This window comes from Lygodium microphyllum, chromosome 4 (genome assembly GCF_053477565.2).
Source record: "Lygodium microphyllum isolate KBCC chromosome 4, Lygodium_microphyllum_v1.1.10, whole genome shotgun sequence".
NCBI lineage: Eukaryota > Viridiplantae > Streptophyta > Polypodiopsida > Schizaeales > Lygodiaceae > Lygodium > Lygodium microphyllum.
The window spans coordinates 141740186-141812274 of record NC_141138.1 but is presented as its reverse complement, the minus strand read 5'-3'; positions in this window follow the sequence as shown (position 1 = coordinate 141812274).

The following is a 72089-nucleotide window of genomic DNA, read 5'->3' as shown; positions in this document are numbered from 1 at the left end:
TTAATTAATGAATCTGATTTTAAATGTCACACATAAATATGATAGGACCTAATTAGATAACTAAAGAATGTATACTAAGGGAAGTGGGTGCCAATGGGTCTATGCTACATCAGGGTGGTCCTAGAGAATTGGGAGGCTTCTCACAAGGTTTTATTGCCATTCTTGACCTTTAGATATTTTAAGTTAGAATCCAATTCATGTCGTTCTAGGGGGGACTATGCCCTACAAGTAGAGAGTTTGAGTGGTGCATCCCTCAAGTTTCCCATTCTCTTTGAACCAAGTGCGGTATGGATCTGCTTGGGATTGGGTATCTTGCGTAAAGTAGGATGTCCAAAACACGATGCTAGAATGCTGTTAGGAGACCTTGATCCCTAGGAATCCAAATTTCATGTCGATCCTAGTGAGTATGGCCATGAATGTCCGTTGTGAGGCGGACTCAGGAAACCCTATGTGACAAACCTCAAAATATTCCTACGGCAGGGTGGTCCTAGAGAACTAGAAGGTCTCTCACAAGGTTTTATTGTTGTTCAACCTTTAGGCATTGTTAAGTTAGTACGTGATTCATGCTATTTTAGGGGATTGGTATGGGACTATTCCCGATGGGCAGAGAGGTTGAGCGATGCATCTCTTTCATTTCCCATTCTCTTTGAACCAAGTGCGCTATGTATCTACTCGGATTGGGTATCTTTGCGTAAAGTACGTTGTCCAAAACCCGACACTAGAATGCTGTTAGGAGACCTTGACTCCTAGGAACCCATATTTTAGGTTGATCCTAGTGAGTTCGATCGCAAACATTCCATTGCGAGGTGACTCCGAAAACCCTAGGCGACAAACCCCATGGGAGTGCCGGGCGGTGATAAACCTTACTCTCATAGCTACAGTTAACCCCCAAGTAATACGAGTTGCATCAATTTTGAGCCTAGAACTTACAAATGATTAGAGATACTCTAGCAAGGAATGGCAATTATAACTTGGAATGAATTTTCCTTAAGTGTTCTTCTCGACTAATATAGATTGGGTCTTGTCAAAATGTCGAAGTTTGAGAGTATTCTTCAATATTACAAGCAAAGCTAATTGACCATGGACCTCAATCCATATCTAAAAAGAGGACAATTCAAAAACAAAGTTTCCATGATAAAGGACCACTTTAGTTTGCTGAAAGGATTCTAGGACAATTTGGTCTAAAGAAGAAAATCATGCCAAGGACAACCAAGAATTTTGTAACCACAAGTGATAAAGCTCCATGCTGTTTTAATTGGAGGGAGTTAGGTCATTTCAAAAGGGAATGTCCAAAGCACCCTAAGCATCGATGCTTCGAGTGCCAAAACATTGGACATAACTACGCCAATTGTCCCAAAACTACTCAAGAAGAACTTGAACTTACAAGGAATGAAATTGTACAAGATCCAATAATCCAGGATATATCAAATACTTAGGAAAAACCTAGAAGATATTCATGAGATGTAACTACAATAAACTTTTTTTTTTGGTAATCACAATTTGATTATACCTAATACAATAAGTTGTTGTTTCAAAAGACTGCAATGATGAGACTAGTGCAGTGGAGACATGGTGGGTCCTAACCCATAGGCCTTAAGCCCCATTAACACTTGTCTTTCCTGGTTCTTTCGAGGTGAGGACATCTTGAGTTCTCTAGCGGAGAGAGGATGTAATGTCTCCGCCCGCCCCCGTATAAACCCCCCCTAATTTTCAAGAGAAAATAATTGGAATTTGTTTTTACACCCCCTGTCAATGTCGATAGCTGGTGGAGGGAGGGGGAGACAACGTGAAGATGACAGGGAAGTAAGCTCACGACATAGAGTAGGTGACAACGTTGAGGATGTAGAACACAACGATGATGGAGGAGGAAGGCCAGGGACCTCCTACCTCCCCCCTCTTGACCAGTCCACCATGCGTATGATAGGTGGTGGGTGGGGAAAGACCACCACCACCACACCTCTTCCACATGTCCCCCCCCCCCCCCCCCCCCCCCACAAATAATACCCCACTCTTCCCTTATAAACCCCCCCTAAAGCAAGTGTAGGCCATCTTGTTGCCGGTTAAAGGAGAGAGAGAGAGAGAGAGAGAGAGAGAGAGAGAGAGAGAGAGTGAAAGAAAGAGGTATATATATATATATATATATATATATATAGAGAGAGAGAGAGAGAGAGAGAGAGAGAGCGAGAGAGAGAGAAAGAGGTGACAGAGAGGGTGAGGGAGAGAGAGAGAATAATCTAAGGAGGATTCTTCTTCTCTTCTCCTTCTTAGAGGGTGACAACACACTTCGTCTCTTCTCTTGCAACTTATTCTCTTTTTCCACGAGTTCAACCCCCTTCGCAATAGAGGAGAGTCACCTCGGCATGCTACCTCTCTGATGAGAGAGAGAGAGAGAGAGAGAGAGAGAGAGAGAGAGAGAGAGAGAGAGAGAGAGAGAGAGAGATTTATAAGCCAAAAGTATGGCCCCCAAATGGAGGGAGACATGCACCAATGGTAATCCCGCATCCAACAATGGAGCCACCAGCCATGACATTTCTGCAAATACAAATACAACGTTGGGTATGGATAACTCATATCCGAATATCCAGGTACTAATTGCCATCTCCGCTATTCATTGAGACATAGGTCATATTGCCTTGACATGCGCATGAGTTCATTTCAATAAGTAACTTGAAATGTTTTTTAATAGTTAATGAACTCATAGGGGATTCTAGGATAATTCTTTCGTAACCATAGATGACCTTGCATAGATTTATGCATATAATGCATTGAGGCTCACACAAACCCTTGTATCCAAATACAATCATTACATCCTAGTGCTATGTGACAAAAATCATTCGCAGCATAAAGAGCATATAAGGTTACTTAAGGGTTACGCACATAGATGGTGCATGCATGGGAAAGATTATATGAAGCATACATCGATGGTACACAAATTGATCTTGTATTAAAGTCTTGCTAATATCATGAATTATTAGCTCATTGGGATCTTGAAGTTGTACATAGCTAGTACAAACAACAATCATTGGGATTAAAACTACGATGCCTTGAGATTCTTTTGATAACGACTAGGTTTATCAATCCTATTTGGGATTGGGCTAGATGCAACAACAACTCTAGGGAAAGTGAAGAGCTCAAGGATTAGGAAACTCTAAGTCGAAGGAAAGACCTAACATATGTAAGTGATTAATATAAATTATGTCTTGTACAATGTAAGTGATTAATGTAAGTTATTGATCAATGTAAGTGATCAATAGAACTTATGTCTTGTATAGTGTTTGAAACCCCTAACATATGCCTTAGCCAAAAGAAGGGTGTGTTAGGTAAATTTTACATAGACCGCTCCTGATCCCAAGGGGGAGAGCAAATACGCGATGGAAAGGTTATCCCAATTATTCCTACAATGTTTTGGAAAGGATACCATTCTTTTTGTTGATTGATCACAACTAAAGAAGGGTCTGCATTCTTTCCAATTCTTCTTCCCCATGAGGATTGATTCTTTCATTGAAGATGACTGTGGGTAAGGGCACTTTATAACCATACATAGCCTCAAAGGGTAAAACTCCAATACTAGCATGAGTGGAGTTATTGTAGGCAAACTCAGCCAAGTGTATCCAAGAATCCTATGAACTCTAGACATCATAACAGAAATGGCAAAGGTAAGTCTCCAACCATTTTACCCTTTCTGTTTGTTCATTAGTTTGTGGATGATAGGTCATAAAGGGAGCCAATTTAGTACCCATGGATGTGAATACCACTTGCCAAAAGTTACTCATAAACTTTGAATCTCTATTATGAACAATCACATGTGGTAATCCATATAATCTAAAAATTTGCTCCATAAAGTGACTGGACACTTGAGAAGCAGTAAACTAGGTCTTGGTTCTTTCTTCAACTTATCAGCCAAAGGAGCTACAATAGCCACATAATGTTTGATGAATTGGCAATAAAATGAAAATAGACTAAGAAATCCTCTAAGTGAAATAGTGCTAGTAGGTGTTGGTCAATCTTTAACACACTGCACCTTCTTGGGGTCAGTTTGGATCCATTTGTCACTAACAATGCATCCCAAGTATTCCACTTTAGTGTGCATGAAAGAGGATTTCTTCTCCTTATCAAAGAGTTTATGATGCCTCAATACATCAAAAACCTTCCTCATATGTGATAAATGGTCCTGAAGGGTGGGTCTTAGTGTAAATCAAAATGTCATCAAAGAAGACCAAGACAAACTAAAGATGAAAGACTACAAAATCCTGTTCATCAGACTTTGGAAGGTAGTTGGAGCATTTGTAAGTCCTAATGGCATCATTAGGAAATGGTAAAGCCCTCGATTAGTCCTAAAAGCAGTCTTGATTTCATCATCCTTTCATCTACAGATCTGATGATACCTTGACCTCAAGTCAATCTTCATAAAGAATCTAATCCTCTTGAGCTCATCAAATAAATCATCAATTCTGGGTATTGGGTACTCACTCTTCACTATCCTCTTGTTAAGTTCCCTATAATCAATCCATCTTTCTTTTTAGCTAACAAGACCAAATATGCATAGGGTAAAGAACTATGTTCAATGAATCCATTTCAAGCAACTCCTTGATTTGCTCGGCTACTTCTTCACACTCACACTTGGACAATCTATAAGGTGGTGTAATGTCCCCACTCGCCCCCGCATAAAACCCCCTATATTTCAAGAGAAAATAATTGGATTTATTTAAAAGCCCCCCCTTTCAACGACAATAACTTGTGGAGGGAGGGGCAGACAACGTGAGATGATGGGGGAGGAAGTTGACGACGTAGAGTAGGCGACGACGTCAAGGATGCAAAACACGACGATGATGAAGATGATGGAGGAGGGAGATCATGGGCCTACTACCTCCTCCCCCCTCTCAACCAATCCGCCATGCATATGACTGGAGGTGGGTGGGGAAAGGCCACCATCACCATAGCTCTTCCACATCCCCCCCCCCCCCCCCCCCAATAATACCCCGCCCTTCCCCTATAAACGCCCGCTAAAGGAAGCGTAGGGCATCTTGCTGCCGGTTGAGAGAGAGAGAGAGAGAGAGAGAGAGAGAGAGAGAGAGAGAGAGAGAGAGAGAGAGAGAGAGAGAGAGAGAGAGAGAGAGAGAGAGAGAGAGAGAGAGAGAGAGAGAGAGAGAGAGAGAGAGAGAGAGAGAGAGAGAGAGAGAGAGGATGAATGTATGACCCCCAAACATAGGGAGACACGCACCAACGGTAATCCTACATCCAACAATGGAGCCACCGGCCAGAGCATTTCTACGAATACGAATATAACGTTGGGTATGGATAATTCATATCTGAATATCCAAGTACTAATTGCCATCTTTGCTACTCATTGAGTCATAGGTTATATTGCCTTGGCATGCGCATGAATCCATTGCAATAAGTAATCTAAAATTATTTTTCAATTGTTAATGAACTCGTAGGGGATTTTAGGATAATTCTTCCGTAACCATAGATGACATTGCGTATATTTACACATACGATGCATTGAGGTTTGCACAAACCCTTGTATCCAAATATAATCATTACATCCTAGTGCTATGCAACAAAAATCATACGTAGCATAAAGAGCATATAAGGTTACTTAAGGATTACACACACAGACAGTGTATGCATGTGAAAGATTATATGAAGCATAGATCTTGAAGTTGTGCGTAGCTAGTACAAACAACAATCATTAGGATTGAAACTACGATGCCTTGAGATCCGTTTGATAATGAATATGTTTATCAATCCTATTTGTGGTTGGGATAGATGCAACAACAACTCTATGGAAAGAGAAGAGCTCGAGGATTAGGAATGCCTAAGTCGAAGGACAGACTGATGATTTTGTACTTGTTGGAAAGAAGGCTGGGTTATCGATCAATCTAAGTGATTAATAGAACTTATGTCTTGTATAGTGTTTGAAACCCCTAACATATGCCTTAGCCAGAAGAAGGGTGTGTTAAGTAAATTTTATATAGACCACTCCTAATCCCAAGGGGGAGAGCAAATACGCAATTGAAAGGTTATCACGACTATTCAAAAAATGTTTTGGAAAAGATACAATTTTTTTAAATTATTGATTAAAGAATGCCCTAAATGCTTTTGCATTAAACTGATTGTTGGGATGTGATTTGGATGATTATTCCAAGTGCTTGTGTTTGGTGGTAAATGCATGGCAGGGGTCAATGATGACAAGTTGCCATGGGAAATAAAGAAATGTTTTCTTAGTAGGTGATTTCAGGGTGATTGCCTTCATTGTGCTTGATTCTTAATTGGATTAATTAAGGAAGGATATTTTGCGCGGGTTGATCATCTCCAAGGTCACGCCGCATTTCAACCCAAGATGGCACTGCTTGATTCACGAGCTAAAGGTCGAGTGGTGAAAAGGCCAACCATGGAAGTTGTGTCTCACTCCTAGGTCGCTTGGGGTCAAGTGAAGCTCTCAACACCCCTTGCCTAGTCCGCAACGGAGTTGAAGACTGCCATGAGCCCAATGTTTGTGGCATTGGAAGATCCTATTCTAGATAATAGATGAAAATTATAGTGCCATGAGATTTTGACTAGGCACTTCTGTTGGACAGAAGGGATACATAATTTCTCTTGTATGGATAGGAGACAAAGATTAACGTGAAGATAAGTTGAGGAATTTGTTTGAACTTGTCTGTTAGAGGATTGCTTGCTTTGTATTCTTGTTTGTGCCATAAATTACACAAATGAATCCTATTCCCTAAAAGGCTTAATTAATGAAGCTGATTTTAAATGTCACATATAAATGTGATATGACCTATTTAGATAACTGAAGAACACCTACTAAGGGAAGCGGGTGGGCGGAACCTCGGCGGGTTTATCCTACGACAGGGTGGTCGCAGAGAACTGGGAGGCTTCTAACAAGGTTTTACCATCTCGAACTTTAGGTATTGTTAAGTTAGAACCCGATTCATGCCGTTTTAGGGGACCAGCATGGGACTATGCTCTATGAGTAGAGAGGTTGAGTGGTGCATCCCGCTTGTTTCCCATTCTCTTTGAACCAAGTGCGATATGGATCTTCTTTAGATTGGTATCTCTCCATAAAGTAGGATGTCCAAAACTTGACGCTAGAATGTTGTCAGGAGACCTTGACCCCTAGGAACCTAGATTTCAGGTCGATCTAGTGAGTTCAGTTGCAAACGTTTCGTTGCGAGGTGGACTTGGGAAACCTTAGGCGACAAATCCCAGAACATTTCGTGGAAGTGCCGGGTGGCGATGCTTAAATTTGTTTCTCGATGATGACAGCTAAAATGCACTTGGATAGGGCACGTTGCAGGTGGCTTATTAATTGTCTTTGAGTTGGGTTCCAAATCAATTGGGTGATCTACTACTCTCTCGAGAGGCACTTCAAATAAATCCTTGTACTCCTCAAGAAGAGCTTTGAAATTTGGGTGACTTACTGAATTTGTGGACTGATCTTCAACCCCTTGATTCCTGTAAAACAAAGATCTGTGAACACCTCTTGTACTTCTTTTTAAGTTTTTGAATGATGATAAGCTGAAAATTTGATTTACTAGGAATTCATTGTAAATGGATGAGTTTTCCATCAAAGATAAACTCCATATACAGCTGTGAGAAATCCATAGTAATTTTGCCCAATGTCATCAACCAATCACAATCAAGTACAATATCTATAGGCCCCATTTCCAAGGTTATTAGGTTTACTTTTGCTTCATAAGTTTCAGCCAAACGTAAAGAAGCCCATGGGCATATTTGAGTGCTAATTTCTTATTCACCATTGAAGTCTTACAGGCTGTTGTAAGTCAGTGGGAAGACAACTCAGCTTGTCCATAATGGACTTACTTGCAAAATTGTGTGTGTTGCTACTATTAGGATGAACATGTCCTTCCCATGAATATTACCCTTCATACAAAGTGTATTAAGGCTCTTAAAAACTATCCAAGCATCCATGAAAATGGAACAACTAGTGGTACCAAGTGACTCATCATAAATCTCTCTGTGGTCGAAAGGAACACTCTCACCTAGATCAAAAGGAAAAGAGTTGGTAGAATCACAAAAATATTCTTGCCCAACTTCTTCCTCAAGATCATCATGTTCAACACAATAGGTATAAGTGCATTGACCTCATCAATGTCATCTTCAGAATCCTCAAAGATTAACATACTATGAACCTCAACTTTTATATTTTTGTATACACACTTTATGGCATGATCAACTGTATACTTTTCTCCACATTTGAAGCATAAGCCTTTTTCCTTTCTTTCTTTGTAGAGATCCGTAGGAATAGACTTTAGATTCATATTGGTGGATGAAATAGATTTAGGCTTGTTATCCCCTTGTTTGAAGTATACTCTTGGACTGTTTGTTGTCATGAAACTTGTTTGAGGTCTTGAAGCATTGAATGATGGATAAATCGGTACTCTTAAGCTTTCACTTGGTGCATGATTGTTGCCATAAACATTGCCAACTTGTCCCTATTTTAAAATAGTCATTGGTTGTCCATAACTAGGATGAAATGGGGACTCCCTTCTATATTTCCTTCCATAATGCTCTGCAAGATCAATAGCTTTGAAAAGAGTGGTAGGGTTTTGCACCATAACATCAGCTGATAAAGATGGTTCTAAACCATACATGTACTTGTGGAGTTTAGTTTCATCACTAATACTCTCTACATACATGGTAAGATTTAGGAATTGGTTGGCATACTCTCATACACTTAGACCTCTTTGCTCTAGTCCATACTGTCTCCATGCCAATTTCTCTTTTCCAAGAGGAGAGATAAAGATCCCAACCATAAGTGTCTTGAATGCATCCCAATTCTCTACAAGTATGTTCTCCTTCTTAATGTATCTCCACCAAGTCGTGAATCCCTCCAAAGGTAAGAATGCAAAATGAATCTTCATATCATCAATTCTAGTGAATATATCAAAGTAAGATTCCAATTTTGAAATCCATTCCTCTAGATCGGATGGTGAAGATGATTTACCATTGTAATTTGCCAAAATGATATTATCCTTCAGCTCTCTTTCATGAAAGGATTGTTACCTCAAAATAGACTGCTCATGGATGGTAGGCATGGAACCCCTAAAATAATATGAAACTCTCCCAATAGGTGGATGAGAACTAGTATGAAACCTTCCTGTTGGTAGAGGACCTCTAGGAAGTTGGGAATTCATGCTCAAAGCTTGGAAATTAGCACCATTCAGATTGCCCAAATAGTCATCATGCCTTTTTGAAGTCTCACCTACTTCATATTGGCTCTTTGAAATACCTCTTCATCCAATGATACCATGACCTTAACCATTTTGGTTATGTGTACTATTTGAATGACCTTTCTCCTTAGCTTCTTTGATTCCCATTTACATTTGCATCCATTGGGAGAATTGAGACATTATTTGAGCATTAGATTCTACTAAATTTTAAATGGAATACTTCTTTTGGGTAGTGGAATCCACCAACCTCTCAATGGAAGACTTTGTTTGACTAGTAGACAATACCATCTGCTCCATTCTAGATAATAGCTCCATATGTCTTTGGGCATGCCTATTCTCATGTTCACACATTATACTATTGAGTGCAATAATTTTCCCATATACTTGAGGCTCTTCAGGGCCCTCTTGAGGTATATTATCCAACAAGGAATCTCTCATTTGTTGTGCATACTCATCCTAGGCCGTATTCTTGCCTTTATGACGTGCCATAATAGTGTAGTCTTGCAATACCCCTTGTTAGAAAACTGGCTATAACTTGAGCTAGGAAACCCCAATTCCCAAATTTTTTGATTCAAATTGAAGCCATCAATACCCTCTTTAATATATGCTATAGCATGTCATAATTGTCTTAGGAGGAAAAAAAATTCTGTAATTCAATCTTTGAGTCTAAACTGTCCAATCCTACACCCTGTTTCAACCTGTAAGTACCATGTTTCCACTTGTAAGAGTAAAATGGTAGTCCAAAATAGATACCAAACCCTATAGAAGGCCGAGTATAACATGTAGACACCCTATAGTACCTACACCTATACTTTAGTATAATGAAGTTGGTACTTGTAATGATCTGTATATACCCTGTAGTAACCTGTAAATCAAATGTTTTACCCTATTTTGCTCTTGAAGGTACTCGAGTCTTTGAAAATGCCTCAGTCTTCAATACTCCACTTGTCATACTTGTGCGAGGGATAAAATGGCATGATAGGCTCCCTACACAGGCTCCAAGTCACTGGGAGGTAGGCAAAGTTCCCCCAAGTCAGTTGGTTGCACCCCTTTGGGATCTTTAATAGTGAGGGAGGGTCACCTCTCTTTTGTCTCACTATCTCCCTCAACATCCACCTTTTTCCTTGGTGGAATATCAACATGACAGTATCATACTACTCTAAGCAATCAACATGAGATGCATTACTGAAATATCCATTCAGCTCTTTCCATGAAATGCAATAGGATGGAAATTTTGACAAAATGGGTGGGAAGAGGGTCTTACCAATGCAATTCAGTGACTCACTAATTGCTAGTACTTATCCTTTACAATATTTCAATATTAGTTAAAGGAAATCAGCTAATCAAGTGAAGGTTATGCATCAAAACATTGTAAATGATATCCATGAAGAAATAAGATTGAAATAAATGTTGATATTCAATGTAATATGCTTTGATTAATAGAAAGAGTACTAATCTCTGATCTATTGATGGATTCAGAGATTTAATTGATCAATAATCTCTCATCAACAAGTGAAAAAGCTAAAGCAAGTGTATTATTGAGAGATCTCATAGATTAAGCAAGTGGAATACCTTAATCAATCTTGAAGAATATGATTGATGTCAGCTTCAATCCAAATAATAAAAAAGTCCTCCATTATCCTCCATGAATCCATCATAAATTTTGAAAGATCCTTAAGATTAGCCCATATCAAATCCAATATGGTTGAATTTGTGAATAATTAATGCTCTGGGCTTGCTTGAACACTTGAATGTCAAAGATTCAAGCCTCTTGAAGAAAAGCCCCAAAATAAACCTTCAACATGAGCTTCAAGTTCCTCAATAAGCTAAAAGTATTGCAATGTCTTTAATCTTGGAGTCCATTCTTCTTCAAAATGATGGTAGAGAGGCTTTGGAGGTCAAGAAGGCCCAAAAATTGAAGAAATTGAAGCTCCCAATTCTATGGCTATGGTTTCCCTACTGTGTTTTAAGGTTTTTAGCAAAAGGAATGAAGATTAGGACTCAAATCTTGTTGGAACTTGCTGGAGATGTTCCCCATTGAGTGTACCAAGGTTGTTTAACCAACCTAGAAGAGATTAGGAGCAGGAGCATGAAACCAGAATAGGAATATTAATGCATTTTTTGTGCAAATTTTGGGCTATTGTCTAGCCTAATCACTCCATCAATTACTTGACATAGGTACTCTATTTGATGTATAGGAGATAAAGAATCATTGCCCCATGGTTTAACTGGAAGAAGATGTCACTAGAGAGCAAGATTGATGGATTTCTTAGTAGCCACCATGGAAGCTTCCACCAAAAGTTTGGAAGAGAGAGAGAGAGAGAGAGAGAGAGAGAGAGAGAGAGAGAGAATCTCCACTTGAAAAGTAAGCATAATTTATTTCCCTTCTAAGCCTGGTTAACTCCCATTTGACCAAGTTACCTCAAAATTGCATGAAAATCTGATGATGATATGCTATTTTAGCCTTCCATTGCCATATCTATCCTTAAATATCTTGAGATATAGTCTTCATGTAACTGTAGATGTCCTGCAAGCCACTACTAGCCCCTATCTATGTCTAGTACACTTGTAGTAATTATCTTTGAAATTTGTTTTTATGATGAAAAATTAAACTGAAATAGAAGAAAAATGGATCAAAGACCAATGCTTTGATACCACTTGTTAAAAGTGAACTAGAGAGAGAGAAAGAGGAGAGAGAAGACTGCGAAAGAGAGAGATGGAGTGCAAAAGTGAGAGAAAGAGAGTGACAAGGAAAGAGAAAGACTAGAATAGGAGAGAGAAAGACAGAAAGAAATAAGAAGCCCTTGAAGTTAAGAGCAAGGTAATGAGGAGAAGGATAGTAGTGTATTAATGTGTCAAAAGATGAGAAAAAATACTATTATTTTCACACTAAACTACTATTCTTCCCAACTTATTATAGAGAGAGAGAGAGAGAGAGAGAGAGAGAGAGAGAGAGAGAGAGAGAGAGAGAGAGGAGGAGGAGGAGGAGGAGGAGGAGGAGGAGGAGGAGGAGGAGGAGGAGGAGGAGGAGGAGGAGGAGGAGGAGGAGGAGGAGGAGGAGGAAGAGACAAAAGGAGGAAATATGAAGAAAAAGGAGGAAGAGAAAGAAGAAGAAAAAAAAGAAAAGGGGGAAAGATAGATAGATAGAGAGAGAGAATAATAATAATAATAATAATAAAGAGAGAGGAGGGAATATGAAGCGAGAGAAAGCTAAGAGAGAGAATAAAAAATATGTAGGAAAGGGAGATGAGAGAGTAAAACCAATTTTTTTTCTCAACCACACATGTTCCCTAAAGGTTTGAGAGACTCTCAAGCTCCAAGGTGAGTCTTCAAAAGAAATGCACAAGACATGACAATGGCTAGAAAGAAGTACATATCAAATATAAGACCAACTCCTAACGTCACTCCATCGAACACTCTGATGATGGTAAACCATACTATTTAGGTAGTTGACAACTAAATTAATACTATCTAAAATAAGATTGTGAATCATATGATTGGTTGCAAGAATGAAAGGGTAGTAAAATTATAGGATATAAATGTAAGGAATCACTCAAGATATAAATAGGGAATAGAGCGATCAAGCACTACTCCCCTTTATCTCTCACTCTCTTTGAGCCAAGTTCAATGGTAGTCTACTCTCACTCTTGATTAATTGCAAATAAATAATTCCCAATTGGTTGCTAGATCGATGATAAAGGTTGTTGGGTGCTTGTAAGAGATATTATTTTAGATGGTTTTATTAATAATACATTGTCACACTAAAATGGGTATATAAGGTGCTAAGGCTAGTAAATTTTCATCACTTTTACATAATACAATTACAATCTCTTCATCTTACCTTCTTATTCATAACTTTCATGGATTCTCTCTCCTTTCTTCTATCTTTCTAGTCTTTCTCTCTCTTTGTCACTCATTCTCTCTCCTCTTTTCTCCCTTCTACGCTCTCTTCTCTCACCTCGTAGTTCTCTTTTTGATAGTGCTAGGTCCCTTAGGGTGATCTTACTAGGTAGAGGAGGCCGCACATTCTCTTGTGAGATAGAGTCAAAAACCACTTGACCAACTAAGTCCATAAATCCATATTGCTACTCAAGATAGGCATCCAAGCGACTACTAAATGTACTCTATGGCTTGATGAGGGGTGAATACATTACAAATCATTAGTGTTTTATTTTTCATATGAAGAAATTACTTACATATATATTATTAAAATAATTGGAAACTTTACTATAATAGTTTTTTTCTCTTCTATTCTTTTAATTGTAGCTCTCTTCGTAATTATTTTAATTTGGCTACACTAATGTTTTATCATTATTCTAATGATCTAATCTATCATATCATAATTTTACTTTAAAAGGAATTTTCTATATAATATAATTTTATATTATTAAAAAGGATTTATTTATAAACTAATTTTATTTTAAAACTCTTCTACTAAATATTTTAAAAATTCTATATACTAAATTTTTGACTTTTCCATTTTCATTGAAAATTTTCTCTAACTACTCATTATATTACTTTAGTTAATTCGTTCATTACATTATAATTGATTACATATAAAACAAATTAAGAAGAGAATATGGGTATCATTTGCATTAGCACTCATAGTATTGATGGTAGAGGATGAACCCGATGTATCTAAGCAACCCCTATATTAATATTCTTACATGGAGGCATTTTTGCAATGGAAAGTGAAGTGTAAGAATGAAAAACACTGGATCACCTTTTCTCATGTGCAAGCCAATAACTCACCTTTGGAATTCAACTTCATCTTTTCTTACTCTCAAGGTGCTGCTACTACTAGTGTATTGCTGCTGATGTTGCTTCTTCTTCTTCTTCTTTTTCTCATTCTCCTTCTCCTTCTCCTTCTCCTTCTCATCTTTGATGGGACCTAAAATGGGCCAACACTGGCTATGGCACTAGCTGGACCTCATGCATACGACAAACAACCCCACCACACGGCCTCACGAGCCAGGAGCATCTAAAACTCACTTTGCACTAAATGCTTATGACGATTTTGCGTTCCTATCTAATATATAGTACAACGTTCACCTTCCCTTCTCCTCAGAGGGAGATCCCATAACATATAGGCATAATGCCTCGTAATACACACATAGGGAAGCACCTCTCGACTGATTGCCACGGCTCCACTACGACTCTCCTACACCTCGAGGATTGGCCCCAAGATGTGTCGTTCCAACACATGTAACATTCACACATAATTCAGCGTTCCAGGAGATTTTGATTTACCTCACAGAACTTTCCCCAACAAAAGCTCCTGTCTAACCCACAGCTTGGGTTTCCTGTCCTCTCAACGTTGGTCAAAGTTTATCAATCAATTGCAATGCATTCCAGGAGATACCACATGGCATACTTGATGCAAGGTGCATGACGATTGTGGACAACCATTTTATGATTAAAAAAACTAGCCATGTGAGGTGCGAAAAACATCCCTTTCATGAATTTGAACTAAGCGTTACGTGCTGCGCTGCTTTAGGGACTAGCATCGGAACTTCCGTGCTACTAGTTGCCTATATTTAATTATGACACAATCCCTAAATGCTATGCATAAATAGGAAAATCAGAATTTGTATCTTTTCAGCAATTGGATCGTCGCACACACATTATCCCCCCCCTTACCGTTTAGGTGTTGCTGCGGTGCATAGGTGTAAATGGTTATTTTGTATCATTTTTGTATGTAAAAAAAAACACGTACTATAACACAAAGGACGAGGCCAAATTGAGGCTTCACCTCATGCTTTAACCTTGCCAAGCATTCACGCATATAAATCTTAATTTTCCATATTTTTTGAGCGTAAAACCCCTAATTTCCTTTATTTTTTGCTATTTTTTCCTATTTATTATTCATAGAAAATAGGTATTTTCTGATTTATTTGTATTGGCTTATTATTTTGACTGAAAAGTAACATTTTCTTTGATTTTATCCCATTTTTACTCCTTTTTCCCAACTCAAAAGGAAAAAAACCACTAATTTTCATTGAAAAATGACATTTTATAGGTTTTAAAGAATTAATAACGGCTCTAAATCATTATGGATTCTGTATTTCTATAGTTATAGCCATCAAACATAATGCAAACAAGGTTCAAACACAAATTCATTACATATGAACAACATTTGGACCATGAAACAACAAAAACAATCAAATTTCTTTGTAAAACTGAAGCATACCGCATGTCTTGCATATTGTGGGTTTTTTAATAATTATTTTGGGCAGCCCACAGACCAACCAACAACCATTCTTCAGCGTTGAACCTCTTTCCTCAGCCTCCTCTTCATCTTGAAGCAATCCGCCGATCACAGCCGCGAACAAGCATTTTTCATCCCCTCTTCTTCTTGATTTCTTGCACATGAATTGCCTCTATGCAGGAGAGAGAGGGAGGAGAGAGAAAGTCTGGTTTTTTATCTCTTTGGTCAGTGCATCATTCCTTGATCCGTTTTTGGCAATGGAGGGCGAAGGATAGAAGCATCTCAGGACCAGGAGGATTCCTCCTGCCTCCACCGATCAGAAAATGATGAAGAATGGGGGAAAAATGGGGCACAAAAAATTGACCCCCCCCAATGTTTCATTTTGTGAGCATTAAGCTCTTTGTTAAGAGCTTTTAAGCTATTAATCAAATTATGTAGTTCATGCCCTTTGCTTTCACACTTCCGGCAAGTGGATTTTTCAGTTTTGAGGGGGCAAATGACATCATCGGAATCGAGATCCGTCTGGACGGGTGGTTTCGTGACATTGAAATCTACAAAAGTGGGCCCCATCACGCGCTTCCCAACTTCTAGATCCAGTAGCCGCTTCACAACCCCGAACCTTGCGAGGATTCAATGGGGGATCAAACGACCTCGGAATGGAGATCCGAGACTTGTGTTGGATTTGTGATGTCATTTTGCATCTAGAAAAACTTTAGCTCGGCCATCTGCCACCGTTTGATTTCCATGAAAATTAGCACTTGCGCTTTAGGGACTTGGCGCTTAAAATCGTATTGATTGCCACCGCCGCCTTCGAGAAGTCTATTTTTTCCATGATACTCGTAATTTTTGGCTATTTTTAAGCACTTATTGGCATAAAAAATCATCTGTCATTGGCGACCACGGGATAGGGTGACTCAGCCCGTCAAATCCCATGAAGAGATCTGCACATAAACAACAAAAAGGAGCATCAAGCTGATACAAAAAATACACAACACAACACATCATATCTCTCACCCTACCCCCTGAAAAAACCAAGGCATGAAATCCAGGAGTAGTAGGCCTAGCATAATCTGATAGAAGGCCCGAAGCTAGTCACTAACCAAGTGCTACAACACAGCCAAGCTAAAAAGAACGATCAAAGAGGTCATTCTAAGTGGTGGTTGAACTACCTTTCTGACTAAGGACAACTCAACTAGGAGCTCCTACTAGGTGAGGAATCCTATAGCCTGATCAAGAAATATTTTCTTTTAGCACAATTTTTCTTCTTTTAGGCTTTTATTTTTCCATACTCGGGAGTGTAAAAAGGAGGGAGCTGAGCGTAGTGACCCAAGGAGAACAGGGCATCTGTAACGTGCCCGCTCCTCAAATCGCGAGACACGTCTTAGTAGTCCATCAAGAGATATTTCTAGAAGACGTTGCTCGGCACTCCCAAGGAATGACACAGGGTTTGCCAACTAGAGTCGCTTGAGCCTGCCCCGCAACGGAACTTATCCGGCCGTTCCCACTAGGATCGACCTGAAATCTGGGTTCCCAGCCAACATTGTCTAAGGTCATAGATCTCGACTTTTTCCTAACACTTCTCGTTAACATTTCCTTTGAGGAAAGCTCTCGGCTAACCGAGACCACCCTTCCGTAGGATAGACCCATTGGTCACATCCACCACACTTCTCTCGGGGGTTGTTTTAGTTATCTAATTACCTACCACGTTATGTTTGACACATAAAAGCAGCTTCCTTAATTAACCCGTTAGTCACAGGTTCCTTTATGTAATTTAGGGCATAGACACGAAGACAAGATAATAAAACAAGATCAAACACTTCCTTAACTTATCTTCAGATTAATATTTGTCTCCCGCCCATACAAGAGAATTAAGTGTTCCTTTCTGCCTCCGCAGAAAAATCCTTCCGTCTCCCGACAACAAAACCCGAAGGTTTATCCTACCAAGATTTTGCCTTGTAACTAGTATCAAGGCCTCGAGATCCCATCTCGAGTCACATAGAACACTTGTGTAGGGCCCGAAGGCATTGGGATTTACGGCGGCCAAGAGCCCCCACTGGCACCCAAGCATCCTCCTATGCCAAGTACTTTCCACGGAGAGACCTCTCGCGGTGGGTTCGGTCAACATTCCCGGCGCGGATTCACAACCCCCTTGGTTAGGGTTTGGCGATTTGCGGGGGGTAGCTAGCACCATCCTTCCTTAATTATTCCTTTAGAAAATCAACCACAGCTGAAGCACCCATCTAAAAAAACAATCACTAGGGAAAACATCCCTTTTTTTTCCATGGCAATCAGTCATCTCAGACCCGGCCATGCAATCATCAAGCACACCCCACTTGGGTTAACATCCAAAACCACATTAACAAATAGTTGAATGCACAACCTCTTGCTTCAAGGCATCGCAATCCCATTGCATGCACAATCAGAATTTAACTTGGATGTATCAAAACACTTGCTCAAGAGATTTACAACCTTTTCAAACAACCAAGCATAACTTGGGTCAACAATCCATTTAGGTTAGGTCACCAGCTTCAATTAAGCTAGGAGCATATCCATTTGCGATATTCCATAGCATGATCGATAAAAGAATTCGCAAGCAATTATACTTATTCCTAATGCATTGGATCTCATGAAGGTCTAGGTTTCTATCCATCGAAAACTATCATTTCATGTGTTTCTTTTAGTCATGATCGCAAAGCATGATTTCTAAATGACTGTTCATGCACTGAATTGGTTAAAAAGCTATTATTTTATGTGAAATAATGCAAAAACCTTATCATTTTATGTGTGTAAAAGCTATCATTTCATGTATATAAACTTATGCAAACTCCATACTCTATCATTTCTGCATGCAATCTAGCGCCTAAGGCTCGTCCATGTTCCATGCACGTAGCTAACCCCTTCATTTCTTTCACAAGAAATAAAAAGTAATTAATTACAAAGCTTAAAAGAACCTGGGTTTGATTTGTGATCGTAGGGGCATTCGTCACGTTGGTTGCTCCGCTTGCCTCTCCCGCATTACTAGCACCAACGGTAGCTTTGGCACCTATGCTTCCCACGACTTTCTTCTTGGGAGCCATTTGCCCCACGGAGATTGGACAGTTCAGACCTCGACGGATTTTAGGACAATAGGCTCGGGTACAAAGGGTCGTTAGACAGGGGTCCTTCACCAAAAGCTGGCTTCATGAACGCGACTCCTCGAGGCTACACACCAACTCTCACTCCCTCTCTTTCTTTCTCTCTCTCTCTTTCTCTCTCTCTCTCTCTCTCTTCTCCTTCTTTTTCTCTTCTTTTCTCTCTCTCTCCTCTTCCTCTTCTACTCCTTTCTCTCTTCTTCTCCTTCTTCTCTTCTTCTTCTCACTCTCCTTCTCTTCTTCTCTCCCTCTCCTCTTTCCCTTCTCTCTCTCCTTCTTCTTCTCTCCTTCTCCTTCTCTCCCTCTTCTTCTCTTCTCTCCCTCTTCTTCCCTTCTCTCTCCCACTCCTTCTTCCTCTCTCCTTCTCCTTCTCCTTCTCTCCCTCTTCTTCTCTTCTCTCTCCCACTCCTTCTTCTCTTATTTCTATCTTCTTCCCTTCTCTCTCCCACCCCTTCTTCTTCTCTCCTTCTCCTTCTCTCCCTCTTCTTCTCTTCTCTCCCTCTTCTTCCCTTCTTTCTCCCACTCCTTCTTCCTCTCTCCTTCTCCTTCTCCTTCGCTTCTTCTCTCCGTCTCCTTCCTTCACTTCTTCTCTCCTTCTCCTTCCTTCACTTCTTCTCTCCTTCCCTCCTTCTCTCTCACCTTCCCTTTTTCTCTCCTTCTCCTTCCTTCACTTCTTCCCTCCTTCCCTCCTTCCCTCTCTCCTTCCCTTCTTCTCTCCTTCTCCTTCCTTTACTTCTTCTCTCCTTCCCTCCTCCTCTCTCTCCTTCCCTCCTCCTCTCCTTCCCTCCTCCTCTCCCTCTCTTCACACTGTTCATGGGTGAGGGCGCAACTCTCGAACAAATGGGGGGGGGGGGGGGGTGCTCAGCGTCCGAACGCCAGGGAGAAGGGCTGCCTGTGCCGCAACGGGGGGGGCATAGCTTCTCTGACAGGGGGGGAGAATGTATGTACCAGGGAGGGGTGGAAGGCTTTATAAGGGGGGGCGCAACTGTCCCTTGCCACTTGGGGATGCATGCCCCCCTTTTCCCACTTCACTCCCTCTCTCTCTCTCCTCGACATATTGGGGAGAGGGAGAGGGATAATTTTTTTTGGAAAAAATTAAAAAAGGGGGGGGGGGAGTTCCTATGGAGGGTTAGTATGGGGTTATGGGGGAGGGGAGGAGACATTACAGCATTAGTCTCAGGTCCTGTCTCGGTATCGAAAACCTACCAAGCCCTCGCAAGGTGACACTTAATCCTTTTCTAACACTCACTTTTATTTTCGATCCAACCTTCTTTTATTGTCTTTATTCATGGCAAGATGGCACCCCAAGGAAGGGCAAGGTATCGGCCCCAGATCTTGTCTCATCCCCAAGAACCTACCAGGCCTTTGCAAGGTGATAAACAATAGCTCAAGGATTTTTCTTTCTTTCCCTTTCTATTTTTATAGGGGTCAAACCCCTTTTTACACACCTCCGTATATTCATATATTGTCTTTTAGATCTTTAGGGTTTTATCTCTTTCCATCAGTATTTTAGTAGGCTTCTCTAACTTCCTCACAACTAATAGGAACTCCTAGAACGGCCACCTAGCAGGTCAACAGAACATGGTCACAAGAACTCTCATCTAAAATAGGTCTTTCAATGCCTGACTCATGCCTTGCAGGAGGCAAGGACTACTTAGACCTCCCCCAAACATACATAACCTAAGCCTGTGACTTCATGCCTTGATTGCCCGTCCCCAACAAGAAAGAAAACCCCCTTCAAGTGTTGAGAATTAGCAATCACACTCACTAAACAGCCTCTTTGTATGGAGCCTCAGGGTCAAGGATATGCAGGCTAACTTATCCCATATGCACAATGGTGCCTACTGCAGTTTCCTACTTTCCTATAAAGCATTGTACTTGCTTCCTTTTCTTAATGCAAATGATAGTACTCTTTTCTTTTCAGTGAAGTGTCAATGTCATTGTCCACATACACAAGATTATGTTTATGAGTCCAAGTCTCAATCTTGGAACCTAATTCACTTGTGTAACAAACAGTGTCTTTGTCTTCTCCATCATGAGTCCACACTTCTCATTTCATCCTCCATAGCTTCCGGTTTTGCCATGCTCTAGATCCCGAATTTCTCACATGGTATGAGAGCCCAGTCGGGCATGGCATAACTCCCTTCTCTGCTCTCTCAGTCCCTCTTAACCTCAGGTTAGCTCATGGTTCTCATTTTCCACCTCCATCTTCAATTGATCTTCTTGGTAGCCATAGCCACCTTGCACCTATCCTGCTTCAAGCTCTTAGATCTCTTCAATCAGACAAGATCTTGACAAGCTTTCTTCTGGAGAACTGTAGCCCTACTCTTGGAGCTCCTCTCTATCACCTCAGAGCTCAACATTAGGCCATTTCAAGCTCAGCATTGTGAGTCTACACAGTTGCTGCCCTGTGTTTCTGCCATAGCCAGATAGACCCTGCCAACTTTGAGGAGTTGGATCTTGCAATAGAGGGCATAACTCTTCACGCTTTCTTCTACGAAGTTGTTCCCCAACTTCAGGCGCATCATCTTGGCACAACACAACTTGACATTGCACACTCTATGCGACGGCATTGTGGAAATCGCGGAAATCTGTCAGAATTGCGCTTGCTAACATTCGAGCTGCTGCCGCCATCGCTACAGGTCGCGATGTTGAAGATCATGATAGGGCATTGATAGCCCATCATTCAAGCTTCATTTTGATTAAAAAAAGTTTTGAAAATGATCCACTGTAGCTCCTGCAATCAGCAAAAAACCAGGCTGCCCCTAGAAACCTAATGCAAAAGCCATAGCCAAAGCTTCAAAATTTTGACATTTTTCACTGTTTCTCTCACTGAAGTTATCAACAGTGATTTTAATCACTGAGCAATACTCTCTGAAGTTCATTAAAGTAGTGTCACTTAGATTTGAAGGTATCAGCATCAAATCAAGGAGGGGAAGATTACACTTGGATTTAAAAAGAGTAAAGGACTTTGCAGATTTGGTATTCATTGACACTCAGTTAGTGTTTTTTAGCACTTGTGTCTCTCAACCAACTCTTCTGCTGCTCAAATCTAATAAGTCTGAAGTTGATTTGCTACTGTTCCCGTAAGTCTAACATGGGCAAAGACTCTCCAAATGCTCGATTCAAAGGAGTTGGGTTCCACACCTGGCAAACCCGCATCAAGCTCATCTTGATGAAAAAGGGTCTCTGGGCCATCACAAATGGCAAAGAGAAGAAACCTCGGGACGTGGACCTTGCAACTACTTGGCAAAAGAATGATGATAGAGCCCAGGCCATTATCAAACTGGAGCTAGACGACAGTTATATCCACCATGTGGATAACTGTGAGACCTCACAGGATACATGGAAAAGACTTGACACCCTGTTCGGTGCACAATCTAAATCATCAAAGTATGGTCTCCTGATTGAGTTCTTCAGACTCGAAATGAAGTCCAGTACATCACTTGCCACACATCTCAATTACATGGAAGGACTCCTAACCCAACTTGCAGGAATCAACATTAAAATGGATGAAGATGTTTGCATCGGTGTTCTACTTAAGAGTTTTCCTCCTGAATATAATAATGTATCAACAACTTTAATCAACATGACAAATCCTGAACTTGTTGATATCCAGGCATCACTGTTAGAAGAGGAAAAGAAGCTAAAAACTAAGGAAGAACCAAGTACCTCTAGAGATGAGCATGCATTATATGTTGGCAACAGGTACAAAGGCAAGAAGGATCAGCTCTTCTGTGACTTTTGCAAAAGGACCGGACACACCGAGAAGTTCTGCCACGCAAGAAAGAGATCCCAAAAGGCCTATCTAGTCACAGTCAAAGAAGAAGAAGAAAATGGAGCAAAGGAAGAAGAAGATGAAGATAAAGACCACCAGGATCGGAAGGACAAGACTCATCAGTCCTTGTACTCTCATAATTTTGATAGACTGTTTTAAAAGCCTTGTACTTCCTTGCCCTAATGCTTCCTGCCATAAGCTTTGTAAACTCCTTATGTAACTTGGCATTACAGTCCCTGTACACTTTGTGAGGCCCCTGTTACAGCCTCTGGATGTCCACTCACTAAACAGCCTCTTTGTATGGAGCCTCAGGGTCAAGGATATGCAGGCTAACTTATCCCATATGCACAATGGTGCCTACTGCAGTTTCCTACTTTCCTATAAAGCATTGTACTTGCTTCCTTTTCTTAATGCAAATGATAGTACTCTTTTCTTTTCAGTGAAGTGTCAATGTCATTGTCCACATACACAAGATTGTGTTTATGAGTCCAAGTCTCAATCTTGGAACCTAATTCACTTGTGTAACAAACAGTGTCTTTGTCTTCTCCATCATGAGTCCACACTTCTCATTTCATCCTCCATAGCTTCCGGTTTTGCCATGCTCTAGATCCCGCATTTCTCACATCAAGTACACAGATACATATAACGTGAAAGAACATGCACTCGTAAAGGAGAGATATCACCTGGATAGGGCCATGAGAAGCTTCCACATGACAAAGGTTCCTTCCAAGCGCTTCTTTGAGCCTGATTAGCACAGGACTAAAACAAGAAACCATTAACTACACCCGTACTAAACAGACACTTGGCCCTCTTGGCCTAATGAAATAAAGCATTTCACTGCAAACTAATTGGCCCTTGTGGCCTAAAGAAATAGATTATTAAAACCCGAAAACAACTGGCCCTCTTAGCCTAATGAAATAAGACATTAACTACTTAAAGCAGCTGGCCCTCTTGGCCTAAAATGGATAGTTCATTCTAATCCATGCAATATATGATCTCCTTGGCATATACAACACATCCTATCAAACTAATCAGGATACCAAGGATAGCATAAAATATGAGGACCAGCCTCATGCTACTCATGAGAGGTAGCTAAAAGCTTGATCTATACTCTTTGTAGATCCACTAGCCCAAGCCTTTCTATTGATATCTTAGTAATAATGGCCATCTCTTCTTGGGTACTGTGAGCTGAATGAATGACATCATTAGGTTGATATATCTCATCCCCTTGGTCGTCATTCAAATGGATCGCTTGTCCCAACTTTCCAGTAACTCCTCCTACAGGGAGAATCATGGATTTATGATCATTCAACTCTTCTCTAATTGGACCATCCATATGTCAATGATATGATCCAAAATAGACAGAGCTTCAAGCCTAGACCCATCACATAGATGCATCTCAGGGCGGCGGTCCCTATTGTTAGATGTCGCATTATGGCCTTTAGTCGCATCCTCTTGGGAATCCATCAAAGCATGTCCACATGCAATTCCTGGCCCTTCATCTGACACACCAACATTATTTTTAGGGGTTTTGGGCCTCCAAACCCATCTCATACTCCTTTTCATATTCTCAGACTGCCTCATCTGCCCACATTGGTCCAATGGACTCACAGTGGATTTATCACCATTACCAGATGGCCTCACAGCTTTATGGCTTCTATTTAGTACAGGTGGACCTTTGGCATGTTGCATCTTCTTCATATGAGATGTCTTCCCTTTCCTTTGTCCACTCTGCAACTACTTAGCCATAGGAACCATGCTTTTACCAAAAGGAATAGCATCTACTCGAAAGCATGATTCATCTAAAAATTGGAAAGGTCTCTCAAGAGCCTTATTAGGAGCACAACTAGAACCACTCATAAAACGCTCATCTAAGCTTGTACACGTGATGGTTCTATTAATTCCACCGTCACAACTACCTCTCATGGAAGTGTTGCAAGCCTTGATGGGACTTACTGGGCTTGGAATCTTTTTATTCCCAGGGGGTATATTATCTCTACTATTGCCATTTTCTGCTTGGAGATTTTGGCTACCAAGATTCCTCTCATAGGTTGCCTTGGTATCAACAAGTGAGCCGTCTCCTTGTAGAAATGATTGAAAGCTAGGATGCACTTGTACTGAGCGGGGAAAACTCCTAAAGTTTTCCCAACATCTCTGAATATGTCCCTCATAATCAATGGCATGCATCTTTGCTTCCCTTAACGACTTAGGATTCCATAGTCCCACTTGGATTTGCATGTTAATCTCTAAGCCACTCAAAAAGAGCTCACATAGCACATCACCTGGCAATGCAATAGCTCTTCTTGGCCAAAGCCTTAGAATATCATCAAAGGCTCTAATGTATTCTTTAACAAAAGGATAGGACTCTTGCCTAATCTGCATCAGTTGCCCTAAAACTTGGGTCATAGGCACCTTCTTTTCATATTCATCTAAAAATCGATCACTCAACTCCTCAAAGGATTTAATAGACCCCTTGAGAGGCTCTAGTACCATTTTCTAGTCTCTCCCTTTAGGGTACTTGAGAATATGAGCATCCGATGATAGCATTGAACCCACTTGCAAAGCAAGTTAGGCCATATTCTTGTAAATGCACCATCGGATCCTCATTAACCAGCCCATGAAACACTAGGAGATCCCTATAAGGAGGAGGGCATTTAGTCCTTTCCTTCGGGATCAGCACTGGGCCATTAAAATCCTCATATTCATGACCTAACTCTAGTGTCTTGGGGTCTCCAACCTCTTCCATTTCCACCTTTACTGGTGTAGGAAGGTTAATATCATCCTTGCTATCCCTTTCTGCCAACTCACAGAGTGGTCTAGGGAGTCTTATGCTATGCACTAAGGAGTCTACTCCATCATTTGATGTTGGTATTTTAGTAATTCTATCCTCATTTGCTATTGTTTCCCTAGAATTGGAGGTAGGTCCTAATAGAACCTTCCTTTCTAATAAGGGTTTTCCACATATGTAGATATCGTCCAATGCTTTATAGATCTGCAAAATTGCACTTTGCAACCCAATTGCATCAGGCCCTAGCATCGGAGGTATCTCCTGCTCATATGCATACATTACTTTGACTAGTGGCATCAGGGTCTTTTCCTTCAAAAAATTTTTGCTTTTGAGGATCACAAATGACTATGCCATCCTAACATCACTTTTTCTCCCTAATCTTTCCTCTAGCTCCCATGGACTATCTCTCATGATTACTCCATGGGTATTTTCCCATAGTGACCCAAATTCCAGCATGGTGTCACTTTCAGGGAAAAGGATAAAGTAATCGACCACATTTCTAGCCAAATGTCCCACTAAACGATTTAGAATGGAGAGGGTATCTTTAGGGTTACGGGGATTCCTTGGTTTCATCATCATGCTCAGGGCTGAAATTTCAATCTACCTATTTTAGCATCCACCTCTTCAAGGCGGCTATCAACTATATACTAAAGCTAACAAGTCCCTTATAAGACTAAGATTCGGAAACCACCACTTATAGGCAGCTCCCGTCAAATGCACCATTGATGGGACCTAAAATGGGTCGGCACTGGCTATGGCACTAGTCGGACCTCATGCATATGACATACAACCCCACCACGCGGCCTCGCAGGCCAAGAGCATCTAAAACTCACTTTGCACTAAATGCTTATGACGATTTTGCATTCGTATCCAATATGTAGTCCAACGTTCACCTTCCCTTCTCCTTAGAGGGAGATCCCATAACATATAGGCATAATGCCTCGTAATACACACATAGGGAAGCACCTCTCGACTGATTGCCACGGCTCCACTGCGACTCTCCTACACCTCGGGGATTGGCCCCAAGATGCATCGCTCCAACACATGTGACATTTGCACAAACTCCACTCTTTCATAATTCAGCGTTCTAGGAGATTTTGATTTACCTCACATAACTTTTCCCAATGAAAGCTCCCGTCTAACCCGCAGCTTGGGTTTCCTGTCCTCTCAGCCTGGTCAAAGTTTATCAATCAATTGCAATGCATTCCAAGAGATATCACGTGGCATACTTGATGCAAGGTGTATGACGATTGTGGACAACCATTTTATGATTAAAAAAACTAGCCATGTGAGGTGTGAAAAACATCCCTTTCATGAATTTGAACTAAGTGTTACGTGCTACGCTGCTTTAGGGACTAGCACCGGAACTTTTGTGCTACTAGTCGCCTATATTTAATCATGACACGATCCCTAAATGCTATGCACAAAGAGGGAAATCAGAATTTGTATCTTTTTAGCAATTGGATCGTTGCAGAAACTTTATCCCCCCGTTAGCATTTAGGTGTTGCTGTGGTGCATAGGTGTAAATGGTTGTTTTGTATCATTTTTGTATGTAAAAAATAATAAACATGTACTATAACATAAAGGATGAGGCCAAAATGGGGCTTCACCTCATGCTTTAACCTTGCCAAGCATTCATGCACATAAATCTTATTTTTCCATATTTTTTGAGTGCGAAAACTCCAATTTTCTCTATTTTTTGTTATTTTTTTCTATTTATTATTCATGAAAAATAGGTATTTTTTGATTTATTTGTATTGGCTTATTATTTTGACTGAAACTTAACATTTTCTCTGATTTTATCCCATTTTCACTCCTTTTTCTCAACTCAAAATGGGAAAAGCCACTAATTTCCATTGAAAAATGACATTTTATGGGTTTTAAAGAATTAATAACGGCTCTAAATCATTACAGGTTCTGTATTTCTGTAGTTATAGCCCTTAAACATGATGCAAACAAGGTTCAATCACAAATTCATTGCATATGAACAACATTTGGACCATGAAACAACAAAAATAATTAAATTTCTTTGTAAAATTGGAGCATACCGCGTGTCTTGAGTGTTGCAGGTTTTTTAATAATTATTTTGGGCAGCCCACAGACCAACCAACAACCATTCTTCAGTGTTGAACCTCTTTCCTCAACCTCCTCTTCATCTTAAAGCAATCTGATCATAGCCAAACAAGCATTCTTCATCCTCTCTTCTTCTTGATTTCTTGCACATGAATTGCCTCCATGCAGGAGAGAGAGGGAGGAGAGAGAAAGATTGGTTTTTTATCTCTTTGCTCAGTGCATCATTCCTTGATCCGTTTTTGGCGATGGAGGGTGAAGGATAGAAGCATCTCAGGGCTAGGAGGATTCATCCTGCCTCCACCGATCAGAAAATGATGAAGAATGGGGGAAAAATGGGGCGCAAAAAAACACCCCCCCTCACAAACGTTTCATTTCGTGAGCATTAAGCTCTTTGTTAAGAGCTTTTAAGCTCTTAATCAAATTATCTAGTTCATGCCCTTTGCTTTCACGCTTCCGGCAAGTGGATTTTTCAATTTTGAGGGGGCAAACGACATCGGAATCGAGATCCGTCTGGACGGGTGGTTCCATGACGTTGAAATCTACAAAACTTGGCCCCGTCATGCTCTTTCCAGCTTCCAGATCCAGTAGCTGCTTCACAACCCTGAACCTTGCAGGGATTCAACGGGGGATCAAACGACCTCGGAATGGAGATTCGAGACTTACGTTATTAGCACTAGCACTTTAGGGACTTGCCACTTAAAATCGTATTGATTGCCACTGCCGCCTTCGACGAAGTATATTTTTTCCCCGATACTCGTAATTTTTGGCTATTTTTAAGCACTTCTCGGTATCAAAAATCATTTGTCATTCTCCTTCTCCTTCTCCTTCTCACACACACACACACACACACACACACTCTCTCTCTCTCTCTCTCTCTCTCTCTCTCTCTCTCTCTCTCTCTCTCTCTCTCTCTCTAACCATAGCAACCTCATGACTTCATTTCCCTCTTGTGTTCTTGCCTCTCCTCTCAATCTGGAGGAGAGGAGGGGGGTATTTTGATATCTTATTTTCCTTTTTTTTGGAGAGGGGATCCCAAAACAATACCTTGAATAGCCCTCCCCCCTCTCCCTTTTATCCCCCTATCATTTAACCTTAGAAAATTTATTTTTTAAATAATAATTTACTCAAGGCTTGGTCACTTCCTTACAAAGGAGATTATTGAGGGTACAATGAGTGGCTCAACTTCATGTGCTATGAAGGAGACCTTGTGAGCTTTTGAGAAGATTGCAGTTTGGACTTTGCACAAATCCATGTGATTTTATTTTTGCACTATTCGACTTTATGGTACAAATGATTGCATCGCAAGTAATTGATGGGGACAAGAGAAATAGAAAAAAAGCCTTAATTGTACACATGATCCCAATGTCTTCAAAAGAGATTGGAGCCTTTAAGTCTTTAAGAAACAAGCTCAAGAATGAAAGGATAGCTTGTTGTAAGAACAGACCTTGCTAAACAAAAATTTCCATAACTTTTGATAGAAGTGTCCAAATGAAGCATGCCACATGTCAAAACATAGCTATTGAATAATACTTTGACCCTATATAGGTGGCATATTTTTAAAACTTTGGAAAAATAAAAATTATGCTAAAACAATATGCTACTTAATTGAGTTTGCTCCATAACTGGCTCCACTATAGTTTATGCCTTAGCCACAATACATCCTATAGGTAAGGAAACTAATCTAATATAATTTTATGCCTCCAAGAAGCTTCTTTGGGTGGCAAACCTCTCCATCTAATTGAATACTTAGTGAGATAGAGCGAGAGCAAAGCTTCTTCTCACACAGACCTATGATCTCCTTAGGGATGTACTAAATAAGACATTCTTCATCTATAGGTTGCTCATTAATTATATCAACATGAGTACCATAAAAGGGCTTGAAATGACTAACATGGTACATGATATGAATCTTAGTAGAAGAGCATAGATCTAACCTATACGCCAAGTCTTCAATGCACTTTAGGATCCTATAGGATCTATCAAACATATGGGCAAGCTTGTTACTGGACCGCTTATTGTTCGTTGTGTTCATTGTATTCTCCTCTTGTTTGTGGGCGATGAAGGTGTATTTTTTAATGAATCAAGACCCCGAACTAGGTTGCATAGGCATATCCTTGGGCCGAGAGCTACGGGTGGTGTCATGTCCCACCTCTTGGACATTTAGAAGCTTAGATGGAGATAGAGATTGGGATTGAGCAGCTGCACTTGACGACTCTTGTTGTGCTTTATGTGTCCATTTAGGGAAAGAGGGTGTAGGAGACTTGGGACTCCTAAGTGGATTTAACACTACTGGAAGATTTGCTCATGGCTATTAGATGATTCTGCCATTTGCTTTGTTGAGCATTTAACCTTGCCACGAGCAATGTTGTGCTTATGATGCATGTTATCCTCTTGGAAAATCAAAGGCTCCTTAGGCATTAGTGGCTTTTACTTACCCTCAACGATTACATCTAATATCTCCTCGTCAAGCATGCTAGGATGAGGATCTACCCTTTAGGGGCCAAATGTCACCCCGTCCGAATGGCCGAGGGCCGAATGAGATAGGGTCAAATGTAACTGGGCCAAATGTTAAATTCGACCAATCTGAATGTGGTTGTCCAAGGGCCAAGTGGCAAACTGGCCAAGGACCAAGTTAGGTGGGCCAAGTGGTGAATTTGGCCGGGCCAAATGTCCACTTGTCCGAGTGTGGGGTTGGGCCAAGTCAATAGGGCCGAGGGACGAATGACAAGTTGGGCCGAACATTAAGTTCATCTGAGTGGTCGATTCGGATGGGAGCAGTTAGTGTCCGAGTCAAGTTGGCCGAGGGTCGAATACAGGAAGGGGCGAGGGCCAAATACAGGACGACAGGATGAGGGCCGGGACTGAGGGCCAATTCTGGAACTCGGTCTAGAATTGTCATCACTCAAACGGGCAGAATGTGATGCATTTTTCACCGGCCTCCACAGAATTCGTCACGTTGAGTAATCAAGGCCTTCCTACTGGTCGAGCACCTCCATATCCAAGCTACTCATGTAGGGGAAGGTGTGGAATTACATGTGGTGGGCAAAGAACTCCTCGATGGCCATATCAAAGTAGGTCCATGCAATGAAGCTCTCTCTCCCTCTCTCCAGCTCTCCTGAACCCCTATAATGCAAAATGTGGTCTTCCTTGCCACTCGTGGCCCCTTATCACCCTGCCCAAGCTTGTACTCACTATATCTTTCTCCCTCACCAGTATTTAACCAAAAATTTCATTTTTTGCCCTTCTTTTCCCTGTTTCAGCCTGTTATACAGCAACAGAAAACACTACTGTGTGCTCCAATGTTTTGCTCCTATCCTACCTAAATGCAAGAAAAAATTACAAGGGAAATACCTGCACTACTCCAACATGCTTTTCCAAGTCAAAAAACCAAAAACTTACTTGCTAAGGAGATCAAATACCTCTTCAAACTCCCTCGCTTCCTACCTATCTACCTCAAGCACCGGTTCGGGAAAAACCCTACTTCAATGCTCTATTCAAAGCGTCCAAGTGCTCAAGGCTTGAATCCGTTGGTCTCGACAACGGAACCAAAATGTGGAGGTGATCAACTGCCAAGACCCACGGACCGCTTATTATTTCAAGCGTTCCAAGCCGAGCACTAATGGCTACCTCTCACATAGACGACACGCTATCTATCTACAGGTGTAGTGAGCTTACCTTCATGCCAGATCGAGTTGCCTCCTCTCCCAAGCACTTTGGTAGCTCCACGATCCAAGTGCAAGCTTCAAGCAAGCTCAATCCTCAAGCTCCAAGCTCCATTGCTACGAGCAAGAGAAGAGAAGAGAAGAGAAGAATGATAGATTTTCCACCACGGTCCCTCACCCTCACACACTCACTTCCTCACACTCTCACACACTCTCTCTCAAGCACAAGCTCAAGCAAGCAAGCAAGCAAGAAGAAGAAGAAGAAGAAGAAGAAGAAGAAGAAGAAGAAGAAGAAGAAGAAGAAGAAGAAGAAGAAGAGAGCTACTTTTGGCCACACACAAGAATGAGCTTCTCATTCACTTTTCAACTTTATATACAAAACCCTAAATCCCTTTTGGGCCCCTTTTTTACATCGTCAATTGTTGCCTACGCCCTTTGTCCCATTGTCCTGCTATCTTCCTAGCTTCCTTCCTACCGCCCATCCAACTTTACAAATTGCACGGGTGAGAGCTCAGCACTCTTAAAAGAAATCATGGTGCACCTTGCGCATTTTTACAAAAGTATAGACTCACACTTTTTCTTGTGTGACTTTTTTCTTGATTTAGGGCTTTTCTGCACTTCTTATGTTTCCAGATTCTTCTTGGCGTGCCTTCATCTTCTATTTCACTTTTGCCTTGGCCTCATCTTCTGGTTTAAATTTTTTGGTTTTTCCATCTTGTTCATTTGAGGGTTAACAAAGGGGGAGAGAGAGGAGAAAAAAAAGAGAAGAAGAAGAAGAGGAGGAGGAGGAGGGAGGGAGAGAGAGAGAGAGGAAGAGAGAGAGGAGAAGAAGAAGAGAAAAGGAAGGAGAGAGAGAGAGAAAAGGAAGGAGAGAGAGAGAGAGAGAGAGAGAGAGAGAGAGAGAGAGAGAGAGAGAGAGAAGGGAGAGGTGACAGAGAAGGAAAGAGAGACCCCCCCTTTACGAAAAAAAAAGAGACCCCCCCAGAAGGGTCTCCTCCCTTTTCCCTGTTAAGAGGGCATTTATCTATTCCCACAAGATTTTCACCCACCCCTTAGCTTAATTCCTTCTGCCAATTGGCCCTGCTAATCAAGTACAAGGCACGGAAGACTAGTGTGTTTTGTGTCTAAGGGAGACTAAGATCGGGAATGGTCCCCAAGCGGAGAATGACGTGCACGAATGGTAAGCCCACAATGAGAAATGAAGCCTCGGGTATGTTGGATGCCACATGAGAATAGGTCATGGAAAGAGATAGGTTTCATCCCAAATATTCGAAAGATAAAGTTGCAAAGTGCGAGTACCAAGAGAAGTAAATTAGATGTTGCAAAAAACTCACACATAGCATAATAGCATTCCAAGCTATTGTGGACTCTCATTTTCGTGAAAATAATTAGATGGGTACTTCCCCACACTGAAAGTATGTTGTAGCTTGCATGCTTGAAGGATTGCATGATAAGTAATCTAGGCTTGAGAAAATTCAATCTCGAATATGTTGGTTCATTGGGATCTTGATGATGTGCATAGTTAACACAAACAATGACCATAAGGACAAAGACTAAGAATTCCTTGAGACTGCCGTCCAATAGCGACTATGTTTATCAATCCTATTCGGGGTTGAGTTAGATGCAATAACAACTCTAGGGAAAGTGAAGAGCTCAAGGATTAGGAAATCCTAAGTCGAAGGAAAGACCGATGCATTTGTACTTGTTGGGAAGAAGGCTGGGTAAGTGACTACTAGATCTTATGTCTTTTACAATGTTTGAACCCCTAACATATGCCGTAGCTAAAAGAAGGGTGTGTTTAGTAAATTTTACATAGAACCGCTCCTGATCTCAAGGGGGAGAGCAAATGCACGATGGAAAGGTTATCACAACTGTTCCTACAATGTATGGCAAAGGATACCATTGTTTTTGTTGATTGATCAAATAACATCCTAAACGCTATTGCATTAAACTGATTGTTGGGATGTGATTTAGATGATTATTCTAAGTGCTTATGGTTGATGACAAATTCATGGTAGGGATCTGTGGCAACAAATTGCCATGGGAAATAAAGGAATGTCTTCTTGGAAGATGATATTTGGCCGATTGCCTTGAGTGTGCTTTACTCTTAAATTGGATTAGTTAAGGAAGGATATTTGTGCAGGTGGATCATCTCCAAGGCCACTCCACATTTCAACCTGAGAGGGTAGTGCTCAATTCACAAGCCGAAGGTTGAGTGGTAAAAAGGCCAACCACAGAAAGTGTGTTTCACTGCTTGGTCGCTTGGGGTTGGTCCAAACAGAATTGTAGACTACCATGAACCCAACATCTGGGTCGTTGGTGGAAGATCCTATTCTAGATATTGGATGGAAATTATGGTGCGATGTGATTTGGAATGGGTACTTTTGTTGGACATAAGGGATACATAATTTCTCCTGTATGGGTAGGAGACAAAGATTATCTTGAAGATAAGTTAAGGAACTTGTTTGTCAAAAAGGACTACTTGTTCTATTTTCGTGTCAGTGCTGTAAGTTACACAAAAAAATCCTATTCCCTGAAAGGCCTAATTAAGGAAGATGATTTTGAATGTCACACATAAATGTGATAGTACCTAATTAGAAAACTAAAGCTATCAAGGGAAGCGGATGGGCAGACCCGGGACAGGTCTATCCTACAACAGGGTGGTCCCAGAGAGTTGGGAGGCTTCTCACAAGGTTTTACCATCATTTGACCTTTAGGTATTGTTAGGTTAAAACTTGATTTATGCCATTTTAGGGGACTGGAATGGGACTATGCCCTACGGGTAGAGAGGTTGAGTGGTGCATCCCTCTTGTTTCCCATTCTCTTTGAACCAAGTGTGGCATGGATCTGCTTCGAATTGGGTATCTGTGTGTAAAGCAGGATGTCCAAAACCCAACGCTAGAATGTTGTTAGGAGACCTTGACCCCTAGGAGCCAGATTTTGGGCCAATCCTAGTGGGTTTTTGCCGTGAATGTTCCATTGCAAGGTGAGCTAGTAATAAAGTCAATGGTAATGTGTGCCCACTTTGCCCTCAAGAATAGGTAGTGGTTGCAATAAACTGTGTGGCTTATGGGTGTCTTTATTCTGCTAACAAGGCATGCACTTCATAACAATATCCTTAACATCTCCCCACTATCCTTTCCAATAAAAGCTTTTGATGATATTATCATAAGTTTAAGACTCCTAAATGTCTAGCTAAAGGCAAAGAATGCAACTCCTCTATAATTTTTTATGTAAAAGAAGAAATAAAGGGAATAACAATCTTTCCATTAAGCTATATTAGGCCATTTTTAAGCTGATAATGTGAGTTTTCCTCCATGAGATCTTACTGTAATTTTTAAAAAATATAGCTGAGCTCATCATCCAAAAAAAGATAGGCCTCCTGTAGTTCTTCAATCCAATCACTATGTAGCTTAGTCGTAGTTGAAACTTTACATGCCCACATTCTGGAAAGAGAATCAACTACCACATTGTCTTTGTCCCTGCTATGAGTGATATCAAAATCATAAATCTATAGAGTAGCTAACCACCTACCTTGCTTATGAGTGAGATTTGATTGAGTGAGGAAATACTTTAGAACCATGTGATCACTTTGAACTCTAAACTGGTTTCCATATAATTAATGGTGTCACTTCTTTATCGCATGTAAAATAGCCAACATCTCTTGGTCATAGACATTCATAGCCATTTCCTTATCTGTAAGCTTGCAACTTTCAAAGGCAATAACTCCATGCTCTTGTAACAAAACAACCCCTATGCCACGGCCACTCGCATCACTATATGGTAAACTCCTTTGAGAAATTCGAGCATACTAAAATAGGAGTAGAAACAAGGAGTTCCTTTATCTAGCTAAAGCTACTATTGACAAGTGCATCCTAAAAGAAAGCCTCCTTCTTCAACTTGTTAGTCAAAAGAGCTACATAGCCACATAATGCTTTATGAGTCTATGATAGAATGACGATAAACTAAGAAATCCTCTAAGTGAAGTAGCAGTGGTAGGTGTTGGCCCAGTCTCTAACATGTTGCACCCTCTTAGGGTTAGCTTGTATCCTTTTTTCACTAACAATGTGTTCAAAGTACTCCACCTCAATCTGCATGAAAGAGCACTTCTTCTCCTTAGCAAAGAGTCTGTGATGCCTCAATATATCAAAAACCTTCCTCATATGTGATAAATGGTCCTATAAAGTCTTTAAATTTGGCTCCAAATCTATAGGGCGATCCACTACTCTCTTAGAAGGTAATGAAGTAGTCACTTCAAATAAATCCATGCACTCCTCAAGAAGAGCCTTCAAATATTGATGATCAGCTGAATTCTTGGAATGATCGTTAACCTGTTTATTCAAATGTAAAATAAAAATATGAGAGCATCTCTTATACTCGTTGAGTTGTTGAATGGTGCTAACCTGAAAATCTAAATTATTAGAGATTCTTTTAAATGGATAGACTACCCATCAATGGAAAACTCTATATAAAACTATGAGAAATCCATACTAATCTTTCATAAGGTCATTACCCAATCACACCCAAGTACAACTTCTATGGGTCCCATTTCCAAGGTAATCAGGTATACCTTTGCTTCATAATTTTCAACCAATTGTAAAGAAACCTGTGGGTATATTTGAGTGTTGATTTCTTCTTCACCATTTACTACTTGAACTCTTATGGGCCACTATAAATCAATGGGAAGACAATTCAACTTATCTAAAACTGACTTATTCACAAAACTATGTGTACTACCATTTTTTATCATGATAAACATTTCTTTCCATGAATGGTATTTTTTATATGAAGTGTATTAAGGCTTCTTATAACCTATCCAAGCATACATAGAAATGAAAAAATAGTGGTAGCATATGTCTCATCAAGAATCCCTCCCGAATCAAAAGAAATACTACTACTCGGATCAAAAGGAAAAGTGTCAATAGGATTAAAAAACTATTCATGCCTAACTTCCTCCTCAACATCCTCATTTTCAATTATAGTCATAAATGCATTTTCCTCATCATTATCATCCTCTAAATATTCAAATACTAACATACTATGAACCTTGGCGTTTGCATTCTTATATACACAGTTTGTTGCATGGTCAACTGTGTGTATACTTCTCTCCACATTTGAAACATAAGCCTTTTTCTCTCCTTTCTTTGTATAGATTCATAGGAATAGACTTTGGATTAACATTGGGTGAAGTAGATCTAAACTTATTGTGCCCTTGTTTAAAGTCCAATCTTGGAGTATTTATTTTCTTAAAATGGCCTTGATATCTTGAAGCATTCAATGATGGATAAATTGGTATTGTAAATCTCCCACTTGGTGAATGATTGCTACCATGAACATTACCAACTTGTCCCTATTTTAAAACAACCATTCGCTATCCAAATGTAGGCTAAAGTGTAGAGTCTCTTCTATACTTCCTTCCATACCATTCCACAAGCTCAATGTCTTTGAAAGGAGTGGTGGGATTTTACACCATAACATCAACTAATAAAGAAGGTTCTAAACCATACATATAAATATGCAGTTTAGCTTCATCGCTTATACTCTTTATATACATGGTAAGATTGAGGAATTGGTTCATATAATTCTACACACTTAGGCCTCTTTTCTCTATTCCATACTATCTTCCTACTAATTTCTCTTTTTCAACAATAAAAACAAAGACCTCAGTCATAAGTGTCTTATTCTTCCCTTTATGACCTAACATAGTAGTGCAATCCTATAGGACCCCCTATCACTAAATTGGCTATAACTTGAGTTGGAAAACTCTAATTCTCAAACTGTTTAATTAAAATAGAGCAAAAACCTCCTCTTTGAGATAAGATCTAGTATGTTATAATAGGTTTAGAATAGAAAATTCTATAACCCAATATTTGAGGTTGAGCTATCTAGGTTTGCACCTTGTTTTAACCTGTAAGTACCTTGTTTTCACATATGAGAGAAAAATGGTTGTACCTAAGGACTTCCAAACCCTATGGAAATATGGAAAGGACCTTTGGACAACCTATAGTACTTGAATTGCAAAAAAGCTAATTACTAGAGGAAGTCATTAAACTGAAAATACAAAGAAATAGACTATTTAACCAAGAAACCATTGCCAAGGTGGCTAGGCATGAAATGATATTACCATTCTTGGCTGAGAATCAAATGATGAGAGGTTGTAGCATGGTATGCACCCCAAGTTATGGTGGTCAAGAATATGCACTCTCTTAGATGGTGGGAGGTAGAGACCTCAAGCATGTAATGTTGTAAAATGGTAAAAAAGATACTAGGCTAGTTACAACTTAGTCATTTATACTTAACCCTAGTGGGCTAAATATTGGCTAAGGCATTTAGGCACTTTTACTCTATTACAAGCCATCTCAGCCTAGAAGAGATTTGTCCTCAAAGCTGAATTTGGGAACAAGATACAAGGATGAGTACAAGAATAGCTTGAAATAGATGAAGTCATTCCAAAACAGGAGTCCATGTTGAAGAAGACCAAATATGTTGATGAAGAAAGACCACCTAAATGGAACAAACTATTGTAGGTTGTCCAAAGCAAGTTGTAGTACAAATCTAGCCATATCTTGAAATAGAAGTGACCAATTTCCATGTGTGAGGTAGAGAAATGTAGGGGACAATATGTAGTATCCAGCCATGCCATCAAAAATCAAATTTTGATGAAGATAAAGCATTTAACTTCAGAACATAAATTTATTATAGCAAGTTGATTACTATTCAATGAATAAACTATCTTCTTGAAGAAGCCATGGAAATTGTTCCAAATATGAAGGATGTTGCCAAGAAGATTCTTCCACTTCCACTTAATAAGATACTCCACAAGCACTTGGTTCCTTATAACTTTCTCCTTCTTACCAATAATCTCTTCAATTTCATAAATGATCAAACCATCTTCATCAAGAGGAGGTAGTTCTTCAAGAACTTGGATTTCAGGACTAACATAATCCTTGAACTAAGATACGTGAAAGACATTGTGGATGCATGTAGTTGAAGGTAAATCAAGTTGATAGGAAAGATCCCCAGCTCTCTTAATTATTTGATATGGACCAAAATATCTATGAGTAATTTTATTATGTCCTCCCTTAAGAGAAGCATAATGGGATTTTGAAACCTTTAAGAAAAACCCATTCCCCTTTATCAAACTCCACATGTCTTCTTTTCTCATTCGCATAGGCCTTCATTGTCTCTTGAGCTTTTCTAATATTGCCCTTACATTTCTTCATAAGAGCCTCCATCTTCTCTAACTCTTCATGAGCATTAGGATCTATATCATCATGAAACAATGCGGAAAACATTTAAACCTTGTAACCATATAATGCTTCAGAAGGAGACATAAAACTTTGTAAGATGAAGCCAATGGTCCCATGTGCTTTGTGTGTCATGGAAAAAATGACGCAAATAAACTTCTAGCCATTTGTTGACCCTTTCCAATTTGCTTGTCCATTTATGGATGATAAGCTGTACTAGGAGTCAAAATAGTCCCCATAGAAGAGTACAAACTCCTCCAAAATCTGCCCATAAACTTGGTGTCATGATTAGACACAATATTCATTGGCATTCCATGAAGCTTAAAGACACATTCCATAAAATGTTCGGCCACTTGCTTTGCTGTAAATTGAGCCTTTGTTGGAATGAAATGGGCTGATTTAGTCAACCGGTCTACCACCACACATAAATGCTATTCTGCATGTGCTTTGTTGTAGGTATTATCATTATGAAATCCATGCTAATATCAGTCCACTTTCCATGAGGAATAGGTAGTGGCTGAATCAAACCACTGAGTAGAAGTGTGGAATTCTTATTTTGCTGACACGGAAGACAATTGATGACATAGTCTTTAACATCTCTCCAAATCCCTTTCCAATAAAAGCTCTTATGAATATTATCAAATGTTTTGAACAAACCATGTTGTCCCATCAAAGGTGAAGAGTGCATCTCTTGTAAAATGAAGTCTTTGAAAGATGATTGAGGAGTCAAGAAAACTCGTCCTTGATATCATAAAAGACCATTATGCCATTTATAATTTGGATACTCTTCTCCTTTGCCTTGCTAAAATTCTTTCCTCATTTTGGATGCTTTCTCATCAAGAAAATACTATTCTTGAATGTCATGGATCCAATCCTTATGCATGATTGAAATGGTAGAGATAGAACATGCCCACATTCTTGATAAGGCATCCACCACCACATTATCTTTTTCTAGCCATATAAGATATCTCAAAGTCATATCCTTGAAGAGTAGCTAGCCATCTTTGTTGTTTGGGAGACAAATTTGGTTTTGAAAGGAAGTATTTCAGCACACAATGATTGCTTTTGACCTTGAAATGGTTGCCATAGATGTAATGATGCCACTTTTTAATAGCATGCAATATTACCAACATCTCTTGCTCACATGGTATTGACATAAAACAGCCCCAACTCCTCTTCCAATACTAGCATTCGCAGATATGATAAACTCCTTAGAGAAATCCAGGAATACAAGGATATGTGCTAGTATTTAGAGAGATTTCAGCTCATTGAAACTTTGATCAGCGATGGAGTCCCAAAAGAAAGCCTCCTTTTTGAGTCTATTCATCAATGGAGCCACCATATGAGCATAATTTTTTATGAACCTCCTATAGACGATGATAACCCAAGGAATCCTCTCAAAGAGATTGCATTCGTAGGAGTAGGCCATTCTTTGACAGATTTAACCTTGTTGAAATCCACTCTAATGCCTTGCTCTCCCACAACATGACCTAAGTATTCAACTTCATCTTCCATGAAACAACACTTTGTCATCTTGGCAAAGAGTGTGTCTTCATAATGTATTAAAAACCTCTCATATATGCTTTAAATGCTCATCTTTGGATTTGCTATAGATAAGGATATCATCAAAGAAAATAAGGACTATTTTAAAAAAGAAGGGATACAATATTTTATTCATGAGGGCTTAAAAAGTAGTGGGTTCATTGGAAAGTTCAAATGGCATAACCAAGAAGTGGTATAATTTTCTTTCAGTCCTAAAAGCTATTTGGAACTCATCTCCTTCCTTCATTAAAATTTTATGATAACCCGATTGAAGATCTATTTTGGTGAAGACCTTTGTATCTTTAAGCTCATCTAGAAGATCATCAATTTGGGGAATAGGATACTTATTCTTAACTGTTGACTTGTTCAAATCCCAATAATCAATACACATATGAAATGATCCGTCCTTCTTATTGGCTAAGAGCACGGGAGAGGCAAATAGTGATTGACTTTGCTGAATTAAACCCATTTGTAGCAAATCTTTGACTTGTTTCTCCACTTATTCCTTCTCAAACTTGGACAAGTGATAGGGAGGTTTGTTGATGGGCTTTGTGTTGGGAAAAAAATCAATAGGATGGCCAACCTCTCGCTTTGGAGGTAAAGATGATGGTGGCTGAAATAAATCATTGTATTCCTCCAATAGCTCTTCCAATATTGGATCCCTTTTCTTTGTAGAAGAAGATGGCCAATTCGATGATTGCTCTTCATCTACTTTTGCAAGCAAAAGAGTGAAGATGCATGATTTGGGATTGATTACCTTTCAATTCTATGTGTTATTCTTGCCAATTAAATTGCATTTGCATGTTCTCCAAGTCTAAAGTGAATTTGCCAAGTGTCTTCAGTCAATTACATCCAATAATAATGTCAATAGGCCTTGTATCCAAAGTGATCAAGCCCACTTGTATTGTGCAAGAGGGCAATAGCTCGATTGAAGTACATGGACACACTTCTTTACTAGACTCATATGCACCACTGGCAACTTATATCTACAAGGAGGAATCCATATCAATAGGTAGAAACTTTAGTCCATTCAAAGATTTGGTGTTGACAAAGCTATGAGTGTTGCCTGTATCCACTAAAATATGTACAAACTTGCCATTAATGATACCTTTGAGTCTAAGTGTAATTTTCCCTTTGCATACTGGTCCATGCATCATGTGAAATGGTACACAAGGTGTCAAGATTGTGGGAGAGAAGGAAGGAGTCTAACTGAACCACGAACTAGAGTAGATAAGGATAGATGTCATCTAACTATTATTCATGGGCAGTGTACCAACCGCATCTGCAACTAACAAGTCGGTGACATAAATGCACAACGGTCACCCTGGCATATCACGAGTGGAGCTCGATATCTCAACACTCCCCCTCAAGCTCAATCCCAATTCTTGCACACCAAGCAGGTCTCTGAACTTGCGCAGCTTCTCTGCGCTCAATGCCTTCATGAATATGTCAGCTACCTGATCCTCTGTGTTGACATAAACTAGATCAATAAGACCTAGTAAAACCCTCTCCCACACATAGTGATAATGCACCTCAATGTCCTTTGTTCTAGCATGATATACTGGGTTATTTACTAAGTGTATACTACTCATGTTGTCACAATGAATGACAACTGGCCCATCTGTAGGCTGATGCATATCATAAAGTAGCTTATGCAACCAAGCTACCTCACATGCAGCCATTGCTACACCCCTGTACTCAGCCTCTGTGCTCGACAAGGCAACTGTATGCTGTTTCTTGCTGCTCCAAGTGACTGCAACACTTCCAAAAGAGAACACATATCCACTGGTAGATTGTCTATCAGAAATACTACCAGCCCAATCAGCATCAGTGTATCCATGCAACTGTATTTGAATCCTAGTCTCATAAAATAGTCCATACTGCAATGTGGACTTCACATACATGAGTATGCGTCTAGCCGCATCCAAATGCGGTTTCCTTGGAGCCTGCATAAACTGACTTACCAATCCAACAGCATAGCTCAAATCTAGCCTGGTAATAGTCATATAAATCAAACTTCCAACTATGCGCCTGTACATAGTAGGGTCTTCCAGAAGCTCACCTGCATCTGCGCTCAGCTTCACATTCTGCTCCAAAGGAATTGAAATAGGCTTACAGCCTGTCATCCCATATTTGGACAGCATGTCCAATCCATACTGCCTCTGCAAGAGCCATATCCCACTTGGTGATCTTATCACCTCAATGCCCAAGAAATAACGCAGCTCTCCCAAATTCTTCATCTCAAACTTCTTTCTCTGTTTTTCTCACATAAAGTGAGAAATCTGCCTTGGAAATCTAAAAGCCAATAGTGACAAGATACTGTCCTATCTTGTCAGACCATGCTCTAGGTGCTTGTTTTAAACCATACAAGGCTTTCTTCAACCTACAAACAAACTCAGGATGAACATTACGCACATAACCTGGTGGTTGCTCCATATAGACCTCTTCTTGCAAATCACCACGTAAGAAGGCATTCTTTACATCCATCTGATGTAAAGACCATCCCTTTGATGCAGCCATAGCAATGACTGCTCTTACGGTTGCCATCCTCGCAACCGGACTGAATGTTTCTTCATAATCAATGCCATATGTTTGTGCATTCCCCTTGACTACTAATCTTGCCTTGTATCTGTTCACAGAACCATCTGCATTGTGCTTCACCTTATAAACCCACTTACAACCAATTGCATTCTTATCTTTAGGCAAAGGTACCAATTCCCATGTAGCATTTGCTTTCAAAGCATCCATTTCTTCATCCATGGCTTTCTCCCATTTTTTTTTTCCCATGGCTTGCTCAAAAGAAGTGGGTTATGGTTCCTGTATCACTTTGACTATATATGCATAGTGAATGGTTGTAAATCCATCATATCTCAGCCTATCCACAGGATACCTAGCTCTGGTAGACCTATGCAAAGTAGACTCACTTCCAGATGCTCTCAAAACATCCCTGGTCTTCCTTACTCCAGGTGTAACAATAGAAGGAATACCCAACTCATCATCAATGCTCTGTTCTGAGCCACTAGATTCACCATCCACATAAGAGTGACCTGCATTTACATCAAACATGGGCTGAACTACCTTCTCTTTTCCTTTTCGTGATACTTGCATACCAGTATCTGCATTGCTTTGAGAAGATTCTCCTGATCTCAATCTACCTGTCCATGGCGAAGAATATGAACCATTGCTAGAGGACACTCCAGGTCCACTAATATCTTGTGACTGCTGTTGTGAATTCTGTGCAGCATTACCATTTTGTGCATCTACATTATCAATCACATTTACTGGTTTATACTAGCTACTCATCTCATCAAAAACAACATCTCTGCTCACTGTAAACTTACGAGTATAAGGGTTATAGCATCTATACCCTTTCTGCTGTGCAGAGAGTAACCAATAAAGATGCACTTCTCAGCTTTTGGATCCAACTTGGATCTCAACTCATCTGGAACATGAACATAGGCAATGCAACAAAAAATTTTCAAATGAGAAATATATGGTTTCCTACCAGTATACCTCTCCTCTGGAGTCATGCCATGTATTGCTGCAGTGGGAGTCCTGTTCATTATGTAGATTGCTGTAGCAACTACCTCAGCCCAGTAAAAATCTGGCATGTATTTTTCATTGAGCATGGCACGAGATACCTCTCCAATATGCCTGTTTTTTCTTTCTGCAATTCCATTTTGTTGTGGGGTATGACTACATGAATATTGCTGCTTTATGCCATGCTCCTGCAAGAACCTTGCAAACTCATTTGAGAGGTACTCTCCCCCTCCATCTGACCTTAGGTATTTTATTTGCAGACCTGTTTCTTTTTCAACCATAGCTTTAAGAGTTTTGAGATGCCCAAAAACTTCATTTTTCTTTTTCATAAAATACACCCAAACTTTTTTGCTGTAGTCATCAATAAAAGTGATAAAATAATGACAGCCTCCAATAGATACAGCTTTAGTAGTCCACACATTAGAGTGGATTAATTTCAATGGCTTCTTACTCTCTTGAACATGTCTAGGAAATGGTTTCCTTGCCTGTTTTTCAAATTGACAGGCTTCACATACCTTATGCATTTCTGCAACCTTGAATTTAGGCAATCTTGCAACAATATTTTGGGCCTGCATTGATTTAAGCCGCTGTACATTAACATGACCAATGCGTTTATGCCAGATATCAATATCTGCAACTACACCGGTCCCATGTGCAAACATTGCTGCACTCAATTCAGGCATGTCTGCATCCAACATAAACATTCTGCCCTTCTTCTTTCCTTTTTCTATCAAGCGACCTTTATTTTTTATATCCTCAACAAAGCATCCATGAGGATTAAATCTGACCTGCAAGCCCTGCTCAACCATTTGACCAACAGAAACCAGATTCTTGGTGATATTCGGGACATGAAATACATATGACAGGTATTTCTTTTTCCCATCCTGCATAGACAAATGAATTTTTCCAATCTGCACAATAGGATATGTAATATCATCACCAGTCTCCACAAATCCTAGTTTTTCCATTTTCCTTGCATCTTGCATCCATTCTGCATGACCTGTCATGTGATTTGATGCACCTGAGTCAACATACCACACTTCGTTGCTTTCTTTTGCACTTGTCACAGAATTATTCATGTGCTGCACCATAAACAAATGCTCATTTCTGTCATCACCCTGTCTACTAGAAGATGCATAATTCCCTTGTTGCAATTTTCCATTCATGATGTCATTCTGCTTTTTATAGCAATCTTTAACCATATGACCCATTTTACCATAGTAATAGCATTCAACATTGCTGTTTGCATTTTGGCCTCTTTGCCATCCACCACGACCTCTTTGGCTCCCCCTGCCTCTAGAGTTACCACGTCCTCCTCCATAGGACTGGTTTTCTTGAGTTTGCTGCATATTCTGATTTCTACCACGGCCTCTAGATCGGCCTCCTCTACCTCTGCCTCTACCTCTTCCAGCATTTGAGTAGAAGACAGTTTCTTTTGAAGCTCTTCCTGAAGAAGATACACCACAATTTCTCTGCTCCTCAGAAATTAGAAGAGCAATCAACTCCTCAAAATCAGGAAATCTTTCATGGACGGAAATGGATGTTCGAAATTGTGCATAATCCTTTCCTAGACCATTCAAGGTCACGGAAACTAAATCATCATCTTCCACTGGCGACCCAATGGAAGCAAGTGCATCTGCAATCTTCTTCTCCTTCATGTGGTAGTCATTGATGCTCATACTTTCTCTTTGCATATTGTGCAACTCTTGCTTGAGCTACATTTTCCTGGCTTACGTATTTGTGTTGTACATTTTTGACAAAGTATCCCATTCCTCCTTTGGCGTACTTGCATCCTGAATATGCACAATCATAGAGTCTGAAATACAGATAGACAGCCAATACATAACTTTTCTGGCTCTCTCATACCATCCTTTAAATGCCTGCATTTGCTGTTGATTGGGAATATCAGGAAGAACTGGTTCTTTTTCATTTTCTGCAACAAATTCCCAATATCCTTTTCCCATAAGGAAATTCGTCATTCTAAACTTCCATGCTTGGAAGTTATTCTTGTCAAGCTTTTCAGTGTGACAATCTGTGAAAGAGAATCAGATGCCATTACAGAACACTGCAAAAAATTCTGTCACTGTAAAAAACATAGCTTCAGCATCACAAGGGCAAATCTGCAAAACTGACGAATGTGGTATTTGACCACACAGTCACTTCCTAGTGACGATTTTGCATCAACAAGCAACAAGGATGATTCTGTAACTCCCAATGTCTTTGTGCACAGGCATACGATGCAATTTCTACGGTAACCTTTCACCGATCTGTAGAACAGTGGTCGCACAGCATAAAACAAGGCCTTTTCCTGAGTGTGCGCAGAAAAATTCTGCCTCCAAAACAGACCCTGAAGTGGCCTCAAATAAAAAAAACAGAGCAACCAAGGGCTAAAGCTTGCACCCGCAACATATATTGCCCTCTTGCTACACCGCGAAGGGCGTCTCAATCTGAGACTATGCACTCTTGCACTTTTCGGCTGTACTACCTGCAGAGACTTGCTCCCAAAATAGAAAAATGAAAGCAACACTAGTCCTCTTACCAAAACACCACGAAATTGGTTTGCTTTCTTGAGCTTCTTACCACGAACAAGGCTCTGATACCATGTCAAGATTGTGGGAGAGAAGGAAGGAGTCTCGCTTGGCTGAAAATAGTTTTCTTCTTCTTAGTTGTGTAAGCCAAAAGAACTCTCATACAAAGAAATAGAAGAACCCTATATATGGGTCTCAAACCAAACTCAACTAACTAAGGTGGCATACTAACTGAACCACGAACTAGAGTAGATAAGGATAGCTGTCATCTAGCTATTATTCATAGGTGGTGTACCAACCGCATCTGCAACTAACAAGTCGGTGACATAAATGCACAACAGTCACCCTGGCATATCACAAGTGGAGCTCAATATCTCAACACAAGGAAGCATGAGAATCATGAGTGCCACCCAAATCAAATGGAAATCCATCCATGGGATCATAAAATCCTTCATGAGTGGCATCCTCTTCCTCATGAATCTCTTCAGCCATTGGATAAGCATCAACATGCAGTAAATTTTCCTCTTGATCTTCTTCTTCTTCAACTTTCACATTTTGAGTGATCACCATGTTGATTTTTGAATTCTTAGCTTTACACTTCACTTGATGATCTTATGACCAATTCTCCCCACATTTCAAGCATAATCCTTTGGTATGAGTTTCTCTAAGCTTATCATAAGGAAGGAAGTTGTTGCTAGAACTGTTTTAGGATAGTTTAGGAGCATTTTCAGCTCTTGAAAAATTGTCTCTTGTCTCAACCACATTTCTAAAATTGTTCCCATGTTTCTATGCATAGTGTCCATCCTATTTAGAGGCATAAATAGTGAAAAAGTTGGTTATTTTCTATTATAACTATTTTGGCTGTTATAATCCCTATTTTGTTTCTTTAAAGAGTCTCTTAATTGGTTGAAAAATTGCCCATATTTTGTAGGTTGATTGGAAATATTATTGCCTAGACTCCTTTGCTGAAAATTTTCTACATCTCTCTTGTACTTTAAGCAATATCTTTCAGCCAATTGTATGGCCTCATGTAAAGGTTTTTGATTGTTGAGCTCCTATCTTTGATAATAGGGTAGGGTCAGAACCAAAAATGTATTTATTCAACTTAGCAAAATCTGAAATGCCTTCAACATACATGGAGAGATTCAAATAGGTGTTGGAGTAGTCTCTAACGGACATTCCTCTTTAAGCACGTGCATATCATCTTCTTTGGAGCCTTTCTTTTTCCAAAGGAGAAACAAAAACATCAATCATTACTTGCTTGAACTCCTCCCAAGTGATAAATTTTTGCCCAAACTTGTGCATGTAATGCCACCAAGTATGGGCATAACCTTCAAGATGAAGATTCACAAAATAAATATTGGCTTCGTCACTTCTAAGATAAAGGGTGAAGTACAATTCAAGATTATTAATCCACTTCCCCATTCCGAAGGTGAAGCGTTATCCCCCTTGAAATTAGTGATATTGATATTTTCCTTATATTCTTTTCCATTGTAAGATGGCTGCCCATAAGAATGTTGCCTCTATGAATCTTTGTTCCATGATTTTTTCTTAAAAGTAGTTGGCCCGAAACCATGAGGTGAGGGTTGACCATTTGAAACATGCTCTTTGTTTGGGATATCATGGGCTAATCTTCTCTCATCATACCTTCCACCTTCATGAACTTGATTGGTGACTGCATTTCCTTTTTGTACATTTAAGGTTTGAAGGTAAAAAGACTTATAGAAGGGGTTGCATCCATGATAATCATCATCCCATCGATTTTTTTCTTGTTTCCTTTCATGTCTATGAATATATTTTGGGTTGCTAAAGTGAGTCCTTAGGTTATGAATGCCATGGATTTGTAAATGGCGATGGTTGCCCCTCACTCTAAATAGTTCTTCCCTTTCAAAAGAATGCATAACTAGTTGAGAACTTTCTTTGTTTGGATGGGCAGGATTGCCAACAATAGGAGTCTCATGTGGATCTTCAATAGTTGGAGGTTTCCTTTGCAGCTTGCTCCCAATTTTCTTTATGACGAAAATGAGTTCTTGGAACAAAGATTTGTTGCTTTGCTCTGAAGATCAAAGTTTCCCTTGTTTACTTGTGCCATTCCTTGTAACAAACCTTGATTCATATGTATTAATATTTCATTCAAAGTCTTGAAATCCTTAAAAAGGCATTCATTCACATGTCCCAACTCTTTTGAAAGTAAAAGGTAATCATTCACTACATGCACTTCATGTGTGTCATCCCTTCCTTGGTGTGTGTTGTAAGCAATTCCAATGCTTAATTCTTTATCTATTTGTTCAAGATTATGGGCTTCATTTGTGTAAGTTTGATCTTCTTAAAATTTCATGACACCATCATTTAATGCTTCAATAATGGGGTCTTTCTTCTTATTCTTGGCCATTAGAAGACAGTGTTGTAAATAGAAGACATGTTTGTCAATAAATCCCCCATTTCTCTCAGAATATAGCACCAAACCCAATAGTTAATAGCTCTATGGGAAGCTTATTATATGGGGATATACTAGATTTCAAAAGATATGGACCTGGGTTAGAAACTTTGGGTGGAACAATGTTAAATAGTGTTCCCCTATATATTATATGGGTGTTGTCTCACTATACCTAGTGTAAAAAAAGCAACAATAACTTAAGCTTCTGATATCAGATCGCCAAATTTTTTAATTCAAATCAAAGCTTAGAAACCCCTCTTCAAATGGAGCTATCAGGTTCTTAGTTTGGATCAAGAAATAATTTTTTGTAATTGAATCTTTAGGTCTGATGAACAAAAGTTTTCTGCACCCTGTCCATCACCAACAAGTATTTTGTTTGACCCTGTGGGAGTACCGAGAGTGGAAAAATCCCTTGTAAACATTTGTAATAACTTGAACAGGGTTATGGGGAACCTATAGGGCTCAAGAATAACTTGTAGATTGGTAGGTACCTGTTGTAAGATGTGTAAAACTATGACCATGTAATATTCCCACCACAGCACTTCATATCAAGAAACGAATTCAAGCTTGAGGCATTCTAAAAAATTACTTGTCGAGCTATCACATAAGTGACCGCACGTAATTTTCTTAATATCGAGTCTTGCATTAAATCAATTCTACAATTTGACATGAGAAGACACCTCAATGTTCCCAGCTATCAAAAAGTAAAGACACCTCGTAAATAATATTATGATGGCTTGATCATAAATTTTCTCGCATTATATTTGATTTAGCATTCTTGATTCCATTTAATGCATCAAAGATCGCATTGATTTTATAACCCCAAGACAAATCACAAAAGCCTTGATTAGGTATATGAAGAACGCACAAGAAGGAGCATAATATTGAGAAAGTTAAGTATCAAAGAGTATGACATGACTTTATAAACTAGATAAGTCATTAGCTAACTTGGCCAAAAACCACAATATGAAGTCATTTAGAAGAAAAAAGATATTTTTTAAAAAATAGGCCAAAATTCATGATTTTTTAATGCTTGGAGGAAGAGAAAGCATAAAATAATCATCCCCATGCCACCATCCAATAGGTAGGTAATCAAAATGCATTTTTAATCAAGCTCACTTGAGTCTTGATAAGTAGCCAAAAGAATGAGTCAACTACATGCTCCCCCTTATGTCTATAAATACACCCCCTCTCCTACACAAAAAAAGTAAGAAGGAAGACCTCTTGATGATAGAAAAACTTCTCCACTTCTCTTTTTCATTGTAGCTTGAGCCTTCAAGGAGGAAAATACCCCCTTCTACCTCATTTTCATTTTCTCTACCCCTTGCTATACCTTCATCCCATATGACCATACCACTAAGAAAAACACTAGCAAAACTTTTCTAGACAAACATCAACTCTCCCTAAACTACCACATCAATTTTTCCTAACATCCATGGCTCCTCGAGGTCATAGAAATTCAAAAAGTCCATTTGAAGCAAGTGAAGCAAAGAAAAGCGGCCGATGGAGAAAACAACACAGTAGGAATTGGCAAAACCCCCGTTTTTGCAAACCAGATAGAGGTAACATCTTTTCGATTTGGAAAAATTTAATATTTTATAAGCTTATCACTATATTTGTCTTTAAATGATTATAAATGCATTCTAAAGAAAATGCATATGAACTGCAGCTTAGGAAAATAACCTAAGTAATATAATAATTAAGCATTCAGTGAAAAGGGTCTTTCACTTGGAAAAGGATTATATGTGTGCCATTAAGGAAATATCATAATTATGATTTCTTTTGTGATATTTATTGTTATTTCATTAATGACGCATGTGATCATAATAACAGAAAAATGTAGATGGTGTTAGGGAAGAGAATATTTTATAATTTTTTCTTGAAAGTGACTATCTCTATTTTATTTTGCTAATGATTAATAAATATAATGAGTTTTGTAATAATTTATATAAAATCATTTAGATAATTTCATGAAATAATCAATGCATTAAATCAACAAAAAATTGTATAAGAAAATATATACTAGAGGCACATAAATTAGGTGTGTAGTAATATAAAAATTGCACTTATGATTTTCACATTGCCTATAATAAATTAAAAAAAAAACAATCAGCATTACACTTAGGACATAAGTAAATGAGAATTAATCTTTCTAGATAATGTTGAAAGTTTAGCAAATGGTCAAACATCGTGGATTAAACCATAGAATATGAGTAGAATAAAATAAAAATTATATTATTGCTGAAAACACATGCAATGTTAATATTAATGATTATATTAGCGAGAGTTTCCATATCATGAGTTGACCCACGTATGAATCAATGATAAAACCTAACCCAAGATATCAAGAATGTTGAAGCAAAAATAACTATGAGATACTTGACAACCCCGAAACTATTAGTATCAAGAAATTAAATAAATATCAGATGTTTGTAAGACTTGTTAGACATTAATAAGAATTTATTGATATAAATTCTAAATTCTAAACAGACTTGGAAAAGCATTTGAAATCCTAATAAGCGCAGCTTAGGGCAGGCAGCGCATAAATTGCCTGCCATAGGCATAAATGCCCATGTTATCTTTTAGGGCGAAAATACCAATTTTTTTCAGGATAAAATAGACTTTCAAATTCACAAAATAACTTGCAGATCCCTAAAAAGAGTTGCAAGTAGGAAGTGAAGCACTAAGAATAAGGTGGGACCTTAAAAGAGAAACTCTAGATTTGGATGGGATTGTTTCCTATGCTAAAAACACTTGCTACTATTTCTTTTGATTTGTGCATGCATTGATGGTTGCACAAAAAATATTGATTGTGCTTGCATCAATTAGATCTGATTGTAAATATATAATCAGGATAATGACATCATGCTATGCCTCCCCCATGGCTAGACACAGAACCCTGCTCCAATGGGGATTTTTTTGTACCACAACGAGGAGCTTTGAACCGGCCTTGAGACGGTGAGAGGTTGCTCGGTGATGAGGAATCCATCAGGTAGGAGGAGGTAGGAGTGCCAAGGGGGCTCTGGCCATAAATCTCTTGATCACTCCTAGGAATTGTTTGACCCTCATATGAATCAGGATGGGATCCTTGAGTCCTCGATGTACTAGTGAAGGGACATAAATCTTGGAGGGTTTATTTTCTTCTACACAAAAAAAAGGGATTTTCCGTTGAACAAAGGTTTATATTCTATGTAGGCAAAATGAAAAAATCATTGTAAATAACTTTGTGAAATAATAAATAAATATATTTTTTCAAAAGATTCTTTGTCTTTGTGTTGTGTCATAAAATTACGTGAAGGAACCTGTGATAATGGGTTAATTAACGAAGCTGATTTTATATGTTGTAACTTAATGTGATAGGTAATTAGAAAATTAAAGAAAACCATTTGTGGAAAGCACGTGGGGGCGAGATCCCTGACAGATTCGTCCTACGGATGGATGGTCCCACTAAGCTAGGAGAATGAAACATTAATGATGAAAAATTAGGTAGAGTCGAGCATTGACTTACCTAGGGTCAAGTCTTAAAACCTTGATTAGAAATTATCCTGGGGGGAAGGTACGGCAGTTGTGCCAGAACTTCGTTAAGGTTCACTGAATCCTAACCAATTACTAGAGAAAAACATTGCACTGCATGAACCAAGGGTAACTACAATCGCTCTAGTAAGATGAGAAGCCCTTATGGGATACCTCTGATGGAGTTAGATGATGTATCAAGATCTCAATGGTCAAAATTAGGACCTTGAGCTTGCAGGTTGATCCTTGTGGGGACAGCCGGTACCTTCCGTTATGGGGTGGGCTCTGGGAAACCTAGATGATAGTCCCCGTGCATTCTCGCAAGTGCTGGGCGAAGCCATCTAGGATAGTTCCCTGATGGACCACTAAAATGTGCTGCTAGGGAATTGTTAGGCAGGCATGTGATAGACCACTACCTATAGGTATCTTGAGAGTAGGAGATTCCCTGCACCTCTTCCAATCTTATTCCAATGGAACCTTTAACCACATATGGTATGCTGAATAGGGCTAATCACTACTATACTACTGCCAAAATTTAACAATGGGGAATGTGCCCACACCTAAATTTGAAAATTACATGGGCTCCTAGACAAGAGGGGTATGCAAAGTTCCTCCTCAAGCCAAGTTGTGTACCCCTTTAGAATAATAATTAGGAAGGGAGGGTTACCTCTCTTTTGTCTTCCTGGCTTGCTTGGCATCCACTTTTCCTCATGGGAATCAATGTGGCAAGTACATTCTAAAGGCTAATCAAACAAGGAAGCTATGCACTGACTAAAAAATCCTTTAAATTTTTCAATGAAATGTAAGTAGGTATTGGGAAATGACTGAATTGAAAAGGCTATGGATAGGGCATTACCCTTTTGCCATGACTCACTACCTTTAAAATATCCCAACTACCATTTTCATCATTATTTCAATTCTATAGCATCAACATTCAATCCTCCAATAAAAATCCAAGCTAAGTAGATATTGAGTAGCATTTATGCAATCAATTTAACATCAACATTTGAATGGGTAGGAAAGAAATTCATCAAGCAATCATAATCAGTCCTAGGATGAATTCTACATGCCCTTCAATGGGGATTAAGAGGATCTATTACACTCAATTTCTCTTATATCAACAATAGGATTGGTTCAAAAATTGGATGAAAAGAGAGATTAAGATGAAAGCAATAGAATTACCTCTTTAATATTGATGAAGCGTAGTGGATGAATCCAACCAATCAATATTTTGCATAAACCACCATCCATGGACCAAGATTGAAGATCATAAGGCTGGCTTCAAGAAAGCCAAATTTGTCCAATATGATTGCTACCATATAATTTTTATCTCTAGATCAATAAGATTTCTCTAATGCAATCAAGAGAATTCACTCATTTGACAGAAGTCTACAATGGCTTGAAGATCCTTTGAGCTTTGAAGAGTGTAAACTCTTGTTAGAACGAATGTAAAGAAACTAATTCCCATAGGAAGCCATTAAACTGAAAATACAAAGAAATAATCTATTTAACCAAGAAACCATAGCCAAGGTGGCTAGGCATGAAATGATATTACCATTGTTAGCTAAGAATCAAATGATGAGAGGCTACAACATGATACGCACCCCAAGCTTTGGTGACCAAGAGTATGCACCCTCTTAGATGGTGGGAGGTAGAAACCTCAAGTATGTAATCATGTTTTAAAATGGCAAAAATATGCTAGGCTAGTTACAACTTAGCCTTTTATACTTAATCCTAGTAGGCTAAATATTGGCTAATACATTTAGGCACTTTTACTCTATTATATATATCTATACCCCAATGATAAAGATGGTACCTGTAATGACATGTTTATACCCTACAGTGTTATGCAATAGCCTTGTTTCACATTGTTTTGATCTTCAAGAGACTTGAATCTTCAATTCTCCACTTGTGGCACCTATATGAGGGATAAAATGGTAGGATGGACTGTCTACACAGGCTCTATATCCAATAGAAGATGGGCAAAGTTTCTCTTGGGTTGGTTGGTTGCACTCCTCTGGGATCTCTAATAGTGGGGAAGGGTCATCTCACTATTTTTCCACTATCTCTCTCTGCATCCACCTTTTTCCTCAGTGGGAATCTCAATATGGTAGAGATATACTACTCTAATCAATCTGTATGATATGCATTACTGAAATATCCATTCAACTCATTCTATGAGATGCAATAGGATTGAAATTGGAAAAATGGATAGGGAGAGGGTCTTATCACGCAACAATGACTTGCTGTTGACTTACCCTTTACAATGGATTGCAATATTGTGCCATGAATCAAAAAATAATTAGCAAATCAATGGATTAGAGTAAATGATTCAACCAATCAATTGGTTCTTTAACAAACAAGATTGAACGTAATGTTGAAAGCTCAAGCAAAAGCTTCTAATTCATTGTTTGAATCAAGAAACCAATGTACCCCATGAATGGGTTTATTTAACTAATGATGGGCTAAAATTTGATGGGAACTTTTCCATTCTTGAATCTCTCAATCAAGTAGATGAATCTTGGCAATTGGATAAATGAGAGAGATTAAGAATGGAATAAAAATACTTCTTGTATAGTTTAATGAAGGCTTGAAGAATCCCATGTGCTTGAATAAGCTTCCAATTGCTCAATGTTGAGGAAATAATCTTCAATACTTGTTCCCTAGATGCTTAGAAATAAACTTGAAGCCTCAAGATCTTGAGATTGAAACCATGAACCCATTTCCCCCAAATCTTGACTCCATGGAAGCTCTCAAAGTTGAATCTTGGCCACAATCTTACTCAATCTTTGAAATGTTTTTGAGGAATCTTCACAAAAATGGGTCTCAAGGCTGAAATGATGAAGAATCTTCAAGAAATTCGGGAGAAATTGAAGCTTGAACTTGATCTTTCATGGCTGTCCATGGACTGCATTATTAGGTTTTCAAAAGAGTAGAAGAAGAGGAATAGGGCACCAATCTTAATGATTCTTGAGATAAACAACTTACTGATGGGCTGGAGCAACTAAGCTTGATGAGGTTCAATAGAAGTAAGAGATTACATTAGTAATCAACCCGAAAATTGTGCCATTATTTTTGGGGTTGTTTGGCATGTGTGGATAGCAAGCAATTCTCCACAATGGTAATAAACTTGAAGCTTATGAGATGGAGCAATTGATTCCTAACTCAGATGAGGTTTAAAGGCTAAGGTTTGTGTGCTAGAAAGATATCGTGGATGGAAACTCCATGAAACCTACAAGGAAGCTTCAAAAAAGGAGAAAGAGAACTCTCTCTTTGAAAAGTAACCACAGTTTGTTCTTCTCTTAAAGTCCGATTCACCCCTGTTTTACCAAGCTACCTTCAAAATAGCCTATAATGGATGCATGGCCTTCCATTTTAGCCGATTTGGCTAAATCTCTCTGAGATCTTTATCAAAGCTCCAAGATTAGTCTTTGCTCCAAGCAAAACACCTGCAAATACCTACCATGTGGCTCTTGTACCTGTTGTCCAAGGTTAATGGTGGAAAATTGGAGAAAATATGTCTAAAAATGAGAAAATCAAATGGATCAAAATCCTAATCTCTAATACCACTTATCAACAAGGAAAGAGCTAAGAGGTGAAAGAAAGAATAGCAAAGGAGAAAGAAAAGAGTAACAAGGAGAAAGAAAGACTAGAAAATTAGGAAAGAAGACATAGATGCCATGGAAGCTATGAACAAAGAGGTGAGATGAGATAAGATAATTGTATTATTGTCAAAGATGTCAAAATTTACATCTCACCTGTTTTATACCTGTGTTAGTGTGACAAGGTATTAAATGTTTTCTTTTAGAATATTATTTGTACATGAGTAAGACGTACACATACCCCTTAACTTACAACAAACCAAGGTTTCAAAAAAACAAAGCATCTTCATGATATCTTAATAACTAGGTGCTAAATCTAAAATATCTTGTAAAGCTCTGCCTATGCATAAAGTACTTGCATATTACATTTTAAGATATCACACTAAAGTTTTGTAGGTACTTTTCATTGTAGTTTTCCTTACCTAGGGAGTTATTATGTGATCACCTTGATTACATACCATGTAGTCTTAAGTTTACCTTGTCTACATGTCATATAATCTCAATTTTACATTGACCATGCCATGTAGTATGTGATTACCTATGCAGCATACATTCTTCCTGAAGTACCTACCATTGTAGTTGGAGATTACATCAATATTCTAGATTCTTCCTTAACTACATGCCATGTGGTCTTAAACTTCTCTTTGACTTCATGCCATGTAGTATGCGATTACCTATGTCTAAATTCTTCATTAACTACCTACCATTGGAATTTGAGATTACATCATTAGTGTAGATTCTACCAAGCACATACCATATAGTCTATGATTACCTTGAACTACATGCATGTAGTCTTAAATTTACTTTGAGCTACATGCCATGTAGTCTTAACATTGACTACATGCCACATAGTCTATGAAAACCTATGGAGTCTAATTTCTTCCTTATAACTAGTTATCATTGTTGTTGTTTGAGATTACGTCAATAGTGTAGATTCCACCTTAAGTAATGCCATTTATATTGTTATTATACCTTGAAATACATCCCATGTAGTCTAAAATTTACCTTGAACTGCATGCCATGTAGTCTATGATTTACCTATGTAGCCTAAATTCTACCTTAACTATCATCATGTATAGTTTGTGATTACGAGAGTAATCTAATGTGTCAATGAAGCTTGTGATTTCATAGGTAGTCTAACATTCATCTATCCCTAGTTTGTGATTAGCTAGGTTTTCCAACTTCTAAATTCTACATTAAATGACTTGTTATTTAGTTTGTGATCATCTAGGCTCTCACAATCAATCATAGAGCTTAAACATTTCCTAGTTCAAATGATTGATCATAGTACCTTTGAGAAATTTAATGTACTTTTTTAGGCATTATAATACATCACAATATATTTGAGGAAAAACTTTATTGCTTTCAAGTATTCACATTAGTCATTTCTAGGATGTACTAGAAACACCATTTTGTCTTTAGAAACTACTTACTACCCATTCTAATCTAAGCCAACAATAAATGATGCCCAAACATTTGAAGCAATTTTCAAGCTTGAAAAAGTCATGACTATGTTTTACTATTACCCATATAAGTATGTGAACAACAGCCTTGTAACACCTTAACATTATAGGATGCCTTGCGAAAGGACCTTGACCCAATTGCTCTTAGTATATGTTTTTCTTGTTTTGTGAAAACCACATCTTAGAGCTCCATAATGCAAATATAAGATGTTTGATATCGATTTTCATAGTATTGCTTTGAGGGTGCCTTCTAGAACAAAGTTCCAATGGCAATGGTCCATGCTTACCATGATCCAAATGTAAGCTAGCTTCTACAAAATTTCTTCAGTACATTCCCATGAGGTTTGATATCTACAACTAATCAACAAGCTTCTATAACTCATTATGGGCAATGTTCATCAACATCATGCAAGCTAATGACTTAAGCATAAGTTGTTATTTGAATGGGATACTTTCACTTGATTCATAGTGTTCTAGTACCAAATATGATTGACTTTTCAACATGTAAGGTTGTAAGTTACAAAATTTGAAAAGTACAATGTTGAAGAATTTGTCGAGATATCTCCTTTTCTAGCATTGTTTTCCATTCCTTGGGTTACTTCCTACCAACATTTTATTGTGGTTCTTCATATCTTCAACCATACCATACTTTTATGTGTTGGTGAATGGAATGTCAAATTTGACATGTACTACTACTAAGAATAGTTTTCTTTTTTCCTTTTCCATTCCTCATGTCTTTTTGAATCCCAATATGATCTTATTCCTTGAGCAACTTTCTAGTGAGCATGTATCTATCTATAACCATGATTCTACAAGTTTTACTTCCCCTAGAGTCATTGCTTGAATGGTTTTTCACCACTTCTTTGTTCCATTGTTCCTGAAACTCAATTTATTGGAAAGTGCTAAGCATGCTCAATGATGTTGGCATATTCACCTATATATGTATTTCCCCTAAGCTCCAAGCCATTGTTCCATTGTTCATGACTCTAAATTTCTTGAAAAGTGTTAAACGACATATTCACCTTTATGTGTATTGTCCCTGAGTTGCAAGTTGTCGTTACTAAAAGACCAAGGATCTTCTTGCCCATTCTATTGTTGTTGGCTTTGGAAATTCTACATAGAATGCACAAATGGCATGTTGAAAGCACTATTCATAGTTGAAGAAGTAGTTCCCCAAGAATCCAATCCAAGAAAACAATGATCAATGTTCTCAGGAAACTCTTTTGACACTATGTTTCCAACCAACTAATGATTATGTATGCTACACTTTACTCCTAAAGTAGTACAACTATTTGTGAATATAATTGAAGTACCTACAGTCAAAAGTGATGTACATCTCTAGTGATTTCATGAAATAGCACGAAAACATAGATTAAAAGGCATAGATTAAACACTTTTTTACTTTGGTACTATTAGATTTATATCCTTTTCATCTAAAGTTTTGATCAATGGATTGTTGAGAGAGAGAGAGAGAGAGAGAAGGGTTGGAGGGACGGAGAGGAGTCGTATGCTCACTTCTTCTTTTCTTCATATTCCATAATCCATATAAGTAAAGTGAATACAACACACTAAGGTATGTAAGACCATTCACACCAAGTATGTACTAAGTCTAAAGTCATCAACTTATTTAATGTCCGCATGTGGTACAGCTGGACAAGATAAGTGTTAGTTACACACAACCTAATGATAGTAGAGATGAGCTTGAAGTTTTAACACTCCCCCTCAAGCTCAAGACAACATCTATAAACCAAGCAGATGTCTAAAAACACTGAACTTATCTTTACCCAAAGACTTGGTAAAGATATTTGCAACCTGATCATCAGTTTTCACATGCATAAGGCCTATTTTCCCTGCAAGAACCATCTCTCTGATAAAATGGTAGTGTAGCTCAATGTGTTTAGTCTTGGTATGGTATACTGGATTCGTTGCCAGGAGTACACTACTAAGATTGTCGCATAACAAGGTCACTAGAGCATCCACTTGTATGCCCAAATCAGCCATAAGCTTGAACAACCATGCAATCTCACATGCTGCCAATGCAGCACCCATGTACTCAGTCTCAGTACTAGATAATGCAACCATAGGTTGCTTCTTGCTACTCTAGCTGATCATTCCGCTTCCAAAGCCAAAGGCATAACCACTCATAGATCCGTGATCATATGAGCATCCTACCCAATTTGCATTTGTGTAGCCAACCAATGTCAAGGGCTTATCTTTCACATAGAATAGCCCATATGAGAGCTCGATTTTAGGACCCGATTTGGACCCGTTCTTGGAGAGTTGGAGCTTGTTTTGGAGCCGGAAGGTGCCCAAGAGACATTAAAAAGCCAATTTTCATGAAAAATCAAACGATGGTGGATGGCTAAGCTGGAGCTTTCTTAGATGCATTTCGATGTTAGGAATCTGATGCAAGTCTCAGTGTCAATTGACCCCCCATTTAATCCCTCCAAGGTTTGGCGTTATAAAGCAGCTATTGGATCCAGAAGCCAAAAAGTGTACGATGGGGCCCAAGTTTATAGATTTTGACGTCATGAAGCCAGTCGTCCAGTAGGATTGTGAATCGGAGTTTGTTTGCCCCCTCAAAATCCAAATATCCACTTGCAGGACAGTGTGAACACAAAAGGCTGAACCGGTTATTTTAATGTTTTAGACCTTAGGCTTAATAAGAAGCCTCAAATTAATGCAAAAACTGTCGAACAAAGAGGGAAGCGTCAACGCCCTCTCAAAATCTGATCGGTGCCTCTCCGTGTGATACACACCTATTTGGAGAGAGAGAAAGAGATTCTCGATCAAGACAGAGAGAGGAACGAGATGGCAATAAGCTTGCCTATTTTAATGGAGGATTTAAAAATCTATTTTTTAGTCTTTCTCTCTCCTCTTGTGGGTTGTTCATATGCATCAATGAAAGAGAGAAGGGGATTTTGGGGGGGGGGGGGGGGGGGTGATGACAATTTTGAAGCAAATGATGTTGATGGAGTGGTAGAGAACATAGATCGGGGTTGGAGAGCACATCAGCAGCGCAGCAAGAGGCAAGTATCAGCAGCCTCTCAATCTCGGGATACGTACTTTGAACATGCAGGTTTCTATGAGTAAATGTTATTTTTCTTTGTTTGATGGAAGATAAATAAATGACATAATAATTTTTCCTCAAAATACGTAAAACCTACAAAGTGTGAATTTTTGAAGAAATCATGGAAATTGGGGGTTTTAGTGAGAGTTCTGAATTTCTATGGAATTAAAAATGAATATAAAATTGAGCTGAGTGTTTTTTATCAGTGAGAGTTCACAATTCTGATTTTTCATAAATTTTTGGAAAAATAAATAGAGAAAAATGGAGAAATTTAGGTTTTTTGCGATAAATAAATAAGCAAAAATATGATTAATTTTTTTGAATGTGTCACAAGGTTGAGGCATGAGGATTAAGCCTCTACTCATCCTTTTTTGTATGTTTCAGTGTATTTTTATCACTTTCCATACAAAAAGTGACATAAAAATGAACCCTACATCTATGCAACGAAGCAAAACCTAAAGTTTAGGGGAAAAAGAGATTATAAGAGTGAGAGATGGTTAAAAATACATAAAATTCGGATTCATTTGGTTTATGCATAGCATATAGACCAATAAAAATTTAAGTTTAAGGAGACTAGTAGCACGAGGAAACTCGATGTTAGCCTCTGGCAACTCCACAATAACGAGTGGATCGGAAATCATTAAAGGATTTTTTTGCACACCACGTGGTTGATTTTTTATCATAAAATGGTTTTGCACAAAGGTCATACACTTTTGCATTTTTCATGCCACATGGTATAAAAACCTGGATGCATAGCACTTGATTGCTAAATAAATGACCAACGTGGAGTGTGAGGATTCCTAAGCTGTCGGATAGACGAGCGGTTCTTTGGGGTAAGTTTAGTGAGGAAATATCAACTCCTAGATCCTTCAATATGCAAAAGAGTGGAGCTTGTACATTTGTCCTTTATGTTGGAGCAATGCATTAGCAAGCCAATCCTCAAGATGTAGGAGAGCTGCAGTGAGGCCACGGTGTTTCAGCCGAGAGGTTGCCTCCTATGTATGTGATATGTGGTATATTATACCAATGTGTATGTGATCTCCCTCTGAGGAGTAGGGGAAGGTAAAGGTTGGATTTTTTCCTATTACAAATGCAAGATCTATATTAGAGTTTAGTGTAGCATGTGCCTTAGATGCTCCTGGTTGCGAGGCCATGTGGGGTGTCTTGTGTGTCGTAGAGGTTCAACTAGTGCTAGAGAGCTTGTGTAGGGCCCGTTTTTGGTCCCGACAGGTGGTGCCTTTGTCGGGAGCTTCCTGTAAGTGACGGTCTCTAAATCTAGGTTGTGAAGGGACCTATGTTTATTCTGTCCATTAGGAGTGTGCTAAGCTACCCATAAAATGGGGTTCATTCAAGGATGGAAAACCTTGGCTTTCCCTATACAAAACTTACTGATGAACTTAGTTAGTTATCTAGACCATAAGTCCTATATAGAAGATAATTTAGGTTATGAGAAGAGTAACCATTTAGTGGTTACCCCGTGCTCTAATGTGATGGCATGCACCGAGGTTCACCTTGGTGTGGTCTCTACCCAAGAGAAATCATGTAACCTAGAGGGCATGGAACAAGTATGTTGGAAGCTATGGCAGTCATGGCATCAACAAGTGATTATCGACATACAGTGGCATCGACATACAGTGGAGTGCAGTTAGGGATGAAACATCCCATGTGGTGGGGCATCATGCCAAAATTTTAGGTATCACAAGGATGTTAGAAGCCTTAGCTATAAAGGGAAAACCATTGCTTAAAAGGCACTCTCTCTAGGTCCTAAGTGCTAAGGATAAGTTTGCTTTTGATGAGGGGCAGAAGCTCCTAGATAAAGCCATCATGGAACTGTCTAGGAAGGGGCTATGGAAGATCCTCTAAGAAAGGACCAGAATGACATGCTAAGAGCAATAGGCCTCCATAGACCACTTTATGAGTTGGCAGAAAGGGAGGTTGTAATATCCCAAAGGGCCGCATGTACTGCCTCAATAAAAACGAAATTGGATAAATGGAAAAAAAAATTATTCCCCCCAGCCGACTAACGAGCTGGAGGGGGAGGGGAATAGAAGGAGTGATTAAGCTCCTTGGTGGAGCTTGGAGTGAGGGAGAGGCATGTGTGATGCCACACAGGGAAGGGAGGATCCCCCTCCCCTCCCCTATTTAAATTGAGGGGGATGAAGCTGAGGGAGGACGGTCCACACGTTGTGAAGGAGACGAACGGAGAGAGAAGAAGGACTCTGGTACTGCCATCGCCGTGCTGAGGAGAGAGTGGAGATTCTGTGTATGGCCGTGTAGGAGGGTGGGAAAATAACTGTCGTGAGGAAGAAAGAGGAGGCTGACGACATTACAAAGATCGTCGTGAGGAGGAGAGGACCACCACTGTGCCGCTCACTGGCCGAAAGGGAGGGAAAAGTCATCGTTGCCATTTGTCACGCCATCATTGCTGCCAGCTCGCCGCCAGAAGTCTCCTCTTTTTCCCTCCACGTGGCTCCACAGTACCCCCCAGAAGCTTTGGAAGCTTCTTGGGGAAGCTTCTGAAGCCCTTAATAAGCCCCTTTTCACCTTTTCTTTTTCCTCCCGGGCTTAAAAATTTCCCCACAAAACCCCCTAAGCCCCCTTTCACCCCCCCATGTCAAAAACCCCCTTTCCATGGGTATTAGAACCCCCCCCCCCCCCTCTGCCGAGTTTTAAAAACCCCTTAAGTCCCCTTTCACCCTCATGCTAAAACCCATTTCCTTTCACTTTGGAGTCACTCCCCCCTAGAGCACGAAGGCCTTAAGGGTCTTATTACTTTTTTTTCCCCCGTGTATAATCCCTAAAAGCCCTTTCCCCTAGTTCAAACCCACCTTAGCCCCCCTCCCCGTGTCTTAAACAAAAAAACCCCCTAGGGCCCCTTCCTGCGGGATTGGAGATTTTCCCCCATAAAAGGGTTTTTTTACCGTAAAGGTCTTATCTTCCCAGTTTTTATTTCCCCCTTAGGGCCCTTGCTCATTATAACCCTCGGACTACCCCCTTATATCTTCTCCTAAGGCCTCCTTAGGCCCCCTTTTCCAATAACCTTTAAAGCTACTTCCCCCCCCCCCCCTTGGAGTTCCTCCCTTAGAATTCTATAAGGCCCTTTTCCCCCCCAAGAGAAGTTGTCCTTAGCCTTTCCTTCAAAATCGCAAAATACCTTGGAGTTTTGTTCTTTTTCCCCCACTTGTAAAAGGGAAAAGAGTGCTGAGTGTTTTTTTTTAAACACCTTCCTTTCCTGCTCTAAAGCCTCGAGGGAGCCTTCTAAAACTACTTTCGATGGAAACGGTGCAAGGGAGCGACGGTGGAATTTCGAAAGAAGTGTAAAGCTGCTTCCACATTCGAAAAACTACAATTGCAATGCCTCCTAAGAAAGTCCAAGGCGTAGCCGCGGGAGGGTCATCTCCCGGTATCCATGTGGATATCTCACCCCAAAACTAGGTTTTTCTTCTTGGCTTTAATTCGGTTTTAAGTCGATCATGCAAAGAGAAATTGTTAGGGATAGGATATATTTGTCCGAGTTATTTGTAATGAAGGAGTTTAGCTTATTTGAATGAATGATAATGTATAGAACTTAGTTTCCTTCGAATTGCATCAAGCATTATAAATTACGAGCAAGATTATCCATTTACTATAGTAGTATATTTTAGTTAGATCCTAAAGGTATAGAAATTATATCTTGCACTATTAGTCTTATTCCTTTCGCAACGAATCATTGTAAATGATTAAATTCATGAAAGGTTTCTTTCGTTGCTCAAATTACTAGGAAGTTATCATTTCTAATTGCACATCGTAGCAAGGGAAATGTTTGTTATTTGGCATGAGTTCATCTGCAAGGAAAAAGGAAGTTTAATTTGAACTGTATTGACTGAAAAGTAAATTGTCACAAGGATAGCAAAACTGTGACAAGACGATTAATATTACCTTCCAAATAATATCCAATCCAATCTAAACATAGAAATATTCATACCCTAAGCACTTGACTACTTTCCTTATTGTAGGGTCAAAAAAATTCGTAAAGATAAAGAACTAGGGCTGTCCCCGAGATCCTTAAAAAGAAACCCTAGGCCTGACATACATCAGCTTAAAGGATCTAAAACGGATTATTCCATCGCAGGACTTGCGCAGCAAGTACGAAATCATTTAGTCTTGTGATTGATTCACAAGGAGAAAGGTTAAAAACCCTCAACAAGGATGGCAGATCCCTACACAAGTTATCTTGCAAAAGGACGTATTTTTTGGATATCCTTCTAAATAAGGAAAGTTGTAAACCGGAAACTAGCATATCTAAGGAACTTTAGGGTTGACCAAGTTGGGTTAATAAGGTACGCCCTACACCAGAATGTAAAAGATCTTGCCAATTTACAAGACACCTTGGGAACGAGTGCTGATACACTCAAAAGGAAAGAACACTTCCTTAGCAGTTTGCCAAACAACACGATTGATCAATAGAAATGTTTTTGCTTGCTAGAGATTTTAGGTCTTTGTTTGAATTATGAATTATAAATTAAATGAGTACCTATACTTCAGGTTAAAGGCCTGAAGGAAGAGGTAGTTTCAGTTACCCCCGACTACCTACCTAACTCTAACCAAGGGGGTTGTTCACCGCGCCGGGAACGTGGACTGAACCCGCCGCGAGAGGTCTCTCCGTTGAGCTCTACTTGGAGTAGGAGGACGCTTGGGTGCCAGGGGGGCTCTGGCCGTAAATCCCTCGCCTTCCGGGTCCTGCACAAGAGGCTAACGTGACTCCGGATTGGATCTCGAGGCCCGCATACTAGTTTACGGGCGGAAGCTTGGATTAGTGATCCCTGGGAATCACTGGATAGCCTTAGCGGATTATGGACAAGCCTATAGGCGGAACTCCTTGTATTTCAAAGATAAATTGATGAAATGTTTTTTTTTTTTAAAGAACTTGCTTGATATTGTTTTTCTATGTCACGTGATAAGATTACGTGAAGGAACCAGTGCTTAACATGATTAGTTAAAGAAGCTGATTGTTATATGTCAAATTAATGTGTTAGATAATTACATAACTAAAACAAACCAAGGAAAGTGCGGAGGATGGGCCATGGGTCCGTCCTACGGTTGGGTGGTCCCGGTTAGCCATGAACTTTTTGCAAAAATCTCGAAGAACAGCGGGATGATCATCATCATCAAAACGAATAACGAGAACGATGACCTAGAGTTACGTCTTACCCGATTTATGCTGTTTTAGGGGAACGGAATGGGACTATGCCTTATGGCAGAGAGGTTGAGCTTTGCATCCCTCTCATTTCCCATTCTCCTTGAACCAAGTGTAGCGTGAATCCGCTTCGGACCTAGCGTTTCTGCGTAAAGTAGTTCTCTCGGATCTGACACTAGTTGCTGTTAGCTAATGACCAATCAGGAAAACCCTAATTCTGGTCGATCCTAAGTGGGAACGGCCAGGATACTTCCGCTACGTGGCAGATGCGGGAAGACCTAGATCGCAAAACCCATAACATTCCATGGGAGTGTCGGGCGGAGTTTTCTAGACATCCTTTCCGATGGACTGCTAAGACGTGTCCTAGATGATACTAGTGGACACGTTACAGAGGTTAAGGATAGTATTAACATTTCTACACCAGTAGCGGTGGAAACACAAGAGGTCAGAGAGCCTAAAAGGCTAGAACTGGGTCATGACAAATATGAAGATTTTAATGATCGTGTGTTGATCCCAAGAAAGAGAACTCAATTCCCTCCTCCTTATAGGGATCTCCGAGTGTTTCATGGGCTGGTAAATGAGGACCTGATGTTGCACTTAAAGCAATACGACCTAACATGCCTTGCAAGTGGGTTTGATGATACACATCGTATGCTTTTGTTCTCTAGCACCCTGAAGGGAGAAGCTAGGAAATGGTACTGGAGACTCTCGAGAGAGTCGATTAAATCCTTTGATGAGCTATGTAATAAATTTTTAGATGAATATGAAAGGAAGGTGCCTATGACCCACGTTTTAGGACAGCTTATGTAGGTTAGACAAGAGTCCTATCCTTTTGCTAAAGAATACGCTAAAGCCTTTGACGATATTATTAGGCTTTGGCCAAGGACTACTGCGTTGCCAGGTGATGTGCTATGTGAGCTCTTTATTAGCATCTTAGAGATTAATACGCAAATCCAAGTGAGGATGCAAGAGCCTAAATCCTTAAATGAGGCAAAGATGCACACAATTGACCATGAGCAATATATCCAAAGATGTTGGGAAAACGTTTGGAGTTTCCCCCATTCAGTGCAAGTGCGTCCAAATATCCTGCCTTTTCTACAAGAAGAAGATTCATTTGCTAGTACCAAGACAACCTTGGCAGGGGATCTTGGTAGCCAGAATCTGTAAGGAGGAAATGGCAATTCGATGAGTAGTGACAATATGCCTCTTGGAGATAAAAAGATTCCAAGCCCCAACAAGTCCCATCAATGCTTGCAATGCTTCCATGAAAAGTAGTTGCGATGGCCACATTGATAGAAACAATGGGCCTACCAATGTGGATGCATGTCCAATGAGTGGTTCCAATTTTTCTCTTAGTAAGGCTCTTGAGAGACCTTTCCAATTTGTGGATGAATGGTGCTTTCGACTAGATGTTGTTCCTTTTAGTAAAAGCATGGTTTCTATGAATAAGCAATTGCAAAGTGGAAAAAGTCAAGTAAAGACATCTCATATGAAGAAGATGCAGTATGTCCAAGATCCACTGTGCTCGATGGAAGTCATAAGGATGTGAGGCCATCTGGCTATATCAATAAGTTCCCTTTGAGTCCATTAGACCAATGCGGCAAATTGAGGAAGTACAAGAATATAAAAAGGAATATGAGATGGGTTTGGAGACCCAAAATTTCTAAATGTGTGGTTGGTATGCCAAATGAAAGGTCATGAATTCCATGTGGATATGCCTTGACGATTTTCCAAGTGGATGAGATCAACGGCCATAATGACACATCTAACAATATACATAGCCCTAAGTTGCATCTAGGTGATGGACCTAGGGTTGAAGTTCTACCTAGTTTGGGTTGCAACATTGGCCTATGAGAAAATCCAAAGAGGGAAGGTTCGAATGAGCACAAAGTTGTGATTCATGTGCCAATGAGGTCATTCATTCAGCTCATAGTACCCAAGAAGAGATGGCCTGTATACTAAGATATCAATAGAAAGGCTTGGGCTAGTGGATCTACAAAAGCCCAATATCAAGCTGACTTGCATAAGTAGTATGTGGCTAGCCCTCACATCTCATGATATCTTTGGTCTCGGCTAGCTAGATAAGATGCAGTATATATGCCAAAAAGGCCATCCATTAGATGCAGCCAAATGAGCCATTTTTGTTAGGCCAAGAAGGCCAGTTAGTTTGTAGTAAAATGTTCTTATTCATTAGGTCAAGAGGGCCATTTGTCTATTTAGTACCGATGCGTTTTATGGGTTTTATTTTAATGTTGTGCTACAGAGATTACCAAGAACTTGGGGGGAGCCTTTGCTACACTAGAGCTTTTCATGGCCCAATCCACAAGTGATATATTTCCTTTATCGAGTACCTTATTCTTATGCTGCATATGTCTGTGTACTTGTGAGGGATTTCTTTTGTTGGGGACCGGCAATCAAGGCATGAAGTCGAGGTATAGGTCAAGTATGTCTGAGGGAGGTCTAAGTAGTTGTTACCTCTTGTAAAGGCATTGTCAGGCATTGAAAGACCTATTTTAGAAGGAAATCCTAGTGACCCTATTCTACTGACCTGCTAGGCGACCCCGTTCTAGGATTTTTTGTCAGTTGTGAGGTAGTTAGAAAAGCGTGCGAGAAAAAATATATGCAAAGAAAAAAATCATGTTTATCTGAAAGAATAAAAATATACAGAGGTGTATAAAAAGGGGATCTAACCCCTCTAAAAATAGAAAAAAAAAGAGAAAGAAAAATCCTTGAGCAGTTGTGCATCGCCTTGTGAAGGCTTGGTAGGTTCCTGGGGACGAGACAAGATGCAAGGCCTATGCCTTGTCTTCTTAGGGATGGCATCTAGTTGAAAAAATAAGAATAAGAGACGGTTGGAAAGAAAATAAAAGTGAGCGTCAAAAAATAATTAAGTGTCACCTTGTGAGGGCTTGGTAGGTTCTTGGGTACCAAGATAGGGCTTGAGACCGATGCCCTATTCTCCTTGGGTCACTACGCTCAGTTCCCTGCTTTTTACATGCTCGAGTTTGGAAAAATTAAAGCTAAAGAAAAATTTGCTAAAAGATAATTTTTATTGATTAGACTATAGGAGTCCTTGCCTAGTAGGAGCTCCTGGTTGAGTTGTCCTTAGTTAGGTAGGTAGTTCAGACCACCACTTAGGATGACCTCTCTGATAGTTCTTTTTAGCTTGGCCATGTTGGAGCAATCGATTAGTGACTAACTTTCGGCTTTCTATCAAATTATGCTAGCCCTACTCCTCATGGCTTTCATGCCTTGATTTTGTCACGGGTAGGATGAGTGCCGTGATGTGTTTTATTATGCCTCTATTTTGTATCAACTTGATGATCTTTGTGGTTGTGTTTGTATGCAGGTTAGCTCATGGTATTTGATGAGCTGAGTCACCCTATCTCGTAGTCGCCAATGAGAGCTCAATTTTAGGACCTGTTATGGGAGTGTTGGAGCCCGTTTTGAAGCCAGAAAGTGCCCGAGAGGTGTTAAAGAGCCAATTTTCATGAAAAATCAAACGATGGTGAATGGCTGTGAGCTGAAGTTTTTCTAGATGCATTTCGATGTCAAGAATCCAATGCAAGTCTTGGTGTCATTTGTCCCCCCATTTAATCCATGCAAGGTTTGACGTTATATAGCATCTTCTGGATCCAAGAGCTAGAAAGTGCGCGATGGGGCCCATTTTAATAGATTTTGGTGTCACAAAGCCAGCTGCCCAGTCGGATCATGAATTAAAGTTCGTTTGTCCCCTCAAAACCAAAATATCCACTTGTGGCACAATGTGAACACAAAAGGCTGAACCGGTTATTTTAATATTTTAGACCTTAGGCTTAATAAGAAGCCTCAAATTAATGCAAAAACTGTTGCATAGAGAGGGAAACGTCAACACCCTCTCAATCTGATAAGTGCCTCTCCGATACACACCCGTTTGGAGAGAGAGAGAGAGAGAGAGAGAGAGAGAGAGAGAGAGAGAGAGAGAGAGAGAGAGAGAGAGAGAGAGAGAGAGAGAGAGAGATTCTCGATCAAGACAAAGAGAGGAACGAGATGGCTGTAAGATTCCTCCTTTTAATGGAGGATTTAAAAATCTAATTTTTTATTATTTCTCTCTCCTCTCTCCTCTTGTGGGTTGTTCATATGCATCAATGAAAGAGAGAAGGGGATGGGGGTGATGACAATTTTGAAGAAAACAATGCTGATGGAGTGGTAAAGGACATAGATCGGGGTTGAAGAGTGCGTGAACGGCAAGAGGGAAGCATCATTGGCCTCTCAATCTCGAGATACCTACTTTGAACATGCGGGTTTCTATGAGTAAATGTTATTTTTCTTTGTTTGATGAAAGATAATTGAAGGAAATGATTGATGATGATTGATCTTAGTTACACGTGCTAAATTATCGCTGAAGTGAAAGAAAAAAACCAAAATTTTTATGACATAATAATTTTTCCTCAAAACACGTAAAACCCGCAAAGTGCGATTTTTTGAAGAAATCATGGAAGTTCGGGGTTTTAGTGAGTGTTCTGAGTTTCCATGGAATAAAAAAAAGAATATAAAAATGGGACTAAGTGCTTTTTATCAATGAGAGTTCACAATTTAGATTTTTCATTAAAATTTGAATAAATAAATAAATAAATGGAGAAATTTAGGTTTTTTGCGATAAATAAATAAGAAAAACTATGATTAATGTTTGTGAATGTGTCACAAGGTTGAGGCATGAGGATTAAGCCTCAGCTCATCCTTTTTTGTATGTTTCAATGTGTTTTTCTCTCTTTTTATATGAAAAATGACATAAAAATGAACCCTACATCTATGCAATGAAGCAAAACCTAAACGATTAGGGAAAAAAGAGATTGTAAAACTGAGAGATTGTTGAAAATACATAAAATTTTGATTCATTTGGTGTATGCATAGCATACAGGCCAATAAAAATTTAAGTTTAAGGAGAATAGTAGCATGAGGAAACTCGGTGCTAGCCTCTACCAACACCACAACAAACGAGTAGATCGAAAATCATTAAAGGATTGTTTTGCACACCACGTGGTTGATTTTTATCACAAAATGGTTTCACACAATGATCCTACATTTTTGCATTTTGCATGCCACGTGGTATAAAAACCTAGATGCATAGCACTTGATTGCTAAATAAATGACCAAATTGGAGTGTGTGAGGATTCCTAAGCTATCGGATAGATGAGTGGTTCTTTGTGGTAAGTTTAGTGAGGAAATATCAACTCCTGGATCGTTCAATATAGAAAATAGTGGAGCTTGTATGTTTGTCATTTATGTTGGATCAGCGTATTTGTTTACCGTGTTTACTGTAGCACAGAGGAGCGGGAAAATGGAAAAAAGAAAATAGCAAAAAAGGCTCTAGATAAAAGAAGGAAAAGGTGCCTTGACCAATAACCAGACCCTGAAAATTTTAAATGTTCGGGCATGACCCCCAGAAACTCTCAGTGTCCCCCCGAGAAAGCAAAAGAGTAAAAAGCGCACCATTAAATGTGGAAGCGCTCCCGAATCCTTGTAAAATAGTGCCAGGCTCGCTCCTGTGCAAATTGTATGCATTAGTTGGGAATAGGATAAATTAGAATGGTGGGAAATGAGAAATGGGCTTAGGCCAATGGCCGGCCATATAAAAAAGGGGATGATCGCCCAAAGAAGGGAGGGCATGTATATAAAGTTCAAAAGTGAATGAGAAGCTCATTTTTGTGTGTGGCTAAAGCTTCTTCTTCTTCTTCTCTTGTTTCTTGCCTTCTTGCTTGTGCTTGAGAAAGGGAGTGAGGGAGTGTGAGAGGGTGAGAGGGTGAGGGAGTGAGTGTGTGAGAGTGAGGGATTGTGGAGAAGAAGCTCTCCATCTCCTCTCTCCATCTTCTTCTCTTCTCTTCTCTTCCCTTGTCTCGCACGTGGCTATGGAGGATGGAGCTCATGGGAGAGGGATTGAGGTTGCTTGAGCTTGCCACAAGGATCGTGGAGCTACCGGTGTGCAAGAGAGAGGAGGGTACTCGATCGTGCATCAAGGCATGGCGCGTCGGCTATGTGAGAGGTAGCCATGGCCGCTCAGGTTGAAGCGCTTGATCAATAAGCAGTCCATAGGTCTCGGGGTAGAGCTTGTAGCTCCCCTTCGTTTTGGTTCCGTTGCCGAGACCGACAGAATCGAGCCTTGAGCGTTGCGCACATCAAATCGAGCATAGGAGTAGGGCCTTTGCCCGAAATGGTGCTTGAGATAGATAGGGGATTTAGGAGGTTTAATCATTGGAACAAGCAAGCAGTTTGAGTTTTTTGATGAGTGCTTGAGTAGGTAAATTCAACCCATGCTTGGTCTTGCGATTTTTTGTTAGCATTAGGTAGGATAGGATTAAGATTCGAAACTGAAATGGTAGCGTTTTTGTTGTTGTAAATCTAGTTGCAATAAGAAAAATAAGGCAAAAATCGTGTTTTTTAAGGGGGAAATCGCAATGAGGAAAGGCTCTAAGGTTAGAGAGTGGTTGGGCAATGCTATGTAAGGCTCGGGTAAGGGGAGAAGAGCTCATTTGCATTCTGGCTTAGTTGAGAGAGAGCAAGAGAGAGTGAGAGAGCTACAGGCACAGGAGAGGAGCGGACGCCCTTCGATCACACTTCCGGGGTGCTACATGTATACAAATCTCTTCCCCGGCATGCCCTTGTGTGTATTTAATAGCCTAGAATAGCTAATCATCAACATAACACTAGATTCGTCACCATTTTCATTGTCGATCCCGATGCGTTCGGATGTCCGAACCCCAGAATCGGGCAGTTGGCTGCCCCGAACCTAGGTTTGGCCTTCGGCCTTCGGGCATTCGGCCACATGCCGTTCAGACTTCGGGCTTCGGTCGCCAGAACGAAGGCCTTCGAGCTTCAAAGTTCGGCCTTCAGGCATTTGGCCACGTGCCGTTTGGGCTTTGGGCCATCTAGCCATTCAAACCTTATCATTTGGGCTTCGGCGGTTCGGCCCCTCCGAAATCGGGATTTGGCCATTCGGTGTTCGGACGGCCGAATCGGACCGCTCGGACTTGGCCATTTGGGCTTCGGCCCTCGGACTCGGCCATTCGGCCTTCGGCCCCCGACCAAACAAGACATTCGAACTTCAGCGGTTTGGACGCCGATTCTGGGATTCGGACATTGCCATTCGGGCCA